Below are 71567 nucleotides of genomic sequence, written 5' to 3' on the forward strand. Positions count from 1 at the left end.
AACAGCTGTAGTTTTATTTTCAGAGATTTTTTTGCAGTTGATGGGTCAAAGATAGAAGGATAGCAATATAGCCCTCCCATATCTACACAGGAAGTTAGTTCCCCTTCCCATGAGAGCTGGTCTGTGGGATGATAGGGTTAAGGAAGGACAATTTTTGTTTGGTAACCATCAAGGCAGGTCCATTCCAAGGTTGCACTTTAAACCACCGGGGCTCATTCGCAGTTTGTAGGGAAGAATAGCATATCTAGCATTTGCTTATGTTAGTAGCTATACTTGCTACATGAACGGGGGAGTTAGGCTCGATCCTGCCTGTTTGGAGAGAGCCAGTGGCTGTGTGTATCAGTATGAAACAGGAGACAGAGGCGATGGGAAGCAGGTGTGTCTTCCCCCTAGCAACCCTGTTAGTGGTCAAGACCAGATTTGGAGGGCATCCCCAGTCCTTTGGGGGTGGTTTCACTAGGCCAAGAAATAAAAGTATAAAGAGTACTATCACCAGCACCTAGGAGAGAGAAAAGAATTGCATGGGGTTGCAGTCAAGGTACTTATCACTCAGGTGTCTTTTTGAAGAGTAGCTTTAGGCCTTCCAGTGATTTATAGGTGTAGGTGGACTCCAGAGGGTTCGAGCTGGTCTAAGGTCTCTGGCACTGGTGTGGTCTCAGTAGCTGTCCCCCCCCTTTTTTTTCTCTAGAATGGTATATCCAGGTGTCTATCCCAGAGATCTTAATAGTGGAGGGGGTGGATAGGATGACAGGGAAGGGTCCTTCCCAAAACAGCTTGTGAGTCCCCTTCTCTAATGCCCTTATCAAGACTAGATCTACAGAGAGGAAGAGGGGCTTTCCTTCTCCTGGATGGGAGCCCTTGTGTAACTCACGTATGCCCACTGAAAGGCTGACAGATGAGTGACAGTCAGTTATCCATTGGGCCTCTTCATCTAGAACTATGGCATTAGTGAGAAAAGGTTCCCATAAAGTTTTTTTTTGTTTTGTTTTGTTTTTTTTGTTTGTTTTTTGTTTTTTTTGTTTGTTTTTTGTTTTGACAGGCAGAGTGGATAGTGAGAGAGAGAGAGAGAGACAGAGAGAAAGGTCTTCCTTTTGCCGTTGGTTCACCTTCCAGTGGCCGCCGCGGCTGGCGCGCAGCGGCCGGTGCACCACGCTGATCTGAAGGCAGGAGCCAGGTGCTTCTTCTGGTCTCCCATGGGGTGCAGGGCCCAAGTACTTGGGCCATCCTCCACTGCACTCCCTGGCCACAGCAGAGAGCTGGCCTGGAAGAGGGGCAACCAGGACAGAATCCGGCGCCCCAACCGGGACTAGAACCTGGTGTGCCGGTGCCGCAAGGAGGAGGATTAGCCTAGTGAGCCACGGCACTGGCAGGTTTTTGTTTGTTTGTTTGTTTGTTTGTTTAAGGGGAAGAGGCCTAGGCTTCCAGGGGTGCTGCGAACCCGTATTATGGCTAGATTTAGAAGCTGCCACCAGGGGGCTTGTACCTCCTGAGCTAATTTTAAAATATGTCTCTTTAGAATACCACTGGCCTTTTCAACTTTTCCTAAGGACTGAGGGTTCCATGCACAGTTGTATATTAAAGTCAATTCCTAAAGCCTGGATGATTCCCTGGGTGACCTCTGATTTAAAGGCTGAGCCATTGTCACTCCATAAGGAGTGAGGAATCCCAAAACATGTAATAATCTAATTTAGTAAAATTCTTATTACTTTAGTCACCTTTTTAGATTACAAGCAAATGCCTCAACCCATCCTGAGAAGGTATCGACCAAGGCCAGCATCATTTTGTGTTTCTTTTCTTTCTTTCTTTTTCTTTCTTTTTTTTTTTTTTTTTTTTGACAGGCAGAGTGGACAGTTAGAGAGAGAGAGAGAGAGAGAGAGAAAGGTCTTCCTTTACCGTTGGTTCACCCTCCAATGGCCACAGTGGCCGGCGTGCTATAGCCGGCGCACCGCGCCGATCCGAAGCCAGGAGCCAGGTGCTTCTCCTGGTCTCCCATGTGGGTGCAGGGCCCAAGCACTTGGGCCATCCTCCACTGCACTCCCGGGCCACAGCAGAGAGCTGGACTGGAAGAGGGGCAACTGGGACAGAATGCAGCGCCCTGACTGGGACTAGAACCTGGTGTGCTGGTGCCGCAGGTAGAGGATTAGCCTATTGAGCCTCGTCGCCGGCCCATTTTGTGTTTCTTAGTTCCCTGCATGTGGGTGAAATCCTTCTGCCAATCCTTACCTAGATAAGTGCCCTTTTGTTGTTTTCCTTGGGGGAGGGCAATAGCCTGTTTTTAGTGTTGAATCACAAGCAGATCTCATATCCCTGTATCACCCGTTTGACTGTCTATGATAACTTTTTTTTTTTTTTGACAGGCAGAGTGGACAGTGAGAGAGAGAGAGACAGAGAGAAAGGTCTTCCTTTGCCATTGGTTCACTCTCCAATGGCCGCCGCGGCTGGTGCCCTGCGGCTGGCGCACCGCGCTGATCCGATGGCAGGAGCCAGGAGCCAGGTGCTTCTCCTGGTCTCCCATGGGGTGCAGGGTCCAAGCACCTGGGCCATCCTCCACTGCACTCCCTGGCCACAGCAGAGAGCTGGCCTGGAAGAGGGGCAACCGGGACAGAATCCGGCGCCCCGACCGGGACTAGAACCCAGTGTGCCGGCGCCGCTAGGCGGAGGATTAGCCTAGTGAGCCGTGGCGCCGGCCCGATAACTTTTTTTCCTGTAAACAGGCGCTGAAACAGAGCCAGGGTGTTGTTTCTTACCAGATGATGCATCTGGTGGAGGGTTTTTAGGACCTTCCACTGGACACTTCGTGGCAACCAGAGTCGTCCATCAAGGGTAATCTACCAACCTTGATGGTCAAGACTGCATCCTGCCTCTTTCCCCTGTAAGTTTTCTGAGTGTAAGAGGGCCTTTCATGCGGTAATAAAGATTCTTCCCATAAAACCATGGCCTCAGAGATTTTTGAAATGGTAGCCTGCTGGGTTGCCTTATCTGCCAGTGTGTTTCCTTTTGAAACAGAGCCCATATCCCATTGATGTCCTTTGCAGTGCATCGCAGTGGCCCTGGGTGACATAAGGATTGCCTCAAGTAAATTGAGGGTTTCAGTCCTCTACTTGGTTGGGGATCCCCCTGAGATTAGAAGTCCCCTCTCTTTCCAAAGTGCTGCATGAGCATGCAAGTCAAGGAAAGCTAATTAGAGTCAGTATAAATATTGACTGACTTGCCCTTTGCTAATCTTAGGATGGCTGTTAGAGCAATAGATTCTGCTAGCTAAGCACTGATGGAAGTGGGAAGTGTATGGCTTCTATCACTTTTCATTCTGAGATGACAGCATACCTGGCATATCAGATCCCCTCCTAAACCAGTAAACTGCCATCAGTAAACAACTCCCAGTCTGGGTTAAGAATGGGTTTATCTGTCAGATCAAGATGAGGAGTCCCATGGTAGGGTCTCCTCACATGAATGGAGGTTTTTTCCCATTTTTTTTTCCACGAAGAAAATGGCTGGGTTTAAAGCAGGGAACTTTTTAAAGCATATTTCGGTCCCTTCCATGCGTGAAGCTTGGTATCTAAAGATGTGATTATCTGACAGCCAGAGATGTCCCCTTCTATCTAGAATACTCCTGAGGACCTGTGGGGACAAAACAATGAGGGATCTTTCCAGAGTGAATTTTTGAGCCTCTGGGATTAAGAGTTCCACAGATGCCAGGGCTTTCAAGCAGACTGACCATCCCTTAGCTACTGGGTCTAATTCCTTACTTAGATATTGCTACTGGCTGGATGCTCCCTCCCCAGTTCTGAGTTAGGACTCCCATGACTACTCCCCTTTTTTCGTAGGCATATTAATCAAAGCTTTCTTGTGTGGGGAGATCCGGTGCTGGGGCTCTGCTTAAAGCCTGTTTTAATTGATTGAAAGCTTGTTTTTCCTCCTGAGGCCATTCAGGGAGCTTAGCATTTCCTTGGGCCTCTTGAAGAACTTGTAGAGGGATCTCGCTAACACTGCATACCTTGGGATCCAAATCGGACAATAACCTGTGGCCCTAAGAAATCCTCTTAGTTGTTGGGGGTTTGTGGCAAGAGAAAGCCCAATACTGGCTGAATGCTATCCCCTCCTAGCATTCTGGTATTTCCCTCTAGTATCATTCCTAGATAAGGCACTTTGAATTCACTTAACTGTGCCTTGTCTTTGAAGACCTTATGGCTCTTCTGGGCTAGAAAATTGAGGAGGGACCTGGGAGCTAAATCACACATCTTCAACAGGCCACTAAAAGGTCATCCACATACTGGATGGAGGTAGCCCCAGAAAATTGCCATTCCTCTAGATCCTTAGCCAAAGTCATTCCAAGCAGGTGAGGACTATCTCGGAATCCCTGTGGGAGGACAGTCCATGTCAGCTGCCACCCTCCGCCTCTCAGATCTTCAAATGCAAATAGAGGTTATCTCTGGAAATGTAGAGGGATGCAGAAAAAGGCATCTCTTAAATCAAGCACTGAAGAACATTTGGCCTTACCAGGGACTTGGGTTCAGAGGGTGTAGCGGTTAGGAACTACTGGGTGCCATGGGACAACGGCTTCATTTATCAGTCTCAGATCTTGTACTAGTCACTACTTATTGGCCCCTTTTCTGACCTCTAGAATGGGTGTGTTGTATGGACTCACACACTCTACTAGTAATCCAGCTCTACTAACTGGTTGAAAATGGGCTTTAGCCCCTCTTGGACCTCTGGTTTTAGGGGTGTTGCCTTTTGTCTTGGGTAAACTGAGGGGTCTTAGAGGTGGATAACCACAGGTTTGGCTGAGAGAGCCCAACCAACTGTTTCCCCATCTGTCCACACAGCAGGACCAATATCTACCTCAACTAAAGGAAAGCAGCCATAGACCTCAGAGGGAAGAACCAGGCCTACATAGCCTTATCCAGAATGTCCCTCCCCAAGAGAGGTGCTTGGGTCTCAGGGATTATCAGGAAGTACTGGTGGAAGTGGAAGTCATCCCAGGAGCAAGCCAAAGGCTGAGTAAAATACCGTTCAAGAGGCTGGCCTGATTTGCCCTGAATGGCTAACTTTTGTGTGGACCCAGGCCCAGGAGAAAAGGGCAAGGCTGAAAATCTAGCACCAATGGCAAGGAGAAATCTGACTGTGAGTCCACCATCAGAGAGGTCCAGGGCTCCTCAGTATGAACCCAAGTGGTGGGAGCCTGGAGAGTAGGCCCTGGGACCCGTCACTGGGAGTTCTGGTCCAGTAGCCCCTGCTCCCTTCAGAGCCTGGGACACTTGGATTCCCAGTGCTCCTTCTTACAGATTGGACAGGGTCTAGGAGGTGGTTTCTTTTGTGCAGGCTTGGGAAAGTCCTTTGGAAAGTGTTCCGCCTCCCCACATTTGAGACAGGTTTTTGATTTATGGGCCTTGCCTGAGGTGGCTATACCCATAGCAGCCAAGATTTCCCCATGGCGCCTGTTTTCCTGTTTCTCCTTTTCCCAGTACCTATTGTATTAGACAGTATTAGCCACCTGAAATGATTGGTCCAAAGAGGACTTATCAGGATCTGCCATTAACTGTTGGAGCTTCCTTTATATATCCAGGGCAGACTGGGTCAGGAATTTGTTCTTAAGGACAGCTTCTTCTCCATCCACCGCTCCAGGGTCCAGGTTAGTGAATTTAAGCATTACCCTGTTGAATTTTTTTAGGAAGGTCACAGGAGGTTCAGATTCCCCCTGCTGCACAGCCATTAATTGCCCACAGTGAAAATGTTTGAATTTTGCTCATTTTAGCCCTTTAAAGATGCAGTAAATATAATGATTTTGTTCCCACTCATCCCTCTCCTACCCAGGATCCCAATCAGGGATTTTAGTGGGCACTACCTCAGCCCCTACTTGGATTTTTACACAGTTTTTCTGTTTTACACTTAGGAAGTTATAATAATCATTGCCTGCCTCCCGTGCCTTTGCTAGCACTCTTTCTCTCTATGGAAGTTAGTGTCTGATTGAGGAGTAAAGTGACATCTTTCTCTGTCAGATCGTATAATACTTTACGTTGTTCAAAAGCCTATATTTACTGCTCTGGGTTGTCTGTGTAATCTTCCAGGTCTTTTTTTTTAACCTCTTGTAATTTAGCCTGAGAAAAAGACACAGTGCTAACCTCTGAGCCAAATTCACTAGCTCCCACCACCTGCAAGGGAAACATTCCATCTCCTTGCATACTTTGGTAAGGTCGAGGTGCCTTACTCCATCTGGGAGTTGGCCTAGGATAAGGGGGACAAGGTTGATCTTGGGGCTTTAGGGATGAGGGGGCTCTGGGAATGACCATGGAGACACCTCGACTGATTTTTCTTCTTCCATACCCAGCTTGCCTCCCACGGCCTGCACCAGCACTTTTTCTACGTTACAGTTTTGGAACAAGTCTGCGTGTTCTCTAAGATAGAAGAACAGTTGGACATAAGGAATTTCTCCCTACTTGCCTTCACACCTATAGACAAGATCTAGTTGTAGTATGATGTTATAATTGAGACTTCCCTGTGGAGGCCAGGTCTCCCCAACATTAAATGGGTATTTCGGCCAGGACTCAGTGCAGAAGAAATTCAGGACCTTCTTTCCGAGGACCTGGAGGTCAAAGTGATCCCAACTCTTAAGGATGCATCGAAGAGGTGTCTGGGGATCCACTCGTGAGGACTGAGATCCCATTGAATAATAAAGGAGAGAGAATGGACTGCCTAGAGAGGTCGCTTCCTCTCTCTATACAACCCTAACATGAGGACTGAGCCTGGCAGGCACTGGGAGGTAAACCCAGTCCGGCCCCTGGGGCACAGCCCTCTGTGAGTGGTCATCACAAGGATGGCCTTCCTGTCCACCAGGACAGGCCTTACGAGTGTGAGGATTGCCACTCCTACTCCCGTCTCAGTTTATCCCGCCCCTGGTCTCCACTCCTTTGCCTCTCAGGATGAGGGCCTTGATAAAATGGCCTATTCCCCCAGTAATGCTGCTGCCTCCAACTCTGAAAGCAGTTTAACTCTCATACCAAACTATCAGAAGGTCAAGCCTGTCCTGACTGGTGATGTCTCAAAGACCTTTAAAGTCCATGCCTCCCGTGGACTCTCTGCTTTTTTAGGGCTTAGGCAACTGAAGAAAAGTTACTGTATCCCAAGAACAGCCTCACATTTTTCTCTGAGGCTCTTTACAAACATCTGTCTCAGAAACCCGTGTGGAGACAAAAGGAGCATGCACAGTGACCTGACAGAGAGGGGTCAAAAATTTTGGTTACTTATCTGAACATTTTACACATGGCGTCCTTTTACTGTAACAAGAAACTCGGAGGGGGAACGTTCTGCATTCTGACAGGCACCAGAAACAGTGGAGGAACAGGGGCAGTTTTTTAATGCCAGCAGGCTCAGGGGGAAATATGGTTTTGACAATTGAACCCTGTGCCTAGGTGTATTACAATATTTATAGGTTTGTTAGCATCATACTTTAACCCTTACAGAACTGTGTCTAAATTGCAGCCTATGTGACTTAGGACCACACTTCAAAAGGTTGGTGGGTGTGGCATGCTACAAAGGAGATACGTGGGTCACATTTATAGGACAGATTTATGACTGGAGTTATGGATAGAGAGCTTAGGATATCTTCCCTCCCTAGACAAGATAACTGCATTTTTTAAAGATTTATTTATTTATTTGAAAGACAGAGTTACACAGAGAGAAGAGAGGTAGAGAGAGAGAGGTCTTCTATCCTCTGGTTCACTCTGCAATTGGCCGCAACTGCACTGATCCTAAGCCAGGAGCCGGGAGCTTCTTCCGAGTATCCCACGTGGGTGGGGTATCCCACGAGTATCCCCTTGGGTACAGGGACCCAAGGACTTGGGCCATCTTCTTTGGCTTTCTCAGGCCATAGTAGAGAGCTGGATTGGAAGTGGAGCAGCTGGGTTCGAACTGGTGCCCATATGGGATGCCGGCGCTTCAGGCCAGAGTCTTAACTGGCTGCGCCACAGTGCCAGCCCCGATAACTGCATTTAACTTCACCAGACAATTGGGAGCAGCCACTTTTCAAAGTGTCAGGGGTTTGTTTTCCTTCCCTTGACTCTGGTTGTGGCCTTATTGTTGCAAAAACATCATTACTTTAATAGGGGATCAGACTCTAATTTTATGTTAAAGAAAATAGAATAACTTTTGTATCCAAAAATTTTGCCTCTCATTAATTTCTGTGACTTCATCACACCTTCTGCAACTTAGTCAAACCTTTCTACCTTTCCATTCCAGTCTAGAGTAAACTAGCCATTAAGATAAAGCAATTTATACAAACCATGTCCTTCCTCTATTTAAAAAAAGCCTCTTTTTCTTTTTAACCTTCTTTACCAAGAACACATTTTTATACTTGTGACATTTTTCTATCTGCTGATTTCCTTGATCTACTTCCCAGCCTTAGTTTTAAATTATGTTTCATAACAATCCCAAACAGTCTCCATGAACTATTCCTAACATGAATGGCTCTAGGATTGGACAGATGTGTTGCTTCTCCTATTGCTCATGATTGTCTGCTATCTAGTTGTCTGAGTTTAACTGGAGGGCCAATATTACCCTAGGTAAGGCTAAGCCCCGCTCACATAGCAGTAGGTGGCATGAGCAGGCATCCCTCCAAGAGAGAGGCAAAGACTTTGGGTCACAGTCTGGCCACTAGAAAATCAAAATGAGATTGGGGGGGAGGGTCTCTAGGCTCTCAGCCAACTGCCCTTCCTAGCTACCCTCCCCCTTTTACAATCCCTCTGAAATTTAGGCTGTGGCTAAGCTGTGGCCAGAAGGACTCCATGTACTCGGAGAGTGGTGAGATGCCGGATGATCAACGGTCATTCCCAAAGATCTGGTCCCGCTTGTGGGAAGGAATACAGACCCTGGTGAAGTCTTCTATCAAGGCCCACGTTGGGTGCCAAAGAGGTTACCGGTCACGGAGGGAGGGCCGTTGCTGGAATGAGTCTCGTGGGTTCTTTTCCCCAGCTTAGTACAGAAATGAAAAGCCAGAAAACTATTTGCAAAGAGGCAGAAACTTTATTGCATTGACAAGCAATAGAGAAAGTGTCTGGTGCTTCAGAAGACAGGTGGAACGCCCCAGCAGCACACTGGCTTTGAGGAAGCGTCCTCGGATTTGAAGGCAGTACTAATTGTTAATTGAGTTATGCTACTGGGGGTGCCCATTGGACAGGGGTTTCACGTACGTATGCTGTTTCCTTGGGGCTCAAGGAGCCTGCAGGGGTCTCCTGGAGACCGCCTGTCTCCATAGGGGATCAGCCCCCTCCACTGCTAGCTCTGGGTGGAAGATCGCAGCTATACTGGAGGCATGGTTTAAACTGCAAGGTCACACAAAATAGCCAGGGTCTCTTGGAGCTGATCCAGCTCTCCCCAGGTTCTCATCCCCTTCCCCTGCCAGCTCTGACTAAAGACTGCACCCACCCTGAAGGTGTGATTTAAATCTGCAAGGTCACACCTGCAGCACAGGAAGGTGTTAGTAGAGGAAATGCCAGTGTCCTGGAGAGGCAGCCTGCTTGTGCAGGACGTTCTCCCCGTGTCTGACGGGGCCGCCAGACTCCCTGTTTAACTCTCTGTGCAATCTCCCCTATCTCCCAAGTGCAAGATAGGGTATGAAATAAATCCTCAGTGTTTCTGCTCACACTGTGGAAACCACACCAATTGGTTAATTTTTGCTTCAGCCACCTTGCAGATACTGACAATGTTCTGAGCAAAAGTGAAATCTATTTGATACAGACCCTTTTGTTGATCTGTAAAAAATATTTGATCATTAGCAGGCAGAGTGATACAGAGAGGAACACACACACACACACACACATATGTATATATCTTCCAGGCTGTGGCTCAATGCCCATGTGGACAGAATAGGTTGGAGCCAGGAACTCAGTCCAGTCCGCCTGCTGGTGTCATGTACCCAAGCCATTGGGCCATCCTTGGCTTTTTTCCCAGGCCCATGATCCAGGAGCTCGATGACAAGCTAGGTGCTGGGCATTGAACTAACACTCTGACAAGGGATGCTGGCTTCCCATGTTGTCTCCAAACCCACAACAACTGTACCTTGAAATTCTTTTTGCATTGACGTATAGAAACTTTACATATGCATGTGATACCATGTACCTTTTTAAATAGAAACTCACCACCTTTGCAATTTTTTATTTTGAAATGTGGAGAGTCAGCAAGAAAAGACAGACAGAGGTTTCTCCTCCTTCATATGCTTCCCCAAAGCCTGGTTAAGAGCTGGGGCTCTGTCAGGCAGAAGCCAGGAGCCAGGAACTCAGTCCATGGATCCCATGTTGGTGGCAGGGATCCAAGTATGTGATGCCTCCCCTGCTGGACACCACAGTCTGCATCCATAGCAAACTAAAACTGGCAGCCAAGCAAGCACTTGAATATAGGCAGGCATACCAGTGTGGGGTGCAGGTGTCCCAATCTGCGTCTGTCTACACTGCTATGCCAAACTTGGAGTCCAGTGTGTGTTGTTGGAATCCATGGAAACCGTGTGTAATGTACAAATCAAGGTCAACACATCTGACTCCCCAACAACATTTCTTTATGGTGAAAATATTCCAAATCCTTCCTTCTACCTTTCTGTGAAATATCAGCACTTTCTCCTTAGTTTAGGCTCTGTCCTATGCGTACCTCTCTTTGGACACCTGCTGTTCTACTGCCTTTCATTCCATGTTGGGAGACCCCCTCTTTTAGTTCTGCATTTCTGTCGTAAGGATGTGTTTGACCCACTGTTTCAAGGAAGTTCTGCTGGCCAGAGTGTCCAAGATTTCTTTCAGGGTTAACTTCTGGATGGCTTTTTCATTCCCCAAAGTCAGCTTTGCTGATTAGAGAATTCTTGGTTTAGGGCAGCCTGTTGGCACAGCAGGTGAAACTACTGCCTGGGATGCCAGCGTCCCATATGGGAGTTTTGGTTTGAGGCCCAGCTCCTCTGCTTCTAATATAGCCCCCAGCCTATGGCAGCTGGCACAGCGGCAGAATGTGGCGCCTAAGAACCTGGGGCCCTCCCATCTACCTGGGTGACTAGAGGAGTTCCTGCCTCATGGCTTTGGCCTCTGCCAGGTCCCATTGTTGTGGGCAACTGGAGGAGTGTCTCTGTTTCTCACTCCCGCTCCTGCCTTGAGATATGAAAAAAACAACGACAATGATTTATAAACTGCTTGGAAATGGTATTTTGAGTACACGTGCAGGAAGCGATACATTTTTGGCACTAGAACACACATTTTTTCTAAATGCTGCTTTCTTCCATTGTACTTGAGAGGCAGGAGACAGGGACAGACACATCTTCCATCTACCAGTTCACTCCTTCAGAGCCCACAGACCATGGCTGGCCTGGCTGAAGAGCAGCTCATAGCTGCATTCCCACCTCTCACATTAGTGGTATGGAAAGACGTATTGAACCCTGCACCCCAGGTGTGCATTACTATGGATCTAGATTTGCAGTGAAGCCTGGACTTGAATCATTTATGTCCATGTGGGACTGACATTGCTAGAGCAGCCTAAACTAATGTTCCAAGTGCCTGCCCCTCAATTCAGCTTATCATTGCCTGTCTGACGTGAATTTTCAGTAATATTTTTGTACACTGTATGAATAAGTCCTTTTGTTACATGAGTGATCTGCATGTATTTTGGCCATTTTGTTGCCTGTCTTTGCTAACTTGATCCTTACTGGTTTTTTGCAGAACAGACATAGCTAATTTCCTAGTTCAAATGATTCCTTTAAAAATTGTTGGATATTGCTTTAATTGTCATGTTTAGGATGTCTTTTCCAAGTCTTAATTCTGAAACTCTTTCCTGTGATTTATTTAAAAATCTGTACTTTTATATTCTAATTTAAGTCTTTGTCATATTTCAATGCAACAACTTTACCAGAATCTAAAATGAGCTCATGAACTCAATGGCAAGAAAGCAAACAATCCAGATAAGAAATGGGCAAATTACTTGAACAGGCATTTGTGGGGAGCAACTCGGACTAGACTAAGTTACTGGAATTAAGACTTATTCTGTGCATCTGCTCTCCCACAATATGGCGCTGGGAGAGAAGAAAACAGCTTCTACACAGCTGCCTCCAGTTCAGCCAATAAACTGTAGGACTTGCTCCTGATTGGAGGAGAGCAGCGTACTCGGCGTGTGGGCAGCAGAGTTGGGATTGGCGGAGGAGGACTATAAAGGAGGAGAGAGACGGCATGCACCAGGAACATCTAAGGGGAACATCTATCTGAAGGAACACCTGTGCAGCCCCCGAGAGAGCCGGCCAGCGGTGTGCCGCTCCCCTGCGGAAGTGGGGAATGTGCCCAGGGGGAACTGCCCTTCCACGGAGGTGGAAGGGACAGTAGCCAACCCGGGAAGAACCAGCAGCAAACCCGGGGAGGGCCGAACAGACGAAAGAACAGCGCAGGGTCCTGTGTCGTTCCTCCACGAAGACGGGGAGCGACAGCATTTGTCATAAGAGGAAATAAAATGTCCAAGAGATACATGAAAAAATGCTCAGGACCACTAGCTGTCAGGGAATTGCAAATCAAATTCACAGTATAGTTTCACCTCACCCCCTTAGAATGTCTTTCATACAGAAGTCAACAAACCACAAACATTTGCCGAGGATTTGGGAAAAGGCAACTGATCCACACTTGTTGAGAATGTAAACTGGTACAGCTACTGGGGAAACAATATACTGTCTGAGATACCTCAGAATTCTGAATGGAGACCTAGCATATGACCCAAACATCCCACTCCTGGGAATTTACACAAAGGAAATGAAATCAGCATATGAAAGTGCTAGCTATACCTTCATGCTTACTGCAGCTGAATTCACAATAGCTAAGATAGGGAAACAAACCAAATGTCCATCACCTGAAGACTGAATATGGTCATTATAATATATGTACACTATTGCATAGTACACAGTATACAATGGAATCCTGTCATTTGAAACAAAATGGATGTAACTGGAATCCATTATACTTAGTGAAATAAGCTAGGCCCAAAATCAAATGCCATACAAGTGACTACACTTGTTGACAGTAATATTTACGGATGACATCAGTAGTAACATATTTTTCTCTAGCAGAGCACTACATTTACAAATACCAGAAAGTGTATTTTGAAATACTTGTTTGCTTTCTGATCTGGCTCACCATTCAGTCAGTTTTTTAAATAGGCAGCTATTTTACTTATGGCCAGCTCCCAGTCATATTCCTGCCAAGGAAAAGGCAAGACCGGCGGCTTGGCTCACTAGGCTAATCCTCAGCCTTGTGGCACCGGCCACACCGGATTCTAGTCCTGGTCGGGGTGCTAGATTCTGTCCCGGTTGCCCCTTTTCCAGGCCAGCTCTCTGCTGTGGCCAGGGAGTGTAATGGAGGATGGCCCAAGTACTTGGCCCTGCACCCCATGGGAGACCAGGAGAAGCACCTGGCTCCTGCCATCGGATCAGCGCAGTGCGCTGGCCGCGGCAGCCATTGGAGTGTGAACCAATGGCAAAAGGAAGACCTTTCTCTCTGTCTCTCTCTCTCACTGTCCACTCTGCCTGTCCAAAAAAAAAAAAAAAAAAAAAAAAAAAAAGAGAGAGAGAGAGAGAAGGGGAGGGAATGCTGCTCTTGTGCATGGGCCTCAAAGGTGATAAATTCACAATGGGACACGTCCACAGCAAACATGCAACTGTGTTTTTAAAACTTGATTGCAGTGCCAGCACTGCGGCATTGTAGGCTATGACTCTGCCTGAAGGGCCAGCATGTCATGTGGGCATGGTTTGAGTCCCAGCTGCTCCTCTAAAAATCCAGCTCTCTGCTTATGGCCTGGAAAGCAGTAGAAGATGGCCCAAGTGCTTGGGTCCCTGCACCGTTGTGGGAGACCCTGAGGAAGCTTCTGGGTCTTGGTTTTACACAGGGTTAGCTCCAGCCATAGTGGCCATTTGGGGAATGAACCACTTGTTGGAAGACCTTCACCCTTCTCTCTCACTCTCTGTAACTGTATCTCTCCAATAAATGAATAAAATCTTTTTTAAAGGCTTTATTGAAATAGATAAAACATGTACAGATAATGGATACGGGGCATTTTGCTTATAATGAAAACCAAAGAAAACCAAAGAGAACAGCAACATCACTCTGTCTATCCAGGTAGTCACTCAAATCAAGTTAGACAGGTCTCACATACATTCTAATGAGAGAGAAATTTTTTAAGATTAATTTATTTGAAAGTTGTTTTCCATAAGGCAGAGGGAGACAGACAGAGAGAGAGACAGAGAGGGAGGAAAAGAGAGAATCCTCCAATTGATAGTTTACTGCCCACATGGCTAAACAGATGGAAGACCTCTCTCTCTGGCTATTGCTTTTCCTCTCACTCTCTCGACCTCTGCCTCTCTGTAACTCTGCCTTTCTATATATAAATACAATCTTTGAAAAACATTTCTATAGAGCGGAGACTGTGTCCAAAACCGATGTGCAAAAAGAACTAGAAAGAAGGGCATTACATTACCATGGGAGTACTCCGGATGGAGCCCACTGAAAACAGAAACCTAGCAAAAGTGACTTGGTGTTGTATCCTAGACAGAGGCATCACAGAAAGAAGAAATGATAGGATAGCAGAACACAGAAAGGAAACCTAGGAAAAGTTGAAGTTGTTTCAAAGAAATAACGAAAACTACAATTGCGGATGGAGTCCACTGCAAAGGGAGAAACCTACAAGTGACTTGGTGCTTCACAGGAGAAATGAGGACCTGCAATGGCTGCTGGTGGGTGGCAGCCTACTCTGCACACTGTGTGGATTTGAGGCACCTGCTGGTTGAAGCAGCCAGGCAGGGTATCTCTCCCCACCCTGCAACGTGTGACTCCCGCCCCTGCCCCAACATCTAGTTCTGATGCCAAGTATGGTGAACCTAAGGCCAAGTCATCCAAGACGCTGTAGGAGACAAAGTCAGTGTAACGAATGGAACGGCGGGAGATGTGAGCCACAGGAGAGTCCCTTTCAGTCCTCCTCCAAGTCCTGCTCGAGCAGAAAATTGGCAGCCCACTCCTCATTCTTCTCACAAGCAAAATATGCTTCAACCACAAGTCCCTGAGGAAAGCCCAAAGCCTTCAACCGCTCTATAGCTGCCAATTCCTGGGGTGTTACTTCCACATAACTGCCATCTCCTGTTGATGCTTCTTCGGTTCCCGCGCTGTCCACTCCTCCTCTCCTTTCACCGCCAGCTTCTTCACGACCAGCTCCGCTGCTCCGGGCTTGAGGGGGCTCGACCTCGGCCGCACTTGCCCTGTCTCCGGGGAGTCCCATTAAAAGATACTCCACGGCTCTGTGAGGGTTGTTGAAGCTGGCTCTCAGGGATGCAAGGACCTGCTCCCGTTCGTAGCCCATGGACACGATCTCGGCGACCATTTGCTCGGAAGCCGGACGTGTCAGCAGCGCCCTTGCTGCCTGCTCAGACGGCTGGGCCCGAGAGGAGGGTCCCGCGATGGCATCATCTGGTGTGGGGCTTGGAGACCCTGGCGGGCCTGCCTGCTGCCCTGCAGCTTGAGGTGACGCAGGTGCGCCAGCAGGTGCAGGCTGAGCTGAGGCTGTACTGGATGCTGACGCAGAGGCAGGTGCAGGTGTGGCATGCGTGGAGGTTGCAGGCGCGGACGTGGCATGTGTGGAGGTGGCAGGCGCGGCGGGCAAGGCAGGGCCGCGCGCTGGGGCCCCAGCACCAGCCGATGCCACGGTGGCAGGATGGGACTGCCCAGCTGTGGCCGTGGCCGTGGCCGTGGCCGGTGCTGCTGTGGTCGCCGCCTCGGGTCTGGCCACCAGGACCGTCACAGCGTGGTGCTCGTGGATCTGACAGTCTCTGAGCACAGCGTCGTCCGGGAGGACGCGGCCCGCATAAAGGAGCTGCTGCCCCGCTACCGGAAAGGCATCTCTGCCCTGCTCGGCTTCAATTTTCTCCTTGAGGGCCCTGACCGTCTGGCCGGGGTCAATGTCGATGTGGAAGGTGAGCTGCGGCCCGGCCTCGAGGGTGAGCCGCATGGCGCCGCCGCGCAGGGCCGCGGCCTGGTCGGCTGGCCGGGCTGGGGCGCGTGCTGGCCGCCGGGCAGGCGGGCGCGAGGCCTGGCGGGGCGGGCACCGCCGCACTCCTCACACTGCCTCTGCCTCTGGCTCTCGGGACCCTGCGGGGGCGGGTCCCAGTCGCCCTGCCCAGCGCGCTCTGCCCTGCCCGCGGGGCCTCCTTCCGTGAGCCCCGGCCTCCGCAGTGCGGGCCCCTGGCTCAAGATGGCCGCCGTGCCGCCGCCAGCCCCTCCCCCACCCAGGAGTAGCCGTTGCTCCCCGCGTGACGGTGGCCGGGAGGGGCCCTCCCACGCCCGGACGCTCCTTCGCCACCCACCCGGTCGCGGTGCTCGGCCTCGCTCGTCCATGCACTCCGAGCTCCCGGGGCCTCTGTCTCAGCTTCTGGTGCTTCGCAGCCTCTTTTAGATCCCTTTGGGGGACTGCTAACCTTTCTAGAACTTTCTCCGTTTGCTAACTCTGTAATAAGCTCTGGAACATTGTATCCCTTTGTGCACATCCAAGTTCTGTTCCTGCACATTGCTCTTTCTCCTTAAATATCTGCGCAGTCTCTCTTGCCACCCAAGTGTAAGGTATGCTATGAAATCCCCCATGTTTCACCTCACACTGTGGAAAAAACACCCATGGGCTTATTTATGCCTCAGACACCATGCTCTTAACAATGCTCTGAGAAGGATGAAATCTATCTGATATAGTTCCATTTGTTGACTTGTAAAAATATTTTCTCATTTTGCAGGCAGAGTGACAGTGAGAGGGACAGATATATAGAGAGGTTTCCGTGGCATGGCTCAGAGCCTACGTGTACAGAATAACTGTGGCTATGCAAGGCTGAAGTTGGAGCCAGGAACTCAACCCAGGTCTGCTTGCTGGTGGCAGGTGTGCAAGCCCTTGGGCCATCCTGGGCTTGTTTCCAGGCCCGTGAACCGGGAACTGGATGACAAGCAGGGGAGCTGGGCCTCACTGCACTCTAACATGGGATGCTGGCTTCCTTAGTGGTTTGCAAACCCACTACAATAGTCCCTTGATATTCTGTTTGCATTGACCTATAGAAACTGTACATATTCATGAGATACCATGTAACTTTTTATTTATTTATTTGAAAGTCAGAGCTACATAGAGAACGAGAGGCAGAGGCAGAGTAAGGAGAGAGAGAGAGAGAGAGAGAGAGAGAGAGAGAGAGATCCTCTGTCCTCTGCTCCACTCTCCAATTGGCGGCAATGGCCAGAACTGTGCTGATCAGAAGCCATGAGTCAGGAGCTTCTTCCAGGTCTCACAGGCAGATGCAGGTGCCCAAGGACATGGGCCATGTTCCACTGCTTTCCCAGGGCATAGCAGAGAGCAGGATTGGAAGTGGAGCAGCTGGGACCCTAATCATTGCCAATATGGGATGCTGGCACCACAGGTGGCAGGTAAACCTGCTACGCCACAGGACTGGCCTTCATATAAATTTTTAAATATAAACTAACCACCTTTATTATTTTTTATTTTAATATGTGCAGAGACAGCAAGAAGAGACAGACAGAGTTTTCTCTTCTTACATATGCATCCCCAAACCCTGGTTAACAGGTAGGGCTGTGTCACAGAAGTCAGGAACCAGGAACTCAGTCCATGGATCCCATGTTGGTGTACTTGAGGCAGGAGACAGGGACAGACACATCTTCCATCCACAATTCACTCCTTCAGAGTCCACAGACCATGGCTGGCCTGGCTAAAGAGCATCTCATAGCTGCATTCCCACCTCACAAGTTTGTGGTAGGGACAGACATATTGACCCATCACCTGTGCATCCCAGGTGTGCATTACTATGGATCTAGATTTGCAGTGAAGCCTGGACTTGAATCATTTATGTCCATGTGGGACTGACATCGCTAGAGCAGCCTAAACTAATGCTCCAAGTGCCTGCCCCTGAATTCTTCTATTTGTTGCCTTGTGACGTGGGTTTCCAAAATATTCTCATACATTCTATGACTGAGTCCTTTTGTTACATGAGTGGTTTGCACATAAATTGGCCAGTCTATTGCCAGTCCTTGCTTATTTGATCCGTGATGGGTTTTTGCAGAACAGGCACAGCAAATTTCCTAGTTCAAATGATTCCTTTGAAATTTGTTGGATGTTGCTTGAAGTTTAACATCTAAGAAGTCTTTCTCAAGTCTTAACTCTGAAACTCCTTCCTGTGATTTATTTAGAAAATCTGTAGTTTTGTCTTCTAATTTCAATCTTTGGCATGTGTCACTCCCCCTCTTCATGGAGGAATGACACAGGACCCTGCGCTGTTCTTTTGTCTGCTCGGCCCTCCCCGGGTTTGCTGCTGGTTCTTCCCGGGTTGGCTACCGTCCCTTCCACCTCCGTGGAAGGGCGGTTCCCCCTGGCCACTTTCCCCACTTCCGCAGGGGAGCGGCACATTGCTGGCCGGCTCTTTCGGGGGCTGCACAGGTGTTCCCTCAGATGTTCCTTGTGCATGTTGTCTCTCTCCTCCTTTATAGTCCTCTTCCACCAATCCCAACTTGGCTACCCACACGCCGAGTACGCTGCTCTCCTCCAATCAGGAGCAAGTCCTACAGTTTATTGGCTGAACTGGAGGCAGCTGTGTAGAAGCTGTTTTCTCCTCTCCCAGCGCCATATTGTGGGAGAGCAGATGCATAGAATAAGTCTTAATTCCAGTAACTTAGTCTAGTCCGGGTTGCTCCCCACAGATCCCCCTTTCTTTTTATTTTTTGGCGTTGATACGCGCCTGTCTTCAGTGCCCCGAGGCACACACTCTGCTCTGCTTGCTGGAGTTGCCCACAGGTGCTTACAAGCCCTACCAATCAGGCAAACCGAATCCGGGTCCTCTCTTTGCCATGTTGTGAGGAGGTTTTTAGGTGCTGATGCGTGCCTGAGTTCGGTGCCCTGCAGCACATGCTCTGCTCTGCTAGAACTGCCTGCAGGTGCTTACAAGCCCTATCAATCAGGCAAACCGAATCCAAGCCTTCTCATTGCCGTATTGTGGGGAGACTTATTGGTGTTGATTCGTGCCTATCTTCGGTAACCTGCAGCTCATACTCTGGTCGAGCTGCCTGCTGGTGCTTATCGCCTTACTAATCAGGCAGACTGAATCCAAGCCTTCTCATTGTGGTATTGTGGGGAGACTTATTGATGTTAATTCGTGCCTGTCTTCGGTGACCTGCGGCGCATAAGCTGCTAGCTGCCTGCAGGTGCTCACCACCTCCCTAATCAGGCAGACCGAATCCAAGCTCTCTCATTGCCATGTTGAGGGGAGGCCTTATTTTTCTCTATTTCTCTATCTCCAGGCATTCCTATCTCTCCCATTTTACTTCTATCTGCCAGCATTCCTATTTCTCTCATTTTACTTCTAAACTTCGTTTCTCTTATCCCCACGGCTTCTCGGCACCTGCCCCGAGGCTGCATCTCGGTGCCTCGCCCCGCGGCAGGTTCCCAGCTCTGCGCCGCTTCAGCCCGCGCTTCTCTCATCTGCCCAGCCTCCCGGCGCCCGCCCTGCGGCGGGCTCCCGGCTCTGCGCGGCTCGGCTTTGCACGCTCTGTGGTCTCCACGCCCTTCGCGCCCACACCACGGCCTTCGTGCCAGCCCCGCATTCCCTATCTACTTGTGCCCCGCACGCTCTCTCTGCGCGCGGCAGCCTCCACGAGTCACACAGCCCCAGCTCACGTTTCCGCCACTGGTATTCAATCTAAGTTCCCCGGGCTAACCTGGCGAATTCAACCTAGCTCACGCGTCTGCGCCTTTCGGTCTAGCTTCCCGTCCTTTGCTCCCCGGGCTAATCTGACGGATTCCAACCTGGCTGCCAACGTCTCTGCCTCTGGTTCCAGATTTTCGCCTTTTGCTCCCCGGGCTGACTTAAAGAATTCCAAGCTGGCTTACGTTTCTGCCTCGGCCTGCCCCCGCAGCTTCAATTTCCCTAACATTTTTCTCTACCCGGTATGTTTCCCTAAGTTTTCTTCCAACAATATTCCTCCCTCATTTCTCCTGGCTTCTCCCCACAGTCCGTATCCGAGTCTGTTTGTTCTAGCTTTCACTTTCGCTTTCGACCTTAGAGATTTCTCCCAGCTTCCCCCCGTAGTCCGCATCTGAGTCTATGCCTAGGCCTTTGATAGCTTCTTCCGGCACCTTTTCCGTCCAGCTTTTCCCTAGGCTCTTTGCTAGTCTCTCTCTCCGGTATTTTCCCACTTCTTCCCGTTTCTTCCCTCCTAAGTTTCCTATCCGAGTCACGGCACCATTATGTCACTCCCCCTCTTCATGGAGGAATGACAGGACCCTGCGTTGTTCTTTTGTCTGCTCGGCCCTCCCCGGGTTTGCTGCTGGTTCTTCCCGGGTTGGCTACCGTCCCTTCCACCTCCGTGGAAGGGCGGTTCCCCCTGGCCACTTTCCCCACTTCCTCAGGGGAGCGGCACACCGCTGGCCGGCTCTCTCGGGGGCTGCACAGGTGTTCCCTCAGATGTTCCTGGTGCATGTTGTCTCTCTCCTCCTTTATAGTCCTCTTCCACCAATCCCAACTTGGCTACCCACACGCCGAGTACGCTGCTCTCCTCCAATCAGGAGCAGGTCCTACAGTTTATTGGTTGAACTGGAGGCAGCTGTGTAGAAGCTGTTTCTCCCTTCTCAGCGCCATATTGTGGGAGAGCAGATGCATAGAATAAGTCTTAATTCCAGTAACTTAGTCTAGTCCGGGTTGCTCCCCACAGGCATGTTTCAATGAAGCAACTTTACCAGAATCCAAAAATTTCAAGAAATTCAACAACATGAAAACACACAATCCAGTTAAGAAATGGGCACATTACTTGAACAAGCATTTGCAAAAGAGGAAATTCAAATGGCCAATGGACACATGAAAAAATGTTGAGTATCACAAGCTGTCAGGCACATGCACATCAAATCCACAGTGAAGTTTCACCTCACCCGCGTTAGAATGTCTTTCATACGGAAGTCAACAAACCACAATCGTTGGCTAGGATGTGGGAGTGTAAATTGGTACAGCTGCTGTGGAAGACAGCATGGAGATACTTCAGAATTCTAAATGTAGACCTACCAGATGACCCAAACATCCCACTCCTGGGAATTTACCCAAGGGAAATGGAATCAGCATATCCAAGTGTTAGCTGTACCCACATGTTTACTGCAGCTCAATTCACACTAGCTAAGAGAGGGAATCAACCCAGATGTCTGTCCATTAACTGAAGTCTGGATAAAGACATTATGGTATATGTACACTATTGAATAGTACACAGCAGTATAAAATGAAATCCTGTCATTTGACACCAAATGGATGCAACTTGAATCTGTTCTACCTAGTGAAGTAAGCTAGTCCCCAAAACAAGTGCCATACCACAGCCTACTCTTGTTGACAGTAATATTTACAGGTGGTCTCAGTAGTAACAGATTCTTCTCTAAGAAAGCGCTGCATTTACAAATACCAGAAAGGAGATTTGAAATACTCGTCTGAATTCTGAGCTGGCTCACCACTCAGTGGGTTCTAACTGGGCAGGTCTCTCACTTACGACCAATTTCTGCCCAAGAAAGGCAATAGAGAGGGGAAGGGAATGCTGCTCTTGTGCACGGGCCTCAACAGTCATCAATTCTCAGCGGGACACGTCCACAGCAAACATGCAAGTGTGGCTTTAAAACTTTAGTGTGGGGCCCGTCCTGAAGGCACTGCAGGCTGTGCCTCCACCTGCTGTGCCAGAATGCCATGAGGGCCCTGTTTCATGTCCCAGCTGCTCCTCTTCCAACAGGCCCTCTGCTGATGGCCTGGGAAAGCAGTGAAGATGGCCCAATGTGTGGGCCCCTGCACCCGTGTGGGAGACCCAGAGGAAGCTTCTGGTTCTTGGTTTCACATAGGGTCAGCTCCTGACATTGTGGCCATTGGAGAGTGAACCACTTGGTGGAAGACCTACTCCTGTCTCTCCCACTCTCCCTGTTTTTTTAAAAGAAGATTTATTTGTTTATTTGAAAGAGTTATACCGAAAAAGGGGGGAGGGAGGGAGGGAGAGAGAGAGAGAGAGAGAGAGGTCTTCCATGCTCTGGTTCACTCCCCAATTGGCTGCAACGGCTGGAACTGCATTGATCCGAAGCCAGGAGTCAGAAACTTCTTCTGGGTCTCCAACATGGGTTCAAGAGCCGAAGGATTTGGGCCTTCTTCTATTGCTTTCCCAGGCCATAGCAGAGAGCTGGATTGGAAGTGGAGCAGCCGGGACTGGAACTGGCACCCATATAGGATGCTGGCATTTCAGGCCAGGGCATTAACCCACCGCACCACAGCACCGCCCCTCTCCCACTCTCTATCTGTAATTCTAACTCTCAAGTAAATGAATAAAATATTTTCAAAGCTTTATTGCAATAAAAGTATAATGTACACAGATATTTGACACGTGTCATTTTTCTTCTGACAAAAAAGAAAATCAAAGAGAACAGCAACATCACTCTGCCTTTCCAGCTATAGTTACTCCAATCACATTAGACATGGATCGCATACATTCCAATGACAGAGGTATTTTTTAAGATTATTTATTTGAAAACTACAGTTATAGAGAGGCAGAGGGAGAGAGAGGTCATCGAGCCAAAATTTTACTCCCCATATGGCTGAACAGATGGAAGAAATCTATTTCTCTCTCTCTCAGCCTCTGCTTCTCTGTAAGTCTGACATTCAAATATATAAATAAATTTTTTACAAACATTTCTATGGAGGAGACACTGTTTCCAAAACCAATGTGAATTAAAGAAATAGAAAGAAGGGCATTACATTACTCTGGGCGTACTCTGGATGGAGTGCACTGAAAACAGATTCCCAGCAAAATGACTTAGTTTTGTATCCAAGACAGAAAGAAGTAATGATAGGATAGTAGAACACAGAAAGGAAACCTAGGAAAAGTTGAAGTTGTTTCAAAGAAATAACGAAAACTACAATTGCGGATGGAGTCCACTGCAAAGGGAGAAACCTACAAGTGACTTGGTGCTTCACAGGAGAAATGAGGACCTGCAATGGCTGCTGGTGGGTGGCAGCCTACTCTGCACACTGTGTGGATTTGAGGCACCTGCTGGTTGAAGCAGCCAGGCAGGGTATCTCTCCCCACCCTGCAACGTGTGACTCCCGCCCCTGCCCCAACATCTAGCTCTGATGCCAAGTATGGTGAACCTAAGGCCAAGTCATCCAAGACGCTGTAGGTGACAAAGTCAGCGTAACGAATGGCATGAAATGTGAGCCACAGGAGAGTCCCTTTCAGTCCTCCTCCATAGCCAGGTCGGATAACAAACTGGCAGCTAAGATCTCATTCTTCTCACAAGCAAAATATGCTTGTATCACAAGGCCTTCAGGAAAGCCCAAAGCCTTTAACCTCTCTATAGCTGCCTGTTCCTGAGGTGTTACTTCAATGTAGCTGTCATCTTCTCTTACTGTTTCTGCAGTTTCTGCATTGTCAACTCCTTCACCTCCTCCTCCTCCTTCACTGCCATCTTCCTCCTCCGCGGTAGTTAGCATATGAACCAAGTACTCCTGGTACTGTCTAAGTTGATCTTCCAATTGAGGATCCTGTGGACATAAGCGTTGCAGCACTCCTGGAAGCAAAGATGGGAAGTGCTGAATGATTCGTCTCAACTCTTCAAACTCTGGTAAATTCCGTAAAACATCCAGGGGGTGTCCTCCAGAACCCGATGTCGCAGCCCCTTCATCTGCCTCCACCGCTGAAGACCGACCGGCTCCGCTGCTCCGGGCTTGAGGGGGCTCGACCTCGGCCGCACTTGCCCTGTCTCCGGGGAGTCCCATTAAAAGATACTCCACGGCTCTGTGAGGGTTGTTGAAGCTGGCTCTCAGGGCTGCAAGGACCTGCTCCCGTTCGTAGCCCATGGACACGATCTCGGCGACCATTTGCTCGGAAGCCGGACGTGTCAGCAGCGCCCTTGCTGCCTGCTCAGACGGCTGGGCCCGAGAGGAGGGTCCCGCGATGGCATCATCTGGTGTGGGGCTTGGAGACCCTGGCGGGCCTGCCTGCTGCCCTGCAGCTTGAGGTGCGCCAGCAGGTGCAGGCTGAGCCGACGCTGTACCGGATGCTGACACGGAGGCAGGTGCAGGTGTAGCACGCGTGGAGGTGGCAGGCGCGGCGGGCAAGGCAGGGCCGCGGGCTGGGGCCCCAGCACCAGCCGATGCCGCGGTGGCAGGATGGGACTGCCCAGCTGTGGCCGTGGCCGTGGCCGTGGCCGGTGCTGCTGTGGTCGCCGCCTCGGGTCTGGCCACCAGGACCGTCACAGCGTGGTGCTCGTGGATCTGACAGTCTCTGAGCACAGCGTCGTCCGGGAGGACGCGGCCCGCATAAAGGAGCTGCTGCCCCGCTACCGGAAAGGCATCTCTGCCCTGCTCGGCTTCAATTTTCTCCTTGAGGGCCCTGACCGTCTGGCCGGGGTCAATGTCGATGTGGAAGGTGAGCTGCGGCCCGGCCTCGAGGGTGAGCCGCATGGCGCCGCCGCGCAGGGCCGCGGCCTGGTCGGCTGGCCGGGCTGGGGCGCGTGCTGGCCGCCGGGCAGGCGGGCGCGAGGCCTGGCGGGGCGGGCACCGCCGCGCTCCTCACACTGCCTCTGCCTCTGGCTCTCGGGACCCTGCGGGGGCGGGTCCCAGTCGCCCTGCCCAGCGCGCTCTGCCCTGCCCGCGGGGCCTCCTTCCGTGAGCCCCGGCCTCCGCAGTGAGGGCCCCTGGCTCAAGATGGCCGCCGTGCCGCCGCCAGCCCCTCCCCCACCCAGGAGTAGCCGTTGCTCCCCGCGTGACGGTGGCCGGGAGGGGCCCTCCCACGCCCGGACGCTCCTTCGCCACCCACCCGGTCGCGGTGCTCGGCCTCGCTCGTCCATGCACTCCGAGCTCCCGGGGCCTCTGTCTCAGCTTCTGGTGCTTCGCAGCCTCTTTTAGATCCCTTTTGGAGACTGCCAGCCTTTCTAGAACTTTCTCCGTTTGCTAACTCTGTAATAAGCTCTGGAACATTGTATCCCTTTGTGTACATCCAAGTTCTGTTCCTGCACATTGCTCTTTTTCCTTTAAATATCTGCGCTGTCTCTCTTGCCACCCAAGTGTAAGGTATGCTATGGAATCCCCCTTGTTTCACCTCACACTGTGGAAAAAACACCCATGGGCTAATTTATGCCTCAGACACCATGCACTTAACAATGCTCTGAGAAGGATGAAATCTATCTGATATAGTTCCATTTGTTGACTTGTAAAAATATTTTCTCATTTTGCAGGTAGAGTGATACAGAGAGGGACAGATATATAGAGAGGTTTCCGTGGCATGGCTCAGAGCCTACGTGTACAGAATAACTGTGGCTATGCAAGGCTGAAGTTGGAGCCAGGAACTCAACCCAGGTCTGCTTGCTGGTGGCAGGTGTGCAAGCCCTTGGGCCATCCTGGGCTTGTTTCCAGGCCCGTGAACCGGGAACTGGATGACAAGCAGGGGAGCTGGGCCTCACTGCACTCTAACATGGGATGCTGGCTTCCTTAGTGGTTTGCAAACCCACTACAATGGTCCCTTGACATTCTGTTTGCATTGACCTATAGAAACTGTACATATTCATGGGATACCGTGTAACTTTTGAAGTAAAAACTTACCACCTTTGTTATTTTTCTTATAATGTGGCTAGAAGTAAATACAGAGAGACAGAGGTTTCTCATCCTTTGTCTTCTTCCCGAAATAGAGGCCAACAACCAGAGTTATGTTGGGCAGGAGCTAGGAGCATTGGACTCAATGGATCCCCGTTTGTGGCAAGGATCCAAGTACTTGATGTGTCCCCTGCTGGCTCCCAGGGTCTGCATCCATAGTAATCTGAAATTGACAATTGGGCCAATACTTGAAAATAGGCCCTCCAGTGTGGAAAAAGGGAGTCCCAATGCATGTCTACACTGCTATGGCAAACACTGGAACCAGCGTGAGATGTTGGAATACATGGAAACCCTGTGTAATGTGTAAATCAAGGTCAACACATCTGCCTCCTCGACAACATTTCTTTTTGGTGAAAATATTCCAAATCCTTCCTTCTACCCTTCTGTGAAATATCAGCACTTTCTCCTTAGTTCACTCTTCTTTCAGTGCCTTTCCCCTTTGACACTTGCTGTTGTACTGCCTTTCATCCCGTGTTGGGAGACCCCCTCTTTTGTGTTGCTTTTCTGTTACACGGATGTGTTTGACCCACTGTTTCAAGGAAGTTCTGCTGGCCACAATGTCTCTGAGGATTCATTTCTGGTTGAATGTCTGGATATCTCTTTCATTCCCCAAACTCATCTTTGCTGATTAAAGAATTCATGGTTGGGGGCAGCCTGTTGGCACAGCAGGTGAAGCTGCTGCCTGGGATACCAGCATCTCATATGGGAATTGTGGTTTGAGGCCCTGCTTCTCCACTTCCCAATAGCCCCCAGCTAATGCAGCTAGCACAGCAGCAGAAGTTGCCCCAATTACCAGGGCCCCTACCATCTACTTGGGTGACTAGAGTGGAGTTCCTGCCTCATGGCTTTGGCCTCTGCCGGGTTCCATTGTGGTGAGTAACTGAAGAAGATTCTCTGTCTCTTGTTCCTGCTCTCTCTGGTGCTCTACCTTGCAGATTTGAAGAAAACAATGGCAGCGATTTATAAAGTGCTTGAAAATGGTATTTGGAATACACGTGCAGGAATCTAAACATTCCTGGCACTAAAATAAACATATTTTTCTAAATACTGATTTCTTTCATTGTGTTTGAGAGGCAGGAGACAGGGACAAACACGTCTTCCAACTACAGGTTACTCCCTCAATGCCCACAATGGATAGGGCTGGCTCAGACTGAAGACAGCAGCTCAGAAGTCCATTTTGGCCTTCCACATTTGTGGTAGGGGCACATGGATTGGATTGTCACCTGTGCTTCACAGCTGTGGATTAGTATGGAGCTGGATTTGCAGTGGGGCCTGGACTTCAATCAGGGATGTCCATGTGGGACTCAGACATCCCTAGAGCAGCCTAACTCATGTTCCAAGTGCCTGCCCCTGAACTCATCTTTTCATTGCCTGTGTCTCGTGGACTTTAAGAAGTAGCCTTGTACACTGTACTGCTAAGTCCTTTGTTAGATGATGGTTTGCATTTGTTTCTGACAGTCTGTACCTTGACTTTGCTTACTTCTCCGTGTAATGGGTTTGTGCAAATATAGATAATTTCCCAGTGCAACTGATTGCTTTAAAAATTGTTGGGATGTTGCTTTTAGTGCCATGTTTAGGAGGTCTTTCCCAAATCTCCACTCTGAAACTCCTTCCTGTGATTTATTTAGAAAATACGTACTTTTATGTTCTAATTTCAATCTTTTGGCATTTTTTTATAATTTAAAAAAATTTTTTGACAGGCAGAGTTAGACAGAGAGAGACAGAGAGAAAGGTCTTCCTTTTCCGTTGGTTCACCCCCGAAATGGCTGCCATGGCTGGTGTGCTGTGCTGATCCAAAGCCAGAAGCCAGGTGCTTCCTCCTGGTCTCCCATGCGGGTTTTGGCACGTTTTAAATAAATAAGTTTGCCAGAATCCATAAAGATCTCTAGAAACTCAACAACAAGAAAACAAATAATCTGGTTAAGAAATGGGCAAATTACTTGAACAGGCTTTTTTCTCCAAAAGAAACCTTTTATTTAAGGAATGCAAACTTCATGCATTTCATAAGTACAACTTTAGGAATACAGTGATGTTTACCACCATACCCGCTCTCCCACCCACACTCCTGCCCCCTCTCCTCCTCTCTCTCCCATTCTCTGTCCCATTCTCCACTAAGATACATTTTTTATTAACTTTATACACAGAAGACCAACTCTCTTTTAAGTAAAGAGTTCAAAAATTTGCACAAAGAGGCCGGCATTATGGCTCACTAGGCTAATCCTCCACCTGCAGCGCTGGCACTCCAGGTTCTAGTCCTGGTTGGGGCGCCGGTTCTGTCCTGGTTGCTCCTCTTCCAGTCCAGCTCTCTGCTGTGGCCCAGGAAGGCAGTGGAGGATGGCCCAAGTGCTTGGGCCCTGCACCCACATGGGAGACCAGGAGGAAGCGCCTGGCTCCTGGCTTCGGATTGGCGCAGCGCGCCGGCCACTGTGGCCATTTGGGGGGTGAACCAATGGAAGGAAGACCTTTTTCTCTGTCTCTCTGTCTCACTGTCTAACTCTGCCTGTCAAAAAAAAATTGTACAAGGAAAGGAAAACCAAAGAAACCATTCCTCATCAGTGGAGACAAGTAATGTTCAAAGTCGTTGCATTTTGAATTTAATTTCACTTTTTTTTAAGAAACTTAATTAACTTTAAAGAAGCACCCAAGAATGACATATCTTTTGCTAGCATTTAGGCATAATTATAATACAGCTCTCTGAGGACAGAGGTCCTGCATGGGAGCTAGAGTGAACAGAAACTCCTATTGTACATTTAGCAGTTAAGAATTTTATGTATGTTGGCCGGCGCCGCGGCTCACTAGGCTAATCCTCCACCTTGCGGTGCCGGCACACTAGGTTCTAGTCCCAGTAGGGGCACCGGATTCTGTCCCGGTTGCCCCTCTTCCAGGCCAGCTCTCTGCTGTGGCCAGGGAGTGCAGTGGAGGATGGCCCAAGTGCTTGGGCCCTGCACCCCATGGGAGACCAGGAGAAGCACCTGGCTCCTGCCATCAGATCAGCGTGGTGGGCCAGCCGCAGCGCTCCAGCCGTGGCGGCCATTGGAGGGTGAACCAGCGGCAAAAAGGAAGACCTTTCTCTCTGTCTCTCTCTCACTGTCCACTCTGCCTGTCCAAATAAATAAATAAATAAATATTTAAAAAAAAGAATTTTATGTATGTCGTCAGTGATCACCCAAGGCTCTTGACAGGAGCTGCCTAGGCTGTGGAAGCCTTTTGAACCCACAAACTGCATCAGTATTTAGATAAGACCATAAGCAAATTGGAAGTTCTCTCCTCCCTTCAGAGAAAAGTACCTCCTTCTTTGATGACCTCTTCTTTCCACTGGGGACCTAACCACTGAGGTCCTTCATGTAGGACACTTTTTACCACAGTGTCTTGGCTTTCCATGCGAAGAGGCATTTTTCAAAAGAAATTCAAATGGCCAACAGACACATGAAAAAATGCTCAGGTCACTATCTCTCTAAACAAAACCACAATGAAGTTTCACCTCACTCTGGTTAGAATGTCTTTCATACAGAAATCAACACAACAAACAACAAATGTTGGCCAAGATGTGGGGGAAGAGGTACCCTAATCCATTGTTGATGGGAATGTAAACAGGTATAGCCACTGTGGCAGCCAGTATGGAGATACCTCAGAATTCTGAATGTAGACCTACCATATGACCCTGCCATCCCACTCCTGGGAATTTAGGCAAAGGAAATGAAATCAGCATATGAAAGAGTTACCTGTACTCGCATATTTATTGCAGCTCAATTTGCAATAGGTAAGATAGGAAATCAACACAGATGTCCATCAACTGAAGACTGGATATTAAGAAATGATGGGGGCTGGCGCTGTTGTGCAGCAGGTTAACGCCCTGGCCTGGAGGGCCAGCATCCCATATGGGCACTGGTTTGAGACCCGGCTGCTCCACTTCCAATCCAGCTCTCTGTTATGGCCTGGGAAAGCAGTAGAAGATGGCCCAAGTCCTTAGGCCCCTGCACCCACGTGGGAGACCAAGAAGATATGCCTGACTCTGGCTTCGGATCAGCACAGTTCTGGCCCTTGTGGCCGGTTTGGGAGTGAACCATCGGATGGAAGACCTCTCTCTCTCTCTCTCTCTCTCTCTCTGCCTCTCCTCTCTCTGTGTAACTCTGACTTTCAAATAAATAAATAAAATATTTTAAAAAAGAAATTATGGTAAATGTACACTATGGAATACTGCACAGCAGTAAAAAAAAAAATAAAATCCTGTCGTTGGCAATAAAATGCATGCACCTGGAAACCATCATACTTAGTGAAATAAGCCAGTCCCCAAAAGACAAATAACATAATACTGCCTACTCTTGTTGACAGTAACATTCACAGGAAACTTTAATGGTAATAGATACTTCTTTAATAAAGCAAAGTACTTACAGGTACCAGAAATTCTGAACATTGGATCAGCATTCAGTGGGTGTTTTAAACAGGGAGCTGTCTGACTTATACTATGCTCCCAATCACATTTCTGGGAATGAAAGTGCAAGAGAGAAGGGGAGGGAATGCTGCTCTTGTGCATAGCCCTCAAAGGTGATAAATTCACAATGGGACACGTCCACAGCAAACATGCAAGTGTGGTTTTAAAACTTGATTGCGGTGCCAGCGCTGTGGCACTGTAGGCTATGCCTCTGCTTTTGGGGCCAGCATGTCATGAGGGCATGGTTTAAGTCCCAGCTGCTCCTCTTACAATCCAGCCCTATGCTCATGGCCTGGGAAAGAAGTGGAAGACAACTCATGGGCTTGTGCCCCTCCACCCATGTGGGACAGCCAGAGGAACAGCCTGGCTTCTGGCCTCTGATCGTTTCAGCTCTGCACATTGTGGCCATTTGGGGAGTGAACCAGTTGTTGAAAGACCTTCTCCTCTTAATTCCCACTCTCTGTAACTATAGCTTTCAAATAAATGAGTAAAAACATTTAAAAACCCTTATTGTTATCAACTGTTGAGTGCACAGATATGCAACACGTGCCATTTCCCTGAAAGAAAACCAAGTATAACAGCAACATCATTATGCCTATACTGTTACAGTTACTTGAAGCAGGTTACACGGGTCTCACATTCATTCCAATGATAAAGAATGTTTAAAATAACATTATGTACTGTCATATGAAGAACAGATTCCCTTTCCCCCATTCCCTTCGCCCCGTTCTAAGGGCCCCCACCACAGTCGTTGGCTCCCTATGAGGATTTTCTTTTGCTCCCCTGCGACCACCCCATTGGATTGGTCTGTCTGTGATTCTATCTTCTGAGCTCTTTCTTTTGCTTTCTGGTTGTTGCTTACTTTCGCCCCTCACTATTGGCCAGACCCTGAGTAAGGACCCCAGGCCTAAGCTCTTACAGGCTTTACGTGGCCTTAAACTAAAACGGAAGGAAACTGAAAAGTTTGGGGAAACTGCTGCGGGCATGTGTCCCTGGCTTGAGGCAGTAGACATTTATGATCCCTTCGACGGGGATAAGATCTTACAAGCCACCCAACAGTGGGAGGTGGACGCCAACATACCTGTCCCCCTCCAGTTTTACCCTATAGTTATTGCCATCTTGCAATGCTTAGCTCCCCCTAGTGCCATTTTCCTGACATCCACGCCTTGGGCAGACCTCTGTGTTCTGCCTCAGATTCTGCAAGATCTACAGAGTTTGATCAGTGGGCTCCTCCTCCTGCAACTCCGACAGTGATTCTGACTCAGAACCTCCCCACCAGACCAAAGATAAAAACACAGAGGCTGCGGGCCAGATAGGGGACCAAACGGGAGTGGCCACCTTGGCTTCTGCTCCCCTCCTCGCCAGAATCTCCCCTCCTCACCTGAATCTCCCCTCCCACCTATTCTTGGCCCCTGTTAACTTGGCCATCAGTTCCTCCTCCTGGGGCACAGGGAGAGCCTCCTCCTTTTGTTACCTGACCCCCCTCCCTTGTTTTCAAAAGGCTTGCCTCCAGGCCCCACCTCCTACAGATAAACAGGTTGGGTCCTGCTGGGCCAGCCCAAACCACAAGCCCCTCCCTGGCCAGAGGTGCCACCTCCTCTTCGAGGTGCTCACCTGATGCACCCTCGACCCTGCCACTCAGGTTCCTTGAGGCTGCTTTCCTCCTGGAGCAGCTTCTGCTGCATCCCCGCCTTGGGGCTCTGACTCCTGGGCACTTTTCAGCCCACTGCCCCCTCCCTCCCTGACATGGGGATCTGCATTTCTCTCTCAGGTAAGCTCACTGAGGCCTTCCTCTTCAATGTTCTGCCAACCCCTCAATGCCCCCAGGAGTGGTATGGCCACTGTTATTCCACACTCAAGGATTTGTGTGAGGAGTACATAAAAATGGTCCTCGTTCCCCCTATACTGAACAACTATTGGAGACCATAGCCATTGGCCTTAACTGCCCCTGGGACTGGAAGGACCTCTCTGGAGCCCGTGGACTTTCTAAAATGGAGGGCTATTTACTAAGACGAATGTGAACAGCAAGGGGTCTGCTGTTCCAAAGCAGGAGCCCCATCATCTCAAGGGGGACCGTCCCGCCACCCCAACGCTGGACGACCCAATCAAATGGGAACAGGTGCCCCTAGGGCTTACTGGACCATTCCTCTGGAGTCACAGATCAAGCCTCACACACATGTTTGGTTTAATGGTAAGGTCTTCAGGGCGTAGCTGATTCAGGTGTAGGTGTCACCATAATGAGAGACGAGGAAGTTCCCTCAGAGTGGGAAAATATCCAAGGCCCTGATGTGTGAGTGGTGGCAGTACTTTCTCCCCATCGTCAGCTAAAACACCCTGTTGTTTGGAGAGACCCAGAGGGACACAAGGGCCATGTGCAGTCGCTGATAACTATAGGCTTGGGTAGTAATTTGCTTGGTCGCGACCTGCTTAGTAGCATGGGAGCTACGCTAACTACTGAGGATAAGTTTTGTCTGGAAGACCTTCTACAAACAGGCCATGAGTCCCCCAAATTCAATAAGTGCCCCCAATTCTAGGGGCCACTGTTCGTGCCATCCCCATCAAATTACAATAGACTCATGATACCCCCATGTGGGCAGAACAGTGGCCCCTGCCTCGACAAAAGCTAAGCCATCTAACCACTTCGGCTCAACAACAGTTAGACTTGGGTCATACAGAACCCTCAACTAGCCCTTACAATACTCCTATTTTTGTCATCCACAAAAAATCCACATCTTCCATCTGGCTCCTCCATGATTTGAGGGCTGTCAATACCCACATGACAAAAATGGGCACCACAAAGCCGGGAATCCCCATAACTACTGTGCTTCCCACTGTCATGTCTTTCGCATTCTGGATATGAGAGACTGCTTTTTCGTATCCCCCTTCAACCTGAGGATAGGGAGCATTTTGCCTTCACAGTATCTGTGCCCAGTAACACAGTCCCAGGGCAACGGTTTCAGTGAATAGTCTTGCCACAAGGCATGAAAACAGCTTGTCCATTTGCCAAATTTATGTTTTTAAAGGCTCTGACACCTTTGTTTGCCATTACTGGCTTAAATATCATCCACTACATGGATCACTTCTGCTGGTTCTGGGAGCTTTCCCTCAAGCTGTACAAAACCTCCAAGCCATAGACCTTGTCGTAGTCCCAGAACTCCTCCTTTTCACCTCCTGCGCACTGAGATGCTTCCCTACACTGTTCACCCTGTTCCACCCTGCATTTCTATCCCAAAGAAAGCTACCTTAAACAAATTACAGGTCCAGTTGGAACACATAAATTGCATTCGTCCTTGGCTAAAGTTAACAACTTACCCCCCATTTTACATGTCTATGCAGGAACCCTGATCCCACCTCCCCTAGAGAGCTTACTGAAGAAGCTGAGTGTGCCCTCAGCCTAGTTAACCAATCCCTTGCTTCCTACAGCTTCATAGTTGGGATCCACAAAAAGAACTCTGGGCCATTGTTCTGGGCTCTGCTAGGACATCCACAGACATGCTGTAGCCTCCTGATAATGTCTTGGTTGGGCCCATCTGTCCCCCACAGCCATGTCAGAGCTCCAGTCTCCTCTTTATAGGCTTTCTTCTCTTATTAGAAAATTACGATTGTATTGTTAGACAGTTTGGCTGTAAGCCTGATCACCTGGTTATCCCACTTCTTAAGTCGTCGCTGGATTTTGCTCTCCTCAATGATGCTTCCCTTATGACTGCCTTGGCTGGCTATACTGACCAGATAGGTAGTCACATCCCCCCAAGCAAACTTCTCCAAGTAATGCGTCTGCTGCCCCTTTCTGTTCCTTCTGTTATCTCCTCTAAACCCAATCCTCAAGCCCCGCTTGTTTTTACAGACACTAGCATTTCTGAAACCATCACTACTGTCAAATTTACCCCCAAGCAACCATCGACTCAGTTTGTCCGCTCCTACCTTGCAGGATCCCCACAGTTTCTAGAGCTCCTTGCTATCTATCATGCTCTATGCCTGACTCCTGAGTCCTGCAACCTTTTCACTGACAGCATATATTGCACTCAACTCCTCCCCCAACTCCCTCATGCCTAATGTACATTGGATCTCTCTTCCTCTTTAGATACCCTGCTTGCCTCACTACAACACGTACTGGAAGCACGCACATCTCCACTCTGTTCAATACATCACAGCGCACTCTAGTCTGCCTAATCCTTTACCTTCCCTTTAATACACAGGTTGATGTGCTGACCTGCCCCGATGTGCTCACCACTGAGTGCACTGCAAGAGATCCTCACTCTCAGTTTCATCAATCAGCCCGCTCCCTTGCTGCTTTGTTCTCTGACCTACCCATCCAATAGTGCAAACACACAGTCTGTCAATTGTGCTAGGTGTGCCCCATTTTGGCCTTTTGCACCACTACAACCAATGGGGGCTAATCCTCGGGGCCTTAAAGCCAATGCTCTGTGGCAAATGGATGTTACTCACTTCCCTTCCTTTGGCAAACAAAAGTTCCTCCACGTAACGATGGACACTTATTTGGGGTTTATAATGGAAACTCCTTCCACAGGTGAAAACACCCCTAAGGATATTGCTCACCTCCTGTCCTGCTTTCTTATTATGGGACACCCACTTTCCACAAAAACTGATAAGGACCCTGCTTACACATTTGCTTCTTTTTGCGTTAAGTATGCCATTGGTCATATCATGGGCATACCCTATAACCCCAGGGCCAAGGCAATGTAGAAAGAGAACATCAGAACCTTAAGACTATGATTGAAAAACATAGGGGAGACTACGGTACCCACCATGAGCATGGTAATTTTGCTCTCTTCACCTTAAATTTCTTAGAAGTCTCACCCTCTGGAGAGCCGCCAGCAATAAGATACTGGAGACCCCTTATGAGCCCAATACCTCTGGTTAGATGGAAGGACCTGACCACCCAACAATGGAAAGGGCCTGATCCCCTCATAACAATGGGAAGAGGTTTCACTTGTGTCTTTCCAGAGATCATTCCATAGTCTATGTGGATACCAGCTCAAAATGTCAAACCCCGGACCCCAATCTCTGCAAACCAACCCTCCAACAAGCCAGCTTCAGTGCCTTTCCACTAAATGAGCCGCTGATGAAGAGACACTAGGAGAGGATGTGGCCTGCCCCCCCTCAACATTGGGTAACATGGGGAGAACTCAGGGGTCTGGTGGACCCAGTTCAATCCTGTCTCCAACCCCCAATACAACGTGCTTGTTGCTGGGGTTACTGAACTGTGCAACAATGAAGTCAAACTCTCAGGCTGCCTGTGACCAGGCTGGGTCCCAAGACGGCCCCAGCGACTTGACTTCCTGCCCAAATATACAGTAACTGGACAGGACCCTGGAACCAGCCAATCAAGGATGCCATCAGGCAGCTAGTACAGTGGACTAAGAGAGCCCTTGGACTGATCAAAGCTGCTGGTATATTCATTGTCACTACAGTGCAGCTGTCACCAGTTTCCCTCATCCAACCATGCATCCCCAGCCTGATGTTTGCTTCACAGCTGTTTGTATCACCAATGTACCTGCTTTAGAATGGGAAACTCGATATCGTTACTTGTCAGCCTGTATCAGGGGCCCTCGGGATGGGTTATTTCTCAGGTGCTCTTCAATTTAACCCAAAACCTAATGCCACCCACATTTCTATCCTGGCAGTTACCACGTTTACATAGGGAATGGTTGGTAGGGACTCACGAAATTTTGGTTCCATCCCTATGCACTGATGACTACAGTAGTGGTCATCGTGGGTTGCAGTGTACTGATCTATTTTTTCCATGCCGCACTAAGCTGAGTCCCATCTGCCAAGCAAAAGGCTGCTCCACTAGCAAAGATTTTGGCCATCGAGATAGTCTGGCCTAAAACAGAGGGGAGAGATATGGATGATCCTGTGCCTGGCTGGGAGACTGCCTGCCTGGCCCATGCAGAAGCTTAAGAGGGCATGGCATAGCACGCCTCCTGGGAAAGACCATGGTCGGGGCTCAGCACACTGAGACCCACACATGACCTGACTGCTGTTAGGCAGCAGGGACCCCAGGCACATTTCCCCCACTCCACTTCCTGTTGAGGGGCCTTGTGCTTGTCAACTAGGTAAACAGCTCCCAAGTGTGGCCTAGCCACATAAGACCACCTGGAAGAATATGTAAACCACGTGAGCTTCAAGCTGATTGGAGACAGGTAGAAGCACCAGTATTGCCTTTATCCTATAGAATTAGTGTTGCTACCCTGAACTAGCTACTGCATTTTGTCTGTCCTATAAAAGCCTATGGCTAACTGTTAATAAACAGCCATGTTCACTGAAACAGTCTCTGGTGCTTCTTCTTGAAGAATGCCATCCCCCCACCATCCCGACAGTGTGGGCCTTTCAGGACAAGCCCACACAGGGGCCAAAGGACTTGAGCCATCTTATACTCCTTTCCCAGGCCATGGCAGAGAGCTAGATCACAAGTGGAGCAGCTGGGACTCGAAGTGGAGCCCATATGGGATGCTGGCACTGCAGGTGGTGGCTTTATCCGCTACACCACAGCACCAGCCCCGAGATCTTTTAAAATAAATTTACGTATTTTCACATGAAGAACTGGTTCCTTTCCCTCCTCCCCTACCCCACATATGTCACAGGAAAGCATGAGGTTCCTTATATAGTAATTTCACACCTATGTGAAGCAGCAACAACCATCAATAATCAGGCATTTCTGCTTACAGGTGCTCCAGCATTGTTGGCAATTTCATGAAGGCATTCCCTAGTTGCCATGAAATGGACCACAAATTCTAGGGAGTGGGGCAAGCGCTCTGACAAAGCGAGTAACTCGACTGCTTGTAGTTCCAGCATCCCATACCAGTGCTGGTTCTAGGGCTGGTTGCTCCATTTCCTAGCCAGCTCTCTGCTATGGCATGGGAAAATAGCGGAAGATGGCCCAAGACCTTGGGCACCTACTTGCATGTAGGAAACCCATGAGAAGCTCCAGGTTCCAGGCTTTGGATCGGCCCAGCTCTAGTTGTTGCGGCCATTTGGAGAGTGAATTGGCAGATTGAAGACTTCTCCTTCTCTCTCTCTCTCTGTCTCTCTCTGTCTCTCCCTCTCTCTGCCTCCGCCTCCCTGTAATTCTGCCTTTCAAATATGTAAATAAAAATTTTAAGAAATTTCTATGGAGCAGACACTGTTTCCAAAACCAACTGAAATAAAGAAATAGAAAGCAAGGCATTACCCTGGGTGTAGTCTGGACACAGTGGTGGAATGGAGTCTACTGAAAACAGGGAAAGCCAGTAAAAGTAACTTATTATTTTATCAAGGCCAATAAAAGACAGCCAGGGTATCTCTCCCAGCCCTGCATCATCATGACTCCTGCACCAGCCCCAATATATGGTACCAGATGCCGAGTATGGTGGGTAGGAGACCAAGTCATCCCAGACGTTGTAGTAAACAAAAACGTAATGCATCGGCGCGAAGTGTGAGTCAGAGGAGAGTCCCTTTCAGTCCTCCTCCAAGGCCAGCTCAGAAAGAATACTGGCAGCTAAGACCACGTTCTTATCACAAGCAAAATATACTTGGATCACAAGTCCTTCAGGAAACCCGATTGCCTTTAACTTTTCAATAGCTGCCTGTTCCTGAGGTGTTACTTCAATGTAGCTACAATCCTTTGATGATCCTGCGGTTCCCACAGTGCCACCTCCACCTTCTCCTTCATCACCAGCTTCTTCCATAGGGGCAGTTAGCATGTGAACCAAATAATCCTGATATTGTCTAAATTGCCTACGTAATAGAGGATCCTGTGGACATATGCGTTGCAGCACTCCTGGAAGCAAAGACGGAAAGTATTGAAGGATTTGTCTCAATAATTGAAACTCTGGTGCATTCCATAAAACATCCAGGGGATGTCCTCCAGAACCCGATGTCGTAGCCCCTGCATCTGCTGCCACCGCTGAAGACCGACCAGCTCCACTGCTACCGGCTTGAGGGGGCTCGACCTCGGCCGCACTTGCCCTGTCTCCGGGGAGTCCCATTAAAAGATACTCCACGGCTCTGTGAGGGTTGTTGAAGCTGGCTCTCAGGGCTGCAAGGACCTGCTCCCGTTCGTAGCCCATGGACACGATCTCGGCGACCATTTGCTCGGAAGCCGGACGTGTCAGCCTTGCTGCCTGCTCAGACGGCTGGGCCCGAGAGGAGGGTCCTGCGATGGCATCATCTGGTGTGGGGCTTGGAGCCCCTGGCGGGCCTGCCTGCTGCCCTGCCGCTTGAGGTGATGCAGGTGCAGGCTGAGCCGACGCTGTACTGGATGCTGACACGGAGGCAGGCGCGGACTTGGCACGCGTGGAGGTGGCAGGCGCAGATTTGGCACGCGTGGAGGTGGCAGGCGCGGCGGGCAAGGCAGGGCCGCGGGCTGGGGCCCCAGCACCAGCCGATGCCGCGGTGGCAGGATGGGACTGCCCAGCTGTGGCCGTGGCCGTGGCCGTGGCCGTGGCCGGTGCTGCTGTGGTCGCCGCCTCGGGTCTGGCCACCAGGACCGTCACCGCGTGGTGCTCGTGGATCTGACAGTCTCTGAGCACAGCGTCGTCCGGGAGGACGCGGCCCGCATAAAGGAGCTGCTGCCCCGCTACCGGAAAGGCATCTCTGCCCTGCTCGGCTTCAATTTTCTCCTTGAGGGCCCTCACCGTCTGGCCGGGGTCAATGTCGACGTGGAAGGTGAGCTGCGGCCAGGCCTTGAGGGTGAGCCGCATGGCGCCGCCGCGCAGGGCCGCGGCCTGGTCGGCTGGCCGGGCTGGGGCGCGTGCTGGCCGCCGGGCAGGCGGGCGCGAGGCCTGGCGGGGCGGGCACCGCCGCGCTCCTCACACTGCCTCTGCCTCTGGCTCTCGGGACCCTGCGGGGGCGGGTCCCAGTCGCCCTGCCCAGCGCGCTCTGCCCTGCCCGCGGGGCCTTCTTCCGTGAGCCCGGCCTCCGCAGTGCGGGCCCCTGGCTCAAGATGGCCGCCGTGCCGCCGCCAGCCCCTCCCCCACCCAGGAGTAGCCGTTGCTCCCCGCGTGACGGTGGCCGGGAGGGGCCCTCCCACGCCCGGACGCTCCTTCGCCACCCACCCGGTCGCGGTGCTCGGCCTCGCTGGTCCATGCCCTCCGAGCTCCCGGGGCCTCTGTCTGGGCTTCTGGTGCTTCACAGCCTCTTTTAGATCCCTTTGGGAGACTGCTAACCTTTCTAGAACTTTCTCCGTTTGCTACTCTGTAATAAGCTCTGGAACATTGTATCCCTTTGTGTTTATTCATTTTCTGTTTCCTACACTTGTGCTGTTTGATACCAGTCATGAAGGGAGGATGGTTGCCAGAGCGAGTCTCGTGGGTTCTTTTCCCCAGCTTAGTACAGAAATGAAAAGCCAGAAAACTATTTGCAAAGAGGCAGAAACTTCATTGCATTGACAAGCAATAGAGAAAGTGTCTGGTGCTTCAGAAGACAGGTGGAACGCCCCAGCAGCACACTGGCTTTGAGGAAGCGTCCTCGGATTTTAAGGCAGTACTAATTGTTAATTGAGTTATGCTATTGGGGGTGCCCATTGGACAGGGGTTTCACGTACGTATGCTGTTTGCTTGGGGCTCAAGGAGCCTGCAGGGGTCTCCTGGAGACCGCCTGTCTCCATAGGGGATCAGCCCCCTCCACTGCTAGCTCTGGGTAGAAGATCGCAGCTATACTGGAGGCATGGTTTAAACTGCAAGGTCACACAAAATAGCCAGGGTCTCTTGGAGCTGATCCAGCTCTCCCCAGGTTCTCTCCCCTGCCAGCTCTGACTAAAGACTGCACCCACCCTGAAGGTGTGATTTAAATCTGCAAGGTCACACCTGCAGCACAGGAAGCTGTTAGTAGAGGAAATGTCAGTGTCCTGGAGAGGCAGCCTGCTTGTGCAGGACGTTCTCCCCGTGTCTGAAGGGGCCGCCAGACTCCCTGTTTAACTCTCTGTGCAATCTCCCCTATCTCCCAAGTGCAAGATAGGGTATGAAATAAATCCTCAGTGTTTCTGCTCACACTGTGGAAACCACACCAATTGGTTAATTTTTGCTTCAGCCACCTTGCAGATACTGACAATGTTCTGAGCAAAAGTGAAATCTATTTGATACAGACCCTTTTGTTCATCTGTAAAAAATATTTGATCATTAGCAGGCAGAGTGATACAGAGAGGAACACACACACACACACACACACAGACATATGTATATATCTTCCAGGCTGTGGCTCAATGCCTATGTGGACAGAATAGGTTGGAGCCAGGAACTAAACCCAGGTCTGCCTGCTGGTGTCAGGTACACAAGCCATTGGGCCATCCTTGGCTTTTTTCCAGACCCATCATCTGGAAGCTCGATGACAAGCTAGGTGCTGGGCATTGAACTAACACTCTGACAAGGGATGCTGGCTTCCCATGTTGTCTCCAAACCCACAACAACTGTACCTTGAAATTCTTTTTGCATTGACGTATAGAAACTTTACATATGCATGTGATACCATGTACCTTTTTAAATAGAAACTCACCACCTTTGCAATTTTTTATTTTGAAATGTGGAGAGTCAGCAAGAAAAGACAGACAGAGGTTTCTCCTCCTTCATATGCTTCCCCAAAGCCTGGTTAAGAGCTGGGGATCTGTCAGGCAGAAGCCAGGAGCCAGGAACTCAGTCCATGGATCCCATGTTGGTGGCAGGGATCCAAGTATGTGATGCCTCCCCTGCTGGACACCACAGTCTGCATCCATAGCAAACTAAAACTGGCAGGCAAGCAAGCACTTGAATATAGGCAGGCATACCAGTGTGGGGTGCAGGTGTCCCAATCTGCGTCTGTCTACACTGCTATGCCAAACTTGGAGTCCAGTGTGTGTTGTTGGAATCCATGGAAACCGTGTGTAATGTACAAATCAAGGTCAACACATCTGACTCCCCAACAACATTTCTTTATGGTGAAAATATTCCAAATCCTTCCTTCTACCTTTCTGTGAAATATCAGCACTTTCTCCTTAGTTTAGGCTCTGTCCTATGCGTATCTCTCTTTGGACACCTGCTGTTCTACTGCCTTTCATTCCATGTTGGGAGACCCCCTCTTTTAGTTCTGCATTTCTGTCGTAAGGATGTGTTTGACCCACTGTTTCAAGGAAGTTCTGCTGGCCAGAGTGTCCAAGATTTCTTTCAGGGTTAACTTCTGGATGGCTTTTTCTTTCCCCAAAGTCAGCTTTGCTGATTAGAGAATTCTTGGTTTAGGGCAGCCTGTTGGCACAGCAGGTGAAACTACTGCCTGGGATGCCAGCGTCCCATATGGGAGTTTTGGTTTGAGGCCCAGCTCCTCTGCTTCTAATATAGCCCCCAGCCTATGGCAGCTGGCACAGCGGCAGAATGTGGCGCCTAAGAACCTGGGGCCCTCCCATCTACCTGGGTGACTAGAGGAGTTCCTGCCTCATGGCTTTGGCCTCTGCCAGGCCCCATTGTGGTGGGCAACTGGAGGAGTGTCTCTGTTTCCCACTCCTGCTCCTGCCTTGAGATATGAAAAAAACAACGACAATGATTTATGAACTGCTTGGAAATGGTATTTTGAGTACACGTGCAGGAAGCGATACATTTTTGGCACTAGAACACACATTTTTTCTAAATGCTGCTTTCTTCCATTGTACTTGAGAGGCAGGAGACAGGGACAGACACATCTTCCATCTACCAGTTCACTCCTTCAGAGCCCACAGACCATGGCTGGCCTGGCTGAAGAGCAGCTCATAGCTGCATTCCCACCTCTCACATTAGTGGTATGGAAAGACGTATTGAACCCTGCACCCCAGGTGTGCATTACTATGGATCTAGATTTGCAGTGAAGCCTGGACTTGAATCATTTATGTCCATGTGGGACTGACATTGCTAGAGCAGCCTAAACTAATGTTCCAAGTGCCTGCCCCTCAATTCAGCTTATCATTGCCTGACGTGAATTTTCAGTAATATTTTTGTACACTGTATGAATAAGTCCTTTTGTTACATGAGTGATCTGCATGTATTTTGGCCATTTTGTTGCCTGTCTTTGCTAACTTGATCCTTACTGGTTTTTTGCAGAACAGACATAGCTAATTTCCTAGTTCAAATGATTCCTTTAAAAATTGTTGGATATTGCTTTAATTGTCATGTTTAGGATGTCTTTTCCAAGTCTTAATTCTGAAACTCTTTCCTGTGATTTATTTAAAAATCTGTACTTTTATATTCTAATTTAAGTCTTTGTCATATTTCAATGCAACAACTTTACCAGAATCTAAAATGAGCTCATGAACTCAATGGCAAGAAAGCAAACAATCCAGATAAGAAATGGGCAAATTACTTGAACAGGCATTTGTGGGGAGCAACTCGGACTAGACTAAGTTACTGGAATTAAGACTTATTCTGTGCATCTGCTCTCCCACAATATGGCGCTGGGAGAGAAGAAAACAGCTTCTACACAGCTGCCTCCAGTTCAGCCAATAAACTGTAGGACTTGCTCCTGATTGGAGGAGAGCAGCGTACTCGGCGTGTGGGCAGCAGAGTTGGGATTGGCGGAGGAGGACTATAAAGGAGGAGAGAGACGGCATGCACCAGGAACATCTAAGGGGAACATCTATCTGAAGGAACACCTGTGCAGCCCCCGAGAGAGCCGGCCAGCGGTGTGCCGCTCCCCTGCGGAAGTGGGGAATGTGGCCAGGGGGAACTGCCCTTCCACGGAGGTGGAAGGGACAGTAGCCAACCCGGGAAGAACCAGCAGCAAACCCGGGGAGGGCCGAACAGACGAAAGAACAGCGCAGGGTCCTGTGTCGTTCCTCCACGAAGACGGGGAGCGACAGCATTTGTCATAAGAGGAAATAAAATGTCCAAGAGATACATGAAAAAATGCTCAGGACCACTAGCTGTCAGGGAATTGCAAATCAAATTCACAGTATAGTTTCACCTCACCCCCTTAGAATGTCTTTCATACAGAAGTCAACAAACCACAAACATTTGCCGAGGATTTGGGAAAAGGCAACTGATCCACACTTGTTGAGAATGTAAACTGGTACAGCTACTGGGGAAACAATATACTGTCTGAGATACCTCAGAATTCTGAATGGAGACCTAGCATATGACCCAAACATCCCACTCCTGGGAATTTACACAAAGGAAATGAAATCAGCATATGAAAGTGTTAGCTATACCTTCATGCTTACTGCAGCTGAATTCACAATAGCTAAGATAGGGAAACAAACCAAATGTCCATCACCTGAAGACTGAATATGGTCATTATAATATATGTACACTATTGCATAGTACACAGTATACAATGGAATCCTGTCATTTGAAACAAAATGGATGTAACTGGAATCCATTATACTTAGTGAAATAAGCTAGGCCCAAAATCAAATGCCATACAAGTGACTACACTTGTTGACAGTAATATTTACGGATGACATCAGTAGTAACATATTTTTCTCTAGCAGAGCACTACATTTACAAATACCAGAAAGTGTATTTTGAAATACTTGTTTGCTTTCTGATCTGGCTCACCATTCAGTCAGTTTTTTAAATAGGCAGCTATTTTACTTATGGCCAGCTCCCAGTCATATTCCTGCCAAGGAAAAGGCAAGACCGGCGGCTTGGCTCACTAGGCTAATCCTCCGCCTTGTGGCACCGGCCACACCGGGTTCTAGTCCCGGTCGGGGTGCTAGATTCTGTCCCGGTTGCCCCTTTTCCAGGCCAGCTCTCTGCTGTGGCCAGGGAGTGTAATGGAGGATGGCCCAAGTACTTGGGCCCTGCACCCCATGGGAGACCAGGAGAAACACCTGGCTCCTGCCATCGGATCAGCGCAGTGCACTGGCCGCGGCAGCCATTGGAGTGTGAACCAATGGCAAAAGGAAGACCTTTTTCTCTGTCTCTCTCTTTCACTGTCCACTCTGCCTGTCAAAAAAAAAAAAAAGAGAGAGAGAGAGAGAGAGAAGGGGAGGGAATGCTGCTCTTGTGCATGGGCCTCAAAGGTGATAAATTCACAATGGGACACGTCCACAGCAAACATGCAACTGTGTTTTTAAAACTTGATTGCAGTGCCAGCACTGCGGCATTGTAGGCTATGACTCTGCCTGAAGGGCCAGCATGTCATGTGGGCATGGTTTGAGTCCCAGCTGCTCCTCTAAAAATCCAGCTCTCTGCTTATGGCCTGGAAAGCAGTAGAAGATGGCCCAAGTGCTTGGGTCCCTGCACCGTTGTGGGAGACCCTGAGGAAGCTTCTGGGTCTTGGTTTTACACAGGGTTAGCTCCAGCCATAGTGGCCATTTGGGGAGTGAACCACTTGTTGGAAGACCTTCACCCTTCTCTCTCTCTCTGTAACTGTATCTCTCCAATAAATGAATAAAATCTTTTTAAAGGGTTTATTGAAATAGATATAACATGCACAGATAATGGATACGGGGCATTTTGCTTATAATGAAAACCAAAGAAAACCAAAGAGAACAGCAACATCACTCTGTCTATCCAGGTAGTTACTCAAATCAAGTTAGACAGGTCTCACATACATTCTAATGAGAGAGAAATTTTTTAAGATTAATTTATTTGAAAGTTGTTTTCCATAAGGCAGAGGGAGACAGACAGAGAGACAGAGAGGGAGGAAAAGAGAGAATCCTCCAATCGATAGTTTACTGCCCACATGGCTAAACAGATGGAAGACCTCTCTCTCTGGCTATTGCTTCTCCTCTCACTCTCTCGACCTCTGCCTCTCTGTAACTCTGCCTTTCTATATATAAATACAATCTTTGAAAAACATTTCTATAGAGCGGAGACTGTGTCCAAAACCGATGTGCAAAAAGAACTAGAAAGAAGGGCATGACATTACCATGGGAGTACTCCGGATGGAGCCCACTGAAAACAGAAACCTAGCAAAAGTGACTTGGTGTTGTATCCTAGACAGAGGCATCACAGAAAGAAGAAATGATAGGATAGTAGAACACAGAAAGGAAACCTAGGAAAAGTTGAAGTTGTTTCAAAGAAATAACGAAAACTACAATTGCGGATGGAGTCCACTGCAAAGGGAGAAACCTACAAGTGACTTGGTGCTTCACAGGAGAAATGAGGACCTGCAATGGCTGCTGGTGGGTGGCAGCCTACTCTGCACACTGTGTGGATTTGAGGCACCTGCTGGTTGAAGCAGCCAGGCAGGGTATCTCTCCCCACCCTGCAACGTGTGACTCCCGCCCCTGCCCCAACATCTAGTTCTGATGCCAAGTATGGTGAACCTAAGGCCAAGTCATCCAAGACGCGGTAGGAGACAAAGTCAGCGTAACGAATGGAACGGCGGGAGATGTGAGCCACAGGAGAGTCCCTTTCAGTCCTCCTCCAAGTCCTGCTCGAGCAGAAAATTGGCAGCCCACTCCTCATTCTTCTCACAAGCAAAATATGCTTCAACCACAAGGCCTTCAGGAAAGCCCAAAGCCTTCAACCTCTCTATAGCTGCCAATTCCCGGGGTGTTATTTTAATGTAGCTGCCATCTGCTCTGGCTGCTTCTGCAGTTCCCACACTGTCAACTCCTTCTCCTCCTCTCCTTTCACCGCCAGCTTCTTCCACAGGGGCAGTTAGCATGCGACTCAAATACCCCTGGTACTGGCTAAACTGCGCGAGTAACTGAGGATTCCGCGGACGTATGCCTTGCAGCACTTCTGGAAGCAATGAAGGATCGTGCTGAATAATCTGTCTCAACTGTTGAAACTCAGGGTGATTCAGTAAAAAGTCCAGGGGGTGTCCTCCAGAACCCGATGTCGCAGCCCCTGCATCTGCCTCCACCGCTGAAGACCGACCGGCTCCGCTGCTCCCGGCTTGAGGGGGCTCGACCTCGGCCGCACTTGCCCTGTCTCCGGGGAGTCCCATTAAAAGATACTCCACGGCTCTGTGAGGGTTGTTGAAGCTGGCTCTCAGGGCTGCAAGGACCTGCTCCCGTTCGTAGCCCATGGACACGATCTCGGCGACCATTTGCTCGGAAGCCGGACGTGTCAGCCTTGCTGCCTGCTCAGACGGCTGGGCCCGAGAGGAGGGTCCCGCGATGGCATCATCTGGTGTGGGGCTTGGAGCCCCTGGCGGGCCTGCCTGCTGCCCTGCAGCTTGAGGTGCGCCAGCAGGTGCAGGCTGAGCCGACGCTGTACTGGATGCTGACACGGAGGCAGGCGCGGACTTGGCACGCGTGGAGGTAGCAGGCGCGGACGTGGCACGCGTGGAGGTGGCAGGCGCGGACGTGGCACGCGTGGAGGTGGCAGGCACGGTCTTCGCACGCGTGGAGGTGGCAGGCACGGACATGGCACACGTGGAGGAGGCAGGTGCCGGCGTGGCACGCGTGGAGGTGGCAGGCGCGGCGGGCAAGGCAGGGCCGCGCGCTGGGGCCCCAGCACCAGCCAATGCCGCGGTGGCAGGATGGGACTGCCCAGCTGTGGCCGTGGCCGTGGCCGGTGCTGCTGTGGTCGCCGCCTCGGGTCTGGCCACCAGGACCGTCACCGCGTGGTGCTCGTGGATCTGACAGTCTCTGAGCACAGCGTCGTCCGGGAGGACGCGGCCCGCATAAAGGAGCTGCTGCCCCGCTACCGGAAAGGCATCTCTGCCCTGCTCGGCTTCAATTTTCTCCTTGAGGGCCCTGACCGTCTGGCCGGGGTCAATGTCGATGTGGAAGGTGAGCTGCGGCCCGGCCTCGAGGGTGAGCCGCATGGCGCCGCCGCGCAGGGCCGCGGCCTGGTCGGCTGGCCGGGCTGGGGCGCGTGCTGGCCGCCGGGCAGGCGGGCGCGAGGCCTGGCGGGGCGGGCACCGCCGCGCTCCTCACACTGCCTCTGCCTCTGGCTCTCGGGACCCTGCGGGGGCGGGTCCCAGTCGCCCTGCCCAGCGCGCTCTGCCCTGCCCGCGGGGCCTCCTTCCGTGAGCCCCGGCCTCCGCAGTGCGGGCCCCTGGCTCAAGATGGCCGCCGTGCCGCCGCCAGCCCCTCCCCCACCCAGGAGTAGCCGTTGCTCCCCGCGTGACGGTGGCCGGGAGGGGCCCTCCCACGCCCGGACGCTCCTTCGCCACCCACCCGGTCGCGGTGCTCGGCCTCGCTCGTCCATGCACTCCGAGCTCCCGGGGCCTCTGTCTCAGCTTCTGGTGCTTCGCAGCCTCTTTTAGATCCCTTTGGGGGACTGCTAACCTTTCTAGAACTTTCTCCGTTTGCTAACTCTGTAATAAGCTCTGGAACATTGTATCCCTTTGTGCACATCCAAGTTCTGTTCCTGCACATTGCTCTTTCTCCTTTAAATATCTGTGCAGTCTCTCTTGCCACCCAAGTGTAAGGTATGCTATGGAATCCCCCTTGTTTCACCTCACACTGTGGAAAAAACACCCATGGGCTCATTTATGCCTCAGACACCATGCTCTTAACAATGCTCTGAGAAGGATGAAATCTATCTGATATAGTTCCATTTGTTGACTTGTAAAAATATTTTCTCATTTTGCAGGCAGAGTGATAGTGAGAGGGACAGATATATAGAGAGGTCTCCGTGGCATGGCTAAGAGCCCATGTGTACAGAATAGCTGTGGCTGTGCAAGGCTGAAGTTGGAGCCAGGAACTAAACCCAGGACTGCTTGCAGGTGGCAGGTGCATAAAACCCTGGGCCATCCTGGGCTTGTTTCCAGACCCATCATCTGGAAGCTCGATGACAAGCTAGGTGCTGGGCATTGAACTAACACTCTGACAAGGGATGCTGGCTTCCCATGTTGTCTCCAAACCCACAACAACTGTACCTTGAAATTCTTTTTGCATTGACGTATAGAAACTTTACATATGCATGTGATACCATGTACCTTTTTAAATAGAAACTCACCACCTTTGCAATTTTTTATTTTGAAATGTGGAGAGTCAGCAAGAAAAGACAGACAGAGGTTTCTCCTCCTTCATATGCTTCCCCAAAGCCTAGTTAAGAGCTGGGGATCTGTCAGGCAGAAGCCAGGAGCCAGGAACTCAGTCCATGGATCCCATGTTGGTGGCAGGGATCCAAGTATGTGATGCCTCCCCTGCTGGACACCACAGTCTGCATCCATAGCAAACTAAAACTGGCAGGCAAGCAAGCACTTGAATATAGGCAGGCATACCAGTGTGGGGTGCAGGTGTCCCAATCTGCGTCTGTCTACACTGCTATGCCAAACATGGAGTCCAGTGTGTGTTGTTGGAATCCATGGAAACCGTGTGTAATGTACAAATCAAGGTCAACACATCTGACTCCCCAACAACATTTCTTTATGGTGAAAATATTCCAAATCCTTCCTTCTACCTTTCTGTGAAATATCAGCACTTTCTCCTTAGTTTAGGCTCTGTCCTATGCGTACCTCTCTTTGGACACCTGCTGTTGTACTGCCTTTCATTCCATGTTGGGAGACCCCCTCTTTTAGTTCTGCATTTCTGTCGTAAGGATGTGTTTGACCCACTGTTTCAAGGAAGTTCTGCTGGCCAGAGTGTCCAAGATTTCTTTCAGGGTTAACTTCTGGATGGCTTTTTCATTCCCCAAAGTCAGCTTTGCTGATTAGAGAATTCTTGGTTTAGGGCAGCCTGTTGGCACAGCAGGTGAAACTACTGCCTGGGATGCCAGCGTCCCATATGGGAGTTTTGGTTTGAGGCCCAGCTCCTCTGCTTCTAATATAGCCCCCAGCCTATGGCAGCTGGCACAGCGGCAGAATGTGGCGCCTAAGAACCTGGGGCCCTCCCATCTACCTGGGTGACTAGAGGAGTTCCTGCCTCATGGCTTTGGCCTCTGCCAGGCCCCATTGTGGTGGGCAACTGGAGGAGTGTCTCTGTTTCCCACTCCTGCTCCTGCCTTGAGATATGAAAAAAAAAGACAACGATTTATAAACTGCTTGGAAATGGTATTTTGAGTACACGTGCAGGAAGCGATACATTTTTGGCACTAGAACACACATTTTTTCTAAATGCTGCTTTCTTCCATTGTACTCGAGAGGCAGGAGACAGGGACAGACACATCTTCCATCTACCAGTTCACTCCTTCAGAGCCCACAGACCATGGCTGGCCTGGCTAAAGAGCATCACATAGCTGCATTCCCACCTCACAAGTTTGTGGTAGGGACAGACATATTGACCTATCACCTGTGCATCCCAGGTGTGCATTACTATGGATCTAGATTTGCAGTGAAGCCTGGACTTGAATCATTTATGTCCATGTGGGACTGACATTGCTAGAGCAGCCTAAACTAATGCTCCAAGTGCCTGCCCCTGAATTCTTCTATTTGTTGCCTTGTGACGTGGGGTTTCCAAAATGTTCTCATACATTCTATGAGTGAGTCTTTTGGTTACATAAGTGGTTTGCACATAAATTGGCTTGTCTATTGCCAGTCCTTGCTTATTTGATCCGTGATGGGTTTTTGCAGAACAGGCACAGCAAATTTCCTAGTTCAAATGATTCCTTTGAAAATTGTTGGATGTTGCTTGAAGTTTAACATCTAAGAAGTCTTTCTCAAGTCTTAACTCTGAAACTCCTTCCTGTGATTTTTTAGAAAATCTATAGTTTTGTCTTCTAATTTCAATCTTTGGCATGTTTCAATGAAGCAACTTTACCAGAATCCAAAAATTTCAAGAAATTCAACAACATGAAAACACACAATCCAGTTAAGAAATGGGCACATTACTTGAACAAGCATTTGCCAAAGAGGACATTCAAATGACCAATGGGCACATGAAAAAATGTTGAGTATCACAAGCTGTCAGGCACATGCACATCAAATCTACAGTGAAGTTTCACCTCACCCGCGTTAGAATGTCTTTCATACGGAAGTCAAGAAACCACAATCGTTGGCTAGGATGTGGGAAAAGGTTCCCAACCCACGGTTGGTGGGAGTGTAAATTGGTACAGCTGCTGTGGAAGACAGCATGGAGATACTTCAGAATTCTAAATGTAGACCTACCAGATGACCCAAACATCCCACTCCTGGGAATTTACCCAAGGGAAATGGAATCAGCATATCCAAGTGTTAGCTGTACCCACATGTTTACTGCAGCTCAATTCACACTAGCTAAGAGAGGGAATCAACCCAGATGTCTGTCCATTAACTGAAGTCTGGATAAAGACATTATGGTATATGTACACTATTGAATAGTACACAGCAGTATAAAATGAAATCCTGTCATTTGACACCAAATGGATGCAACTTGAATCTGTTCTACCTAGTGAAGTAAGCTAGTCCCCAAAACAAGTGCCATACCACAGCCTACTCTTGTTGACAGTAATATTTACAGGTGGTCTCCATAGTAACAGATTCTTCTCTAAGAAAGCGCTGCATTTACAAATACCAGAAAGGAGATTTGAAATACTCGTCTGAATTCTGAGCTGGCTCACCACTCAGTGGGTTCTAACTGGGCAGGTCTCTCACTTACGACCAATTTCTGCCCAAGAAAGGCAATAGAGAGGGGAAGGGGATGCTGCTCTTGTGCACGGGCCTCAACAGTCATCAATTCTCAGCGGGACACGTCCACAGCAAACATGCAAGTGTGGCTTTAAAACTTTAGTGTGGGGCCCGTCCTGAAGGCACTGCAGGCTGTGCCTCCACCTGCTGTGCCAGAATGCCATGAGGGCCCTGTTTCATGTCCCAGCTGCTCCTCTTCCAACAGGTCCTCTGCTTATGGCCTGAGAAAGCAGTGAAGATGGCCCAATGTGTGGGCCCCTGCACCCGTGTGGGCGACCCAGAGGAAGCTTCTGGTTCTTGGTTTCACATAGGGTCAGCTCCTGACATTGTGGCCATTGGAGAGTGAACCACTGGGTGGAAGACCTACTCCTGTCTCTCCCACTCTCTATCTGTAACTCTAACTCTCAAGTAAATAAATCGAATCTCTTTTAAAAGCTTTATTGCAATAAATGTAATATACACAGATATTTGACACGTGTCATTTATATTCTAATGAAAACTGGACAAAGAGAACCAAAGAGAACAGCAACATTACTCATCCTATCCAGGTACAGCTACTCAAATCAGGTTAGAGAGGTCTCACATACATTCTACTGAGAGAGAACTTTTAAAAGATTAATTATTTATTTCAAAGCTAGAAATACATTAGGCAGAGTTGGGGGGAGGGAGAGAGGGAGAGAGAGAGAGAGAGGGAGAGAGAGAAATCGTTCAATTGAAAGTTTACACATGGCTGAATGGATGGAAGACCACTCTCTTTCTCTCTGACTCTCCCTCTTTCTCTCACTCTCTCGACCTCTGCCTCTGTAACTCTGCCTTTCTATATATAAATACAATCTTTCAAAACATTTCATTGGAAGGAACGGCATTACATTACCCTGGGAGTACTCTGGATGGAGCCCACTGAAAACAGAAACCTAGCAAAAGTGACTTGGTGTTGTATCCTAGACAGAGGCATCACAGAAAGAAGAAATGATAGGATAGTAGAACACAGAAAGGAAACCTAGGAAAAGTTGAAGTTGTTTCAAAGAAATAACGAAAACTACAATTGTGGATGGAGTCCACTGCAAAGGGAGAAACCTACAAGTGACTTGGTGCTTCACAGGAGAAATGAGGACCTGCAATGGCTGCTGGTGGGTGGCAGCCTACTCTGCACACTGTGTGGATTTGAGGCACCTGCTGGTTGAAGCAGCCAGGCAGGGTATCTCTCCCCACCCTGCAACGTGTGACTCCCGCCCCTGCCCCAACATCTAGTTCTGATGCCAAGTATGGTGAACCTAAGGCCAAGTCATCCAAGACGCGGTAGGAGACAAAGTCAGCGTAACGAATGGAACGGCGGGAGATGTGAGCCACAGGAGAGTCCCTTTCAGTCCTCCTCCAAGTCCTGCTCGAGCAGAAAATTGGCAGCCCACTCCTCATTCTTCTCACAAGCAAAATATGCTTCAACCACAAGGCCTTCAGGAAAGCCCAAAGCCTTCAACCTCTCTATAGCTGCCAATTCCCGGGGTGTTATTTTAATGTAGCTGCCATCTGCTCTGGCTGCTTCTGCAGTTCCCACACTGTCAACTCCTTCTCCTCCTCTCCTTTCACCGCCAGCTTCTTCCACAGGGGCAGTTAGCATGCGACTCAAATACCCCTGGTACTGGCTAAACTGCGCGAGTAACTGAGGATTCCGCGGACGTATGCCTTGCAGCACTTCTGGAAGCAATGAAGGATCGTGCTGAATAATCTGTCTCAACTGTTGAAACTCAGGGTGATTCAGTAAAAAGTCCAGGGGGTGTCCTCCAGAACCCGATGTCGCAGCCCCTGCATCTGCCTCCACCGCTGAAGACCGACCGGCTCCGCTGCTCCCGGCTTGAGGGGGCTCGACCTCGGCCGCACTTGCCCTGTCTCCGGGGAGTCCCATTAAAAGATACTCCACGGCTCTGTGAGGGTTGTTGAAGCTGGCTCTCAGGGCTGCAAGGACCTGCTCCCGTTCGTAGCCCATGGACACGATCTCGGCGACCATTTGCTCGGAAGCCGGACGTGTCAGCCTTGCTGCCTGCTCAGACGGCTGGGCCCGAGAGGAGGGTCCCGCGATGGCATCATCTGGTGTGGGGCTTGGAGCCCCTGGCGGGCCTGCCTGCTGCCCTGCAGCTTGAGGTGCGCCAGCAGGTGCAGGCTGAGCCGACGCTGTACTGGATGCTGACACGGAGGCAGGCGCGGACTTGGCACGCGTGGAGGTAGCAGGCGCGGACGTGGCACGCGTGGAGGTGGCAGGCGCGGACGTGGCACGCGTGGAGGTGGCAGGCACGGTCTTCGCACGCGTGGAGGTGGCAGGCACGGACATGGCACACGTGGAGGAGGCAGGTGCCGGCGTGGCACGCGTGGAGGTGGCAGGCGCGGCGGGCAAGGCAGGGCCGCGCGCTGGGGCCCCAGCACCAGCCAATGCCGCGGTGGCAGGATGGGACTGCCCAGCTGTGGCCGTGGCCGTGGCCGGTGCTGCTGTGGTCGCCGCCTCGGGTCTGGCCACCAGGACCGTCACCGCGTGGTGCTCGTGGATCTGACAGTCTCTGAGCACAGCGTCGTCCGGGAGGACGCGGCCCGCATAAAGGAGCTGCTGCCCCGCTACCGGAAAGGCATCTCTGCCCTGCTCGGCTTCAATTTTCTCCTTGAGGGCCCTGACCGTCTGGCCGGGGTCAATGTCGATGTGGAAGGTGAGCTGCGGCCCGGCCTCGAGGGTGAGCCGCATGGCGCCGCCGCGCAGGGCCGCGGCCTGGTCGGCTGCCCGGGCTGGGGCGCGTGCTGGCCGCCGGGCAGGCGGGCGCGAGGCCTGGCGGGGCGGGCACCGCCGCGCTCCTCACACTGCCTCTGCCTCTGGCTCTCGGGACCCTGCGGGGGCGGGTCCCAGTCGCCCTGCCCAGCGCGCTCTGCCCTGCCCGCGGGGCCTCCTTCCGTGAGCCCCGGCCTCCGCAGTGCGGGCCCCTGGCTCAAGATGGCCGCCGTGCCGCCGCCAGCCCCTCCCCCACCCAGGAGTAGCCGTTGCTCCCCGCGTGACGGTGGCCGGGAGGGGCCCTCCCACGCCCGGACGCTCCTTCGCCACCCACCCGGTCGCGGTGCTCGGCCTCGCTCGTCGATGCCCTCCGAGCTCCCGGGGCCTCTGTCTGGGCTTCTGGTGCTTCGCAGCCTCTTTTAGATCCCTTTGGGAGACTGCCAGCCTTTCTAGAACTTTCTCCGTTTGCTAACTCTGTAATAAGCTCTGGAACATTGTATCCCTTTGTGCACATCCAAGTTCTGTTCCTGCACATTGCTCTTTCTCCTTTAAATATCTGCGCTGTCTCTCTTGCCACCCAAGTGTAAGGTATGCTATGAAATCCCCCATGTTTCACCTCACACTGTGGAAAAAACACCCATGGGCTCATTTATGCCTCAGACACCATGCTCTTAACAATGCTCTGAGGATAACTGACGTCTATTTGATATAGTTCCCTGTTTTGATATGTAAATATTTGTTTATATGACATGCACAGTATTAGAGTGAGGGATATATACATGCAGAGAGAGAAAGAGACAGAGAGAGGTGTCTTCTGTGGTTCATTGCGTTGTGGCCCCAATGTCTGGTGCTGTGTAAGGCTGAAGTTGGATCCAGGAACTCCATCTGGGTCTCCCATGCTGGTGGCAGGTGCGCAAGTCCTTGGGCCATCCTGCACTGGCTTCCCAGGCCCATCATCCAGGAACTAGATGACAAGCGGTGCATCCCAGAACTGAACTGGCACTCTGATATGGGATACTTCTTCCCAAGTGGTCATGGAAACCACTGCTGTGATCCCTTGAATTTCTTTTTGCATTCACCTATTGAAACTGTAGATATTAGCAGGGTACCATGTAGTTTTTTTTAAAAGATATATTTATTTATTTGAAAGACAGAGTTACAGAGAGGCAGAGGCAGACAGAGAGAGAGAGAGAGAGAGAGAGAGAGAGAGTCTTCCATCTGCTGGTTCATTCCCCAGATGGCTACAACGTCCAGAGCTGTGCTGATCCAAAGCCAGGAACTAGGAGCTTCTTTCGGGTTTCCCATGCGGGCGCAGCGGTGCAAGACCTGGGCCATCTTCTACCGCTTTCCCAGGCCATAGCAGAGAGCTGGACTGGAAGTGGAGGAGCCAGGTCTCAAACTGGCGCCCATATGGGATGCCGGCATCACAGGCGGCAGCTTTACCTGCTACACCACAGTACTGGCCCCACCATGTACTTTTTAAAATAATAAACTTACTAGTTTTAATTTTTATGGAAGGCCACAAAACAGAAAGAAACAGCAACAAATGTCTTGACTCTTTAATGTTTCCCAAATCCTGGCCCATAGCCAGGTCCACAGCCAGCTGCCAGGAACTCAGTTCAGGCCTCCCATGTTAGTGTCAAGGATCCAAGTACTTGATGTATTACCTGCTGCCTTCCAGGGTCTGTATTCTTGGCAATCTGAAATTGGTAACAGAGCAAGGACTCAATGTAGATACCCTAATATCAGCTGCAGAAATTATTTCTGGTTAAAAATTCGTGTTTGGTGCAGATGTTTTAGAGTACCAGCTAAAGCGACTGTCTATAATCCCAGCATCCCATATGAGCACTAGTTGGAGACCTTGTAGTTCCACTTCTGATTCATCTCCCTGCTAATGAGCCTGGAAAAAACAACGGAAGATGGCCCATGTTCTTGCATCCTTGTACCCACGTTGGAGACCTGGAGGAAGCTCCTGGCTCCTGGCTTCAGCCTGGCCCAGCCCCAACAGTTGTAGCCATTTGAGTAGTGAACCAGCTGATTTAAGATTTCTCTCTGTCTCTTCCTCTCTGCGTATAACTCTTACTTCCAAATAAATAAATAAACCATTAAAAAATATTCACCTTTGGGGACAACCTTGGTGGCACAGCAGGTTAACTGCCTGCTACGCCATCATGGAAGTTCTGGTTTTAGTCACTGCTGCTCAGCTTCTAATACAGCTCCCTGCTAATGGGCCTATGAAAGCAGTGTAACATGGCCCAAGTACCCGGGACTCTGACCCCCAAGTGGGAAGCGGGGATGGAGTTCCTATGCCCTGGCTTTTCCCTGGCCCTGGCCTGTTTTCTGTTGGTATTTGGACAGTGCACTAACCCTTTGACCGTGTCATTCACTGTCTTTGTCTCCCAGGCTCTCTGTCACTGTACCTTTCATATAAATAATGTAAATCCATTAAAATAAGAATTCCGTTTTTTGTTATTTTATTTCATCAAATGATAGATTGTGCTACTTCCTTCTGTTCTCCATAGTTTTCTAATGAGAAGTTCTTATCATTCACATTGCTTTTCTATGTTGATTATGCGTTGCTTGCTCCTCCTTGCTTTCAAGAAATGTTATTTGTATTTAGTTTTCACAGTTTTGACTGTGATGTGTCTTGGCATGGGTTTCTTTAGGATTTCCTGTGTAGCATTTGTTTAGCATCTTGAATATGTTGTTTATATGTTCTTGTCAAATAGGGCAAAATTTCAGTCATTATTTCTCTGAATACTTTTTCAGCCTTGCCCTCTTTCTTCTCTCCTTTCTGATCTTTGTTGGCACAAATGCTGCAATTTCTGGTTCTACTTGTCCCTGAGACTCTGTTCATTGTTTTTCAGCTGATTTTCTCTGGTGTTTAGATTGGATCATGTCTTTTGTTCTTCAGTTTGCTGATTCTTTTGTCTTCTGCATTCCGCTTTTGACTCCTTTCACTGTTTTGGAATTCAGTTATTGTATTTTTCAATTCAAATATTTCTGTTTTGTTTTTCTCCCTGTCTTCTATTTCTTTTTTTTTTTTTTTGACAGGCAGAGTGGATAGTGAGAGAGAGAGACAGAGAGAGAAAGGTCTTCCTTTGCCGTTGGTTCACCCTCCAATGGCCGCCGCTGCAGCCGGCGCACCGTGCTGATCCGATGGCAGGAGCCAGGATCCAGGTGCTTTTCCTGGTCTCCCATGGGGTGCAGGGCCCAAGCACCTGGGCCATCCTCCACTGCACTCCCTGGCCATAGCAGAGAGCTGGCCTGGAAGAGGGGCAACCGGGACAGAATCCGGCACCCCGACCGGGACTAGAACCCGGTGTGCTGGCGCCGCAAGGTGGAGGAGTAGCCTATTGAGCTACGGCGCCGGCCTGTCTTCTATTTCTTTCCATAGATTTCTGGTTTTTTTTTTTTAATTTGTTTCCAATGTGTTTATAATTTGCTCATTCATTTTTATGACGGTTCTTTTTTTTTTTAAGATTTATTTAGGGGCCGGTGGTGTGGCATAGCAGGTAAAGCCACCACCTGCAGTGCCGGCATCCCATATGGGCATTGGTTCTAGTCCCGGCTGCTCCACTTCAGATCTGGCTCTTTGCTATGGCCTGGGAAAGCAGTAGAAGATGGTCCAAGTCTTTGGGCCCCTGCACCCACGTGGGAAACCCAGAAGAAGCTCCTGAGTCCTGGCTTCTGATCAGCGCAGCTCTGGCCATTGCCGTCATTTCGGGAGTGAACCAGCAGATGGGAGACCTCTCTCTGCCTCTGCCTCTGCCTCTGTGTAACTCTGCCTTTCAAATAAATAAATAAATAAACTTTTTAAAATTTATTTATTTATTTTTTATTTGACAGGTAGAGTTATAGACAGTGAGAGAGAGACAGAGAAAAAGGTCTTCCTTCTGTTGGTTCACTCCCCAAATGGCCGCTATGGCCGGCGCTGCACTGATCCGAAGCCAGGAACCAGGTGCTTCCTCCTGGTCTCCCATGTGGGTGCAGGGACCCAAGCACTTGGGCCATCCTCTGCTGCCCTCCTGGGCCACAGCAGAGAGCTGGACTGGAAGAGGAGCAACTGGGACTAGTACCCGGCACCCCAACTGGGACTAGAACCCGGGGTGCCGGCACTGCAGGCGGAGGATTAGCCAAGTGAGCCACGGTGCCGGCAGAGTTACACAGAGGCAAAGCAGAGGGAGAGAGAGGGAAAGGGAGAGGGAGAGAGAGAGAGGTCTTCCATCTGCTGGTTCACTCCCCAGATGGCCACCATGGCTGGAGCTATGCCAGTCCGAAGCCTGGAGCCAAGAGCTTCTTCCTGGTCTCCCATGCAGGTGCAGGGGCCTATGGACTTGGGGCATCTTCTACTGCTTTCCTATGCCATAACAGAGAGCTGGATAAGAAGTGGAGCAGCTGGGACATGAACCGGTGGCCGTATGGGATGCCGGCACTGCAGGCAGTGCCTTTACCTGCTATGCCACAGCACTGGCCCCTGATGTGTTCTTTAATACCTTTGTCAAATCATTCTGACCTATTTTCATGTTAGTCTTGGTGTCTGTTGATTATCTTTTCTCATTCAACTTGAGATATTCCTCATTCTTCGCATCATGAATAATTTTCCATTATAGTCTTCATTTTGGGGCATTATGGTATGAGTCACTGTTCTGGTTGTGAAAAGAGAGTGTGGCCTCATTACTGCCAGGTGGTGGTTGAAGTCCTTGTTCCCTTCATGGATTTTTTTTTTTTGACAGGCAGAGTGGACAGTGAGAGAGAGAGAGAGAGAGAAAGGTCTTCCTTTTTGCCGTTGGTTCACCCTCCAATGGCCACCGCACCAGCGCGCTGCGGCCAGCACATTGCACTGATCTGAAGCCAGGAGCCAGGTGCTTCTCCTGGTCTCCCATGGGGTGCAGGACCCAAGCACTTGGGCCATCCTCCACTGCACTACCGGGCCATAGCAGAGAGCTGGCCTGGAAGAGGGGCAACCGGGAAAGAATCCGGCGCCCCGACCGGGACTAGGACCCGGTGTGCCAGCGCCGCAAGGCAGAGGATTAGCCTAGTGAGCCATGGCGCCGGCCTTCATGGACTCTTTAAATAGCCTGTGTGGTACCTCGTTGCTGCTGGGTGTGAGTGGGAGTTAATACTCCCTGCTAGGCCTCATCTGACACTGCCCGGGCTGGGAAGGGGATGGAGTCTTGCTGCTGCTTTCCATGTGGCCTCTACTGGCACTGATGAATCTGTGTGTAGATTGGGCTGCACATTCCAAGTATGGCCATTTCCCAAGTGTCCCATGGCTTTTAATTTCTGCATTCATTATTGTTTTATATTCAGCTAGGGTTATTTTATATTCAGCTTGTTAGGGCCTTGTCTTAGTCATTTGGTCTATTGTTTCCAGTTCTGGAGGCCAGGAACTCCAAGAGAAGGTACAGGCACTCTGTCTGGTGAGAGCCCCCTTGCCATGTCTTCTCATGGCAGAAATGGTGAATGCTGTGTCCTCACACAGTGGAAGGCAGACATGCAAAAAAAAAAAGTGACTTATCTAGTTCTCTGCAGCTCTTTCAAAAGAGCACTGCTTCATTTAGGATGGAGCCCTCATGACTTAATGACTTTCCAAAGGCCACAATTCTCAATACACTTGCGTTAGAGACTGTTCCAACCTATGAATTTTAGAGGACACATTCAGACCATAGCAGGCCCTCCAGTTTCTTCTCAACACACATCCGAGTTTACTCATGTGCACAGTCTTCCAGACCACTAGGAAGAAGTCGAGTGGAATAAAAGCCTTTTTGTCTGTATTTTTCTCTGGATCTCCCTGTTAAATTTATGAGTGATCTGTTAGTTTATTGCTTATCCTACTCAGTGTCAAGATGTCAGGTTGGCTGTGACATTGCCCTTTCCTGGTTGTTAGCCATTGAGGTCACTGTTATTTTAGCTAATGCTCCTGGGCATAGAATTTTCATCATTATGCTCTTTTATTTTTTAAATTTTTGATCTTAGGAATTGTATTTATTCTTTCTTTTTAAGATTTATTTATTTGTTTGAAAGTCGGAGTTACGCAGAGAGAGGGGGGGGGGCTTCCAACCGTTGGTTCACTCCCCAATTGGCCGCAACAGCTGGAGCTGCGCTGATCCAAAGCCAGGAGCCAGGAGCTTCTTCTGCGTCTCCCACATGGGTACAGGGGCCCAAGCACTTGGGCCATCTTCCACTGCTTTCCCAGGTGAATCAGCAGAGAGCTGGAGAGGAAGAGGAGCAGCCGGGACTCGAACTGGCACCCATATGGGATGCCGGCACTGCAGGTGGCGGCTTTACCCACTACGCCATAGTGCTGGCCCTGATGATCACTCCGCTCTAAATAAAAATCACCCACCTCCTGCAGCAGAGCTGCTGGTCCCTTGGGACCACCATTTGGTGGTGGAATTTCTGTACCAGAGCTGGAGGGACAGAAATAGCTCTAAGTTCAAACACTACAAAATCCTTCTATTCTGAGATTCAGGGGATTTTCTTGAATAAACACTTCTTAATTTGTTCTATAATTTTTATCAATTTTCAGAGTTTTTTTTTTAAAGATTATTTTATTTTGAAAATCAGAGTTACAGAAAGAAAGGGAGAGACAGAGAGTGATCCTCCATCTGCTGGTTCACTCCCCAGATGGCTGCAATGTCAGGAGGTAGGCCAGGCCAAAGCTAGGAGCCAGGAGCCAAGAGCCAGGAGCTTCATCCGGGTCTCCCACATGGGTGGCAGGGGCCCAAGCATTTGAGCCATCTTCTGCTGCTTTTCCCAGGCACATTAGCAGGCACCCTCCCCCCAGCTGTTATTTTTTAATGTGTTATTATTTGGAGCAATAACAATCAAAATATTTAAGGAGCAAATATTTAGGATATCTGAGATTTGCTTCAAAAATAATCCACAGGGAAGAAGGAAGGGGTATAGAAGGAAGTTCACACATGTGTTTGACTGTTACATCTCAAGCCACAACAATCTCCTCTTTAAAAAATGATTTATTTCTGTATTTGAAAGGCAGAGTGAGAGTAAGGGTGAAAGTGGTAGTAAGAATGAGAGTGGAAGAGAGGGAGAAAGAAAGAGAGAATGGAAGCGAAGGGAGGGGAGGGGAAGGGAGAGGAGGCAAGAGGAGAGGAGGGGAAGAGAGGGGAGGGGAGGGTAGAGGTAAGGGAGGGGAAGGGAGAGGAAGCAAGAGGAGAGAAGGGGAGGAGAGGGGAGAGGAGGGAAGGGGGAGGGGAGGGGAAGGGAGGAGATGGGGGAGGGGAGGGGAGGGGAGAAGAGAGGAGAGGAGAAGAAAAGAGGAGACATGTATCTTCCATCCGCTGGTTCACTCCCCAAATGGCCTCCATGGCCAAGGTTGGACCAGGCTTAATCCAGGAGTCTGATCCAAATGGCTGACAGGGGCCCAAGCACTCAGGCTATCCTCTGCTGCTTTCCCAGACGCATTAGCAGGGAGTTGGATTGGAAGTGGAGCACCTGGGACTCTAACTGGCACTCATATTGGATGCCGGCATTGCAGGCGATGGCTTAACTCACTGTGCCACAACACCAGTCCCTTTCCTCCCTTTTTTTGATAAAAATGATTCAGTGAATTTTTGGTCATTGACCATGTACAAGGTTCTACAACCTGGACTGAGCTGATTTTTTCGTCACTATGTCTTTTAATTTGTGTTTATATCTTCTGTATTTCCTGTAAATGTGAGCTAGCTCTAGATGCTGGATTAGATTTTGGATCAGTTGTTTTTGCTGGTGGTCGGAGGTGGCATGGCATGCTTCTATCACAGTGTATTCCTGTTATAGACATGTCTGTCATCCCACCTGCAGTGAGGCTAAAACTGACCTGTGGATTCAGGTGTTAACAACCGGGTTTTAAATTTATGTGTAATTGTTTACCATATTCCATAAATCTTTTAAAGAAACCATTGCTTTTATAGTCACTTCTCACTTTTCATTTCATTTTTTGGGGTGCTTGTGCTCCCCTTTTTCATAATTAGTTTTGTTATATATTTATCTCATTAAATATTTCAAAGAATAAAAATGAGATCTTTTTTGTTGAAATATTTTTATTATGGATTTTTCAAACATACTTATCTACCCAGTTTCAACAAGCCTCAACAGTTTGCCAGTATTTGAAAAAAATGTTTTAATGTGGAATAATTGTAGATTTACAGAAAAGTGGCAAAGGTAGTCTGAGGAGTTTCTCTATAACTTTCACTCAATTTCCCACATTGTTGAGATCTTATATTCCTGTGGTGTATTGGCTTAAAACAAAGAAACCAATATTGCTACATTGCTATTAACTAAAATGCCAAATTCCACCATTTTCCCCATCATCATCCTTTTCCTGTTCTAGTATCCAATGTGATACCATATTGCATAGAGTTGTCATGTTTCTGGATGGACATTTGGGGTAATGGTTAAGTCACAGCTGGTATGCCCGCATCCCATGTCAGACCGCCAGGTCTCAGTGCCAGCTCCACTTCCAATTCAGCTACATGTTCATGTACATCTGGGAGGCAGCAGATGATGACTCAAGTACTTGCATTCCTACCATCCATATGGGAGACCCAGGTGGAGTTCCTGGCTTCTGGCTTCAGTCTGGCTCAGCCCTGGCTGTTGCAAGCATTTGGGGGAGTGAACCACTTGATGGAAGATCAGTCTCTTTTTCTCTCACATCTCTGTCGTTCAACTTAAACAAATAAGAAAATAAATAGCTGTCAAGTTTCCCAGGTCTTCTCAGTTCTGCTTATTTTTTCATGACTTGGACAGTCTTGAGAAGAGCTCTCCACATAGCCTCTAGAATGCCCCCAATCTGGGTTTGTCTGAGGTTTTTCCCTTGATTAGATTGGGTTGATGGGATAGAAGGAATGACAGTAAAGGGTGGTCTCAGTGTCGGAACTTCTCAGGCACTGTGGGGGTACTGCGGCATTATCCTGTCTCTCTCCATCATGGAGGAGACCCAAGTTCTGTCTTCTGCCAAGTTTAAGATGGAAAGGTGGGGCCGGTGCCGTAGTGTAGCAGGTAAAGCCACTGCCTGCAGCACCAGCATCCTGTATGGAAGTTGGTTCGAGTCCCAGCTGCTCCACTTCTGATCTGTCTCTCTGCTATGGCCTGGGAAAGCAGTAGAAGGTGGTCCAAGTCCTTGGCCCCCTACATCTGTGTGGGGGACCCAGAAGAAGCTCCTGGTTCCTGGCTTTGGATTGGCTCAACTCTGGCCATTGCGGCCAACTGGTAAGTGAACCAGCGGGTGGAAGGCCTCTCTCTCTCTCTCTCTCTCTCTCTCTCTCTCTCTCTGCCTCTCCTTCTCTCTGTGTAACTCTGACTTTCAAATAAAATAAATAAATCATTAAAAATGAAATCATGCTTCTTTAAAAAAGAGCTGGAATAGGCCCCGAACTATTTAACTTCAGTTCCCCCGTGTTGGAGTGAGTTGCAGTAGAACAGCATCAGAAATCTCCTGAAATTCTACAAAAAACATGTTCTAGTTTTAAGGTTTCAATAACAATGTGTGAGCAAGCCATGTCTATATTTATAATTCTCCATGCAATAGTTATTTCTCTTGCTACCATTATCTGCCTCAAAATTAGTCCTGCCTCTCAATACAGAACTCCTGGTTGGGTACATATCTTTGCCACCTCAGCCTGCTTCATATTTGCAACAGAACTTAACACTACCTGCTATGCACTGTGTTTATTAGTTTGATCTTTGCCTTATGCTGTGCCGTGTGGATTATGTTTGTTGACTTCTCCGTCCCCAGTGCCTGTATGTAGCAAGTTCTGAGTAAATAGATGAATAGATTTGATAAATTAAGGAGCCAGAGGTAAAGGTCTGAATGCAAGCAGTGAGCCCCCAACACGTTTTTGCCAGCAGAAGCTTGAGGCTACCCGTGTGGAACGCAGCATTTCCTTTGCTAGTGCTTTACAGTGCCTGGCAGGGTTCTTCCTTCGCTAACCCTCCTCCAGTTTCACCATGCGTCCAACTCCCTTGAGGATAATGCATATTTCCATTCAGGAGCTCTGGTTTGGGGCTCAAGTTTTTTCATGTTGCTGATGCACACACTGCACATGAAATAGCAAGACTGTATGACTCTCTCCTAGGTATGTTAAGGAATGGGTAACATCTCAATTCCAAAACTTTAAATTTCTTTCCAAAAAATTTGTTTGTTTATTTAAAAGGCAGAGTTACACAGAGAGAAGATGAGAGAGAGAGAGAGAGAAATACGAATGTTCCATCTGCTGCTTTACTCCCTAGATGACTGAAATAGCTGAAGCTGGGCCAGGCTGAAGCCAGGAGCCTGGAACTCCATCCAGGTCTCCCACATGGGTGCAGGGGCCCAAGCACTTGGGCCATCTTCTCTTGCTTTCTTAGGCATGGGAAGTGGAATAGCTGGGACTCAAATTGGCACCCATATTGGATGCTGGTGTTACAGGCTGCATTTGAACACACTGTGCCACAATATTGGCCCCTAAGCTTCTTTCTACAGGAATGCGATGCTTAGAAGTATTTAGGCTTTGGAGATAAACAGACCTCCATTCAATTCCTGACTCAGCTATTTTCCTACTGGGCATGTTAATAATCCTGTCTATCTTAGGTTACTAAACACTCCGTATCAGAATTTTTTAGCTATTAAGTGGGAGGAACAATATGTACTTGGAAAAATTAATAATAAAAATCAAATGGGAAAATTTAGGCAAACTTCTTAGGGCAATCTCTAGCACACAGTAAGTCTCAGTAACTGACACTTTTAAAAACATGACTAATGTACTAGAGTGCTTTCCATTTTAAAAGGCCTTCCCATGTATGGCCTGGTCTCCTGTCCTGAAACAGCTCATGATTTCAGTAGCATTACTATTGGTTGATGAAACAGTGCTCCCACACTGCACTGGATCAAGGAGGAGTGAGATTGACTTGGCCAGTTACACTCCAGAACTTGGACCATGAGTGTCTTCCTCATGGGCAGCAAGGCCACAGTCCTGTCTTCAGATGCTGGGTGAGATGCAGCTTGCCTGACTTCTAATGACTTCAGTGTGTGAATGTGTGGGAACGAAGGAAGAGCTCAAAATTAGAATGAGGGACAGCATCCAGGTTTGTGACTGTGAGATGGTGGGTGGCCAGGATTCTCTTGGCTCCCTCTTCTGAGCCCTACTGCTTTGGTAGCCTGCATGTCCCACAAAAGAAACACGGGGAGGGAATGATAATTTGCCTGATTGTTGATGAATTTTACAGGTGAGTAGGAATTTGACTCTTTTCCCAAAGGTAGATACCAGGTGGATATTTCTCCTTTGCCTGGGCGAGATCTTCCTAAGACAAAGGGCAGTGATCACTGCCTAGATTCCTGGTCATGTTTTGTCAAGTTTCTGGCTGCTCAGCAATGCTCCCATTCAACTCCTCACCTGTGCTGACTGCCCTCAGCATCACCCTGCTAAGTGCTGTGGTGAATACTACAGGAAGCAATAAACATGGCCTTGTCGCAGAAATCTACGTTCGCACCGGAGAGGTAGCTTTCCACTTATTGATTGTTTCATTTTATCACACACTGTTTTAGGGACTGCGCTCAATGTTGGAGACCGAGAGGAATAAGTCTGGAGGAGCTCACGGTCTGGTACTGGAAACATAAACTACAGCTTGTGTTAGAGTTGCCAATGTTAGTGGGGCTATGGGAGTGGATGTGGTAGGATGCCTTGATAGTGAGTGTGCGCGATGTGCCTTAATGTGGAGAACCCATCTAAATTCCTCTCCATCGGGTCCCCAAACCAAAGGGCAGTCACTTCACTCATCTTTCTGTAGTGCCATTTCGCTAAGACAGAATCTTTGTGCTATTTCTAGAATAAATGACCTTCAGGTATGTGGCACTGGTCTCCCTCTGGGAAGGAATGGTATCTGTTGGACCACATTCAGGGGACACCCTGCAGGGATGCGAACCTGAAGAACTACAGAAACCTGGTAACACTTTGCATAAAAGGCATCACACCTTTCCTTATTCATTCATGGAGCAAGTATTTTTTAAGCACCTATTGTATTCCAGAATATGGGCTGGAATTGGGAAAACACCAGTTCATGAGATAGAAATGATTACTGCCATCATGGGGCTTGTAGTCTTAGTGACTTCCCTGTGCTTTTCATGGATTTTATTTCCTTCATGGGTAAAAGGCTTGGAGTTCCTTAAACATGTTTCTAAGCTTAAGCCTGAGTTTCAGATATCAGAGCTCCTTGGTATCTTGGGGGATGGAATGGCTTTTGAGTTTGGAATCCTTTCATTTATTTATTTACTTGAGAGGGAGTAAAAGGGAGAGAGAGAGGGAGAGTAAGTGCATGCATGCATGCAGCAGCTGGGGTTGGGCCAGCTGCTTGGCTGAAGCCAGGACTCAAACCCAGGCGTTCCAATATGATACGGGGGCATACCAACCAGTGTCTTAAGGGCTAGGTCAAATGCCGACCCCGGGATCCTTTTGAGAGACTGTTATTGGGTTGATGAAACTTTGGTATGCTCATTTGTTGTTCTTACATTCATACTAGTCTGTCTTTAGAACCCTTGAGGGTAAATATATTTTTTAAAGTTTTATTAATATAAAGAGAACAGATTTCATAGGTACAGTTCTAAAAAGATAACCATGCTTCCCTCCTTTCCCCTCTTCCTCCCCCAACCCTCTTGTTTCCTTCTTTTCTTTTTTTAATTTAATTTTTGTAAAGATATAATTTCAGCCCACTCTATAATCACAGGCTTAATTCACCACTAACCATAATATATAACAAGTAAAAGTAAGAATACCACAGTTCCACAGGAATATAAGCAAGGGTTAGAAACACCAATAATATCACAAGATGTCCATTTCATTTCTATAAATTTTTTGTATCCTATATTAACTGCCAAATATCATAGAAAGCATATTTGTCTTTTTGGGACAGACTTATTTCATTAAGTATGATGGTTTCCAGTTGCATCCATTTTGTTGCAAAAGACAGGATTTCATTCATTTCTAGGAATTTTTTTATTTCCCTTTTGGCTTCATCTATGACCAACTGTTCACTCAGGAGCACGTTGTTCAGTCTCCATTGTTTGCATATTTTCTAGAGTTGTGTAAGTTGTTATTTTCCAGCTTCATTCCATTGTGGTGAGAAAAGATTCGTGGTATGATTCCAATTTTCTTAATTTGTTGAGACTTGCTTTATGGCCTAGCAAATGGTCTATCCTAGAGCAAGTTTCATGCACTGATGAAAAGAATGCATATTTCGCAACTGTGGAATGAAATGTTCTGTAGATATCAATTATGTCCATTTGATCCATAGTGTAGATTAGTTCTGTTGTTTCTTTGGTGATTTTCTATCTAGTTGATCTGTCCATTGATGAAAGTAGGGTGTTGAAGTCCACCATTATTATCGTATGGGAGTCTATATCTCCCTTTAGATCCATTAGCATTTGTTTTAAATAACCAGGTTCCCTGGCATTGCATGCATATACATTTATTATAGTCACATCTTCATATTGAATTGATCCCTTAATCATTACATGATGCCATTTTATAATCTCTTTTAACAGTTTTTGTGTTAAAGTCTATTTTGTCTGCTATTAAGATGACTAATCCTGCTTGGTTTCACTTTTCATTAGCGTGGAATATCTTTTCCCATCCTTTCACTTTCAGTCTTTGTGTATCTTCATTGGTGAGTGTATTTCTTATAGACAGAAATATATGGATCTTGTTTTTTAATTCATGCAACCAATCTATATTTTTTAATATTTTATTTATTTATTTGAGAGTCAGAATTACAGACAGAAGGAGAGACAAGAGAGAAAGGTCTTCCATCCACTGGTTCACTCCCCAAATGGCTGCAATGGCTGGAGCTGGACTGATCCGAAGCCAGGAGCCAGGAGTTGCTTCTGGGTCTCCCATGTGGGTGCAGGGGCCCAAGCACTTGGGCCATCTTCTACTGCTTTACCAGGCCATAAGTAGAGAGCTGGATCAGAAGAGGAGCAGCTGGAATGTGAACCGGTACCCATATGGGATGCCAGTGCCATAGGTGGAGGCTTAAATTACTATGCCACAACACTGGCCCCTAATCTATCTTTTAATTGTAGAATTTAGGCCATTTACATTCATGATTATTATTGATAATAATAACTTGTTCCTGCCATTTTTCCATACGTATTCCATATTTTTTGCTTCGGATTTTCTACCTTCACATTTTTCCATAATGATAACTTTGTTTATATATTTTCCATAATGATAATCTTTGTTTCTTTGTGTGGCACATCCTTAAGTATCATTTATAAGGCTGGATGAGTGGTGACATTCCTTCAATTTCTGTTTGTTTTGGAAGGTCTTTATTTCACCTTCATTTTTAAATGAGAGCGTTGCTGGATACAGTATTCAGGGTTGACAGTTTTTTCTTTTAGGACTTGAACTATGTCTCTCCATTCTCTCCAATGCTGTAGGGTTTCTGATGAAAAATCAGCTGTCAGTCTAATTGGGGTTCCTCAGAAGGTAATCTGACATTTGTCTCATGCACATTTTATGATATTTTCTTTATGTTTTACCGTTGAAAATTTGATTATAATGTGTTGTGGTGGAGATCTTTTCTGATCACGTCTGTTAGAATTTCTATATGCTTCCTGTACTTGGATGTCCCTATCTTTCTCCAAATTAGGGAAGTTTTCTGCTATTATTTAATTGACTAGGTCTTATAGTCCATTCTCTCTTTCCACATCTTCAGGAACTCCTAACATTACATATGTTTGTTCATTTGATAGTATCCCATAAATCTGTAACACTATTTTTCAAATTTTTTCTTTCTTTTTTTGTCTGTTTCCAAGGATTTGTCTTCTAGCTCAGATGTTCTTTCTTCTGCCTCACCAAGTCTATTGTTAAGTCTTTCTACTATATTTTCTATTTGACACACTGAATTCTTCATTTCTTTTTTAAAATTATTTATTTATTTGACAGATAGAGTTAGACAGTGAGAGAGAGAGACAGAGAGAAAGGTCTTCCTTCCATTGGCTCACCCTCCAAATGGCCACTACAGCTGGCACTGTGCCGATCTGAAGCCAGGAACCAGGTGCTTCCTCCTGGTCTCCCACGCAGGTGCAGGGGCCCAAGCACTTGGGCCATCCTCCACTGCCCTCCCGGGCCACAGCAGAGAGCTGGACTAGAAGAGGGGGCAACCAGGACTAGAACCCGACACCTATATGGGATGCCGGCGCCGCAGGCAGAGGATTAACCAAGTGAGACACAGCGCTGGCCCCTCTTCATTTCTTATATTTCATTTTAATTTGTCATTTGTATCTCTATCTACCAGCAGAATTTTTCAGCCATGTCATGTATGGATTTCTTTAACTCATGTATTTGCTTATCTGTGTTTTGAGTAATCTATGATCTTTCTTTTGGATTCCCTTTCAGGCATTTTATCAATCTATTCATCTTCAAATTATAGTATTGAAATGTTTTTTTGTTCTTTTTGGGGAGTCATATCATCTTCCTTGTTCATGTTTCTTGTATTCCTTTTTTAAATCTTTTTCTTTTTTAATATTTATTTATTTATTTTAAAGGTAGAGTTTCAGAGAGGCATAGGCAAAGAGACAGAGAGATCTTCCATCTGCTAGTTCACTTCCCAAATGGCTACAATGGTCAGGGCTGGGCTGATCTGAAGCCAGGAGCCAGGAGCTTCTTCCTGGTCTCCCTCACAGGTGCAGAGGCTCATCTTCTACTGCTTTCCCAGGCCAAAGTAGAGAACTGGATTGGAAGTGAGCAGCCAGGTCTTGAACCAGTGCTCATATGGAATGCTGGAACTGCAGGTGGCAGCTTTACCTGCTACGCCACAGCATCAGCCCCCTATTTCTTGTACTTCTATGTTTATTGTTAGGCATTTGTGGAAACACTTGCTGGTTTTCAGTGGGTATGCAGAGACATGTGCTGGGTAGGACAGGGAACTTTGGTCAGTGTTCAAGTGTTGGGGCCAGAGTCCAGGCTGGCATTCAAGTATGACATGGTAGATCTCTATTGTCAGCAGAGGGGAGGGTGTGATCATGTCAGTTGCTATGATCACAGAGTCACCTCCTCTCTGCCAAGATGATCAATACTCCAGGGTGAGCCCCCAGTGGCTGCACACCCCACTCATGCAGACACATTCACCACACAAATGATTTGTATTATCTCCTTTGTGATCACGGAACTCTGCAATGACCCACCGCAGGTAATCAGGGAACTCAGAGCCTCTGAAGCCAGACACAGTGATTGCCCAGAGCCTCAGCTACACCCCACGCCTAACAATCATAGTGTGCAAGGCTCCCACAGTCACAGGGAGAAGGGAATCCACTCTCAGCCCTGTGAGTCTTCCCTGTCCACAGAGAGAGCCGAGGCATTCCCAGAGCTAGTCGCCAGTTGATGCTCTACCTTGGCAGTTTGAGTCTGGGTATCCATGATAGAGTGAGGGGAGGGGAACACTTCACAGGCCTAAGTGGGCACCCTGTTCCCTGCCGGTCCTGTAGGCCAGACCCAAAGTCAGTGGGAACTGTGGATTTGTCTCTCTGATAAAATCCCCTAGTTGGGGCCGGTGCTGTGGCATAGCTGGTAAAGCCACCGCCTGCAGTGCTGGCACCCCATATGGGTGCCAGTTCGAGTCCCAGCTGCTTCACTCCTGATTCAGTTCTCTGCTATGGCCTGGGAAAGCAGTGGGAGATGACCCAAGTGCATGGGCCCCTGCACTGTGTGGAAGACCCGGAGGAAGCTCCTGGTTCTTGGCTTCGGATGAGCCCAGCTCCAGCTGTTGCTGGCCATCTGGGGTGTGAACCAGCAGATGGAAGACCTCCCCCCAACTTTGCCTCTTCCTCTCAAGTAAATAAATAAATAAATATTTAAAATCTCCTAGTTGTTCATGAGAGAGAGCCACAACAGCCTCTATTCACCTAATTAAGATGGCGCTTTCCTCCCTGTTGGTCTCCAGGTGCCTTGTGGGCGGATAGGAAACAGGCAATGTGCCATCACTTCACAGGTTTAGGTGGGCACCCTGCACCCCGCTAGCACTCCAGACTGGACTCAAAGTCAGTGTGGTCCACAAGGTTCTCCCTCAGGCGGTATCACCAGTGACGTGAGCTACTGCAGACTCCTCTTACCTGGCCCTAAGAAGATGGCGACTCTTCCATGCCTGGCTGGGGAATCGCCAGCGGTGACCCTGCTTGCTGCTGCGTGTTTGTACTGTCCACGTTGCCCCAGCATGTCTCTCTTCTTTTTCTAGAATTTCCACTGCAGACGTCTCTACAACCCCCCTCCCCAGGAATGGAGTTCCTTTTCTTCTGTTATCTTCCTGTGGTCAAAATCTGTACATCTTTTCCCTATTCAGCCATCTTGGTACCAAGGATGAAAGTGTTGACATAATGGAACATCAACCATGTATACTCAGCTTGACCTCAGAGAAAGACTTCCCTATCATATATATATATATATATATATATTTTTTTTTTTTTGACAGGCAGAGTGGACAGTGAGAGAGAGAGACAGAAAGAAAGGTCTTCCTTTGCCGTTGGTTTGCCCTCCAATGGCCGCCGCGGCCGGCGCACCGCACTGATCCGATGGGAGGAGCCAGGTACTTCTCCTGGTCTCCCATGGGGTGCAGGGCCCAAGCACTTGGGCCATCCTCCACTGCACTCCTGGGCCACAGCAGAGAGCTGGCCTGGAAGAGGGGCAACCGGGACAGAATCCGGCGCCCCGACCAGGACTAGAACCCGGTGTGCCGGCGCCGCAAGGCGGAGGATTAGCCTAGTGAGCCGCGGCGCTGGCCCTCCTATCATCTTTAAATGTAACATTTTCACAAGGGATCTTACCCAGTCCCTCCCCACAGAGGATTTCTGTTATCGATCTTTTTAAAAAAATTTTTTTAATTTAAGTTATATGGTTTTATATATTTCATGTATATAAATTTAGGAACATAGTGGCACTTCCCTCTCACCCTCCCTTCTGCCTATAGCTCCAACCCTTTCTGCCCCTCCCTCTCGGATTCCCATTCTTAATTTTTGCAATGATCTATTTTCAGTATACTTAATGATCATATAGTTTACCCTTCTCTAAGTAAAGGAGTTCAACAAATAGTATGAAGAGAAACAAAAAAAAAAATGAAACAAAACATTGTTCTCCAATGGAAGAGACAAGGGCTGGAAACAATCATTGATTCTCAGAATGTCTATTTCACTCCAATACATTACATTTCAGGTATTCTATTAGTTACATCAGATCAGGGAAAGCATGATATCTGTCTTTCTGGGACTGGCTTATTTCAGTAAGTATAATGGTGTTCAGTTACGACCATCTTGTTGCAAAAGACAGGATTTCATTTTTTATAGCTGAGTAGTACTC

At 48.8% G+C, this 71567-nt stretch overlaps 5 pseudogenes; all 5 read right to left on the bottom strand.

Annotated features, from left to right (window-relative positions):
- Positions 1-14818: 14818 nt before the first annotated feature.
- LOC138847649 (UV excision repair protein RAD23 homolog B pseudogene) lies at positions 14819-16087 on the bottom strand (annotated as a pseudogene).
- Positions 16088-23135: 7048 nt separating this feature from the next.
- On the bottom strand, positions 23136-24589 carry LOC100352960 (UV excision repair protein RAD23 homolog B pseudogene; annotated as a pseudogene).
- Positions 24590-37432: 12843 nt separating this feature from the next.
- LOC100349643 (UV excision repair protein RAD23 homolog B pseudogene) lies at positions 37433-38904 on the bottom strand (annotated as a pseudogene).
- Positions 38905-45275: 6371 nt separating this feature from the next.
- Positions 45276-46871, bottom strand: LOC138847640 (UV excision repair protein RAD23 homolog B pseudogene; annotated as a pseudogene).
- Positions 46872-51630: 4759 nt separating this feature from the next.
- On the bottom strand, positions 51631-53292 carry LOC138847641 (UV excision repair protein RAD23 homolog B pseudogene; annotated as a pseudogene).
- Positions 53293-71567: the final 18275 nt, after the last annotated feature.

This window comes from Oryctolagus cuniculus, chromosome X, assembly GCF_964237555.1.
Source record: "Oryctolagus cuniculus chromosome X, mOryCun1.1, whole genome shotgun sequence".
Taxonomy (NCBI): Eukaryota; Metazoa; Chordata; class Mammalia; order Lagomorpha; family Leporidae; genus Oryctolagus; species Oryctolagus cuniculus.